At 37.2% G+C, this 72,089-nt stretch overlaps 5 protein-coding genes and 1 non-coding gene across 6 annotated transcripts; 2 read left to right on the plus strand and 4 right to left on the minus strand.

The window, feature by feature from the left end:
• Positions 1-24,093: 24,093 nt before the first annotated feature.
• On the minus strand, positions 24,094-24,723 carry LOC125834282 (uncharacterized). Its single transcript, XM_049513444.1, has one exon. The coding sequence runs from the start codon at positions 24,721-24,723 to the stop codon at positions 24,094-24,096; it is 630 nt and encodes a 209-aa protein (XP_049369401.1).
• Positions 24,724-24,855: 132 nt separating this feature from the next.
• Positions 24,856-25,926, minus strand: LOC125834283 (uncharacterized). The gene has a single exon (XM_049513445.1). The coding sequence runs from the start codon at positions 25,924-25,926 to the stop codon at positions 24,856-24,858; it is 1,071 nt and encodes a 356-aa protein (XP_049369402.1).
• Positions 25,927-42,792: 16,866 nt separating this feature from the next.
• LOC125834259 (eukaryotic translation initiation factor 5A-4) lies at positions 42,793-45,749 on the plus strand. The gene is made up of 5 exons (XM_049513426.1): positions 42,793-43,021; positions 44,360-44,482; positions 44,590-44,646; positions 44,726-44,800; positions 45,406-45,749. Exons 1-5 carry the CDS (start codon positions 42,899-42,901, stop codon positions 45,505-45,507), a joined length of 480 nt encoding a protein of 159 aa, XP_049369383.1. The 5' UTR covers positions 42,793-42,898; the 3' UTR covers positions 45,508-45,749.
• Positions 45,029-45,147, plus strand: LOC125834298 (small nucleolar RNA snoR100). Its single transcript, XR_007443345.1, has one exon. It is a non-coding gene; the product is annotated as a small nucleolar RNA snoR100 (small nucleolar RNA).
• Positions 45,750-66,300: 20,551 nt separating the features above from the next.
• On the minus strand, positions 66,301-68,082 carry LOC125834252 (uncharacterized). The gene has a single exon (XM_049513420.1). The coding sequence runs from the start codon at positions 67,748-67,750 to the stop codon at positions 66,659-66,661; it is 1,092 nt and encodes a 363-aa protein (XP_049369377.1). The 5' UTR covers positions 67,751-68,082; the 3' UTR covers positions 66,301-66,658.
• A 1,078-nt stretch (positions 68,083-69,160) lies between these two features.
• Positions 69,161-71,437, minus strand: LOC125834284 (protein FAR1-RELATED SEQUENCE 5-like). The gene is made up of 3 exons (XM_049513447.1): positions 71,397-71,437; positions 69,804-71,135; positions 69,161-69,548 (listed from the first exon to the last, which is right to left on the minus strand). The coding sequence occupies exons 1-3, from the start codon at positions 71,435-71,437 to the stop codon at positions 69,161-69,163; spliced, it is 1,761 nt and encodes a 586-aa protein (XP_049369404.1).
• Positions 71,438-72,089: the final 652 nt, after the last annotated feature.

Consider the following 72,089-nt stretch of genomic DNA (forward strand, 5'->3'; position numbering starts at 1 on the left):
GCCTTTACAGACTAGAGTTGCTGGGACATTCCCCCAGCTAACTCTAGCAAAATAGAAACTGAATAAAATACTAAAAATGAAACAATGTCTATTGTCCTCGAAGTATGAGGACTCACCACTGAAAATATTTTGAATGTGGATCGAGAATTGATCTAAGCGTGATTCGAATGTTGAGTACCTGAACCTACATCATGAAAGGATGTAGCGCAGAGTATGCATCAGTAATTGGACTATAGTGAGCATGCAGGATATAGATAATAGCTGAACAAAATATATAATTAGAACAAGGCATAACTGAGCAATAATGTGATTTGAATAGGATATAAATGTTGAAATATAACTTAAAAGCTAAGATGACAACAATGACCAAGTACTAATCATGAACATAACATATTGAGACTGAATACTGAAGTATAACCTGAAAACCTGATCAAATACATTAGAGTATGACTGTGGGAGCTACTATTAACCGACACAAAACCACGTGAGCTAAATGTGGAGTCCAATGTATACGCCCCATCGAGAGGACCCAATATACCTTGCTAGGGGTATAAAGGCATGACTGGCGTGATCATTAAATTTGATGCCCAACAGAGGGGACTTATACTTCGATGGGGGCACGTAGTTCTGGGACTATGAGGGTACGATGAACCCTAGTCCAACTCAGTGCTAAGTCTACTCCCACTGGATATGAATGTGACTGAAATGTAACTGAAACACTAAGTAGCTCAAAATACTAAGATGCTAACTAAGAATGCAACATTCATGTACTGACAAGGTGACATTCGAAATCAGGAGCATGATTATTTGTTTAACTGACCTAGCAAGTATAATTCATGAACTAAAAGAATTTATACAAATAGAGTTCTGAGTTTCATGAAAGGAACTACGCAAACTTTCCAAGAAACAAGCTAATTCAATTTAGGATACTACAACAGCTAAATCACAATAATTTTCTAAGGTTTTAGAAACCCTAGGTCTAAACAAAATATGGAGAACTAAGGAGCTGACTGAATTCTAGGGACCTAGTGGATGAAAGGAATCCACTAGTGAAATCCCACATACCTAGTGATGAAATTCATGGAGAAATCCTTTGATTTCGGGGTTGAAACTTAAAGAAAACCTTATGCTTGTTCTTGAGAGGCTGGTCGACTTTCCTGTTCTTTTTTGCTCTAATTTCGATAAATTTTGGTGAATAATGATTTGGGTAGGTTCTGACTAGAATATTAGGTTAAAACTAAGTAAAACGACGTAATTTAGGTGTAAAATGACGTAGTTTAAATGTTCAATGCATGAGAAAAAACATCAAAACGACCCTGACTTAAAAGCTGACGTGGCCCTCCCACGGCGCCACTAACGGATCGTCAAAGGAACCACGGCCCGTCAAGTGGGTCGTGGTTCTTGGCTAGTGTTTACTGGTCTCTAGTACTCCTAACTACGGTCCACTTCACGGACTGTGTGAAGGACCACGGGTCGTGAAGGCCACCGTGGTTCTTCACTTGGGTAGGGGGTCTGCTGGCTCTAGACGACGGACCCATCCACGGCCCGTCATCGAGACCACTACTCGTGGAGGGCTCCGTGGTTAGGATGCCTGAGCCCTGGTGGCTTCGCCTCGCATCCGCGAGCCTTCCCACGGCTCCTGTGGAATTCACGGCCCATGAAGGGCTCCGTGGTCCACAACTTCTGGGTGGGAGTGAACCACGATGAGGGTGATGGACCATGGCCCTAATCACGTCCCGTGAACCCCTCCGTGGTCACCTTTTTTGCTGAAAAGTCCAAGTTTGATTTCTGAGGTGATACACCCTTGAAGTCAATCATAAAAGCTCTCAACATATCTTCCAAAGTTTGGATAGTACTCTCCGCTTGACCATCATTTTGAGGATGAAAGGTTGTACTAAGCTTAACACGAGTACTAAGGCCATTTTGGAAAGATCTTCAGAATTGAGAAGTAAATTGGGTACCACGATCAGAGATAATGGATAGGGGAACTCTATGCAACCTAACCATCTTCCTTATATACAACTTAGCATAGTCCTCCCCCGAATATGAAACTTTGACGATAATGAAATGAGCGGACTTTGTCATATAATTCATAATAGCCCAAATTGAGTCGTGTTTTCACCGGGTGTGGGGTAAACCAACAATAAAATCCATATTCAAATCTTCTCACTTCCAAATAGGAATACTAATATCTTGGGAGAAACCTCTCAGCTCTTGATGTTCAACTTTCACTTGTTGACAATTAGGACACTTGGCGACAAATTCCCCAATATCTTTCTTCATTCCATTCCACCAATAGACCTCTCGCAAGTCATGGTACATCTTGGTGGCTCCCAGGTGAATGGAATATCGATAATTCTGGGTTTCTAATCAAATTTTCTCCCTCAAATCATCAACATTGGGAACGCATATACGACCTTGATATTGAAGCACACCATCTCTTGGAAGAAAGCCTCTACGAACTTTTTAAGCACTATTTCCTTCAAATCAGTCAAGATCAGGTCGAGACCTTGCTTGGTTTTCACATCCGACACAAAAGATGATTCTGAACCATTAAGAACCATGATACCACTATTAGTGGAATCAACCAACCAAACACCTAATCGGGATAATCCATGAACAACACGAACCAACTTCTTCTTAACAACCTCAACATGAGAAACACTACCCATTAATAATCAATCAAGGGCATCCTCTACCACATTCGCCTTATCAGGGTGATAGAGAACACTCATGTTGTAATCCTTTAGCAACTCTAGCCACCTACTTTGGCGAAGATTTAGATCATTTTTCTTCAACACATATTTCAAACTCTTATGATCTGTAACGACATTAACATGGACACCATATAAGTAATTCCTCCATATAATTAAGGCAAACACAACTGCCGCTAGTTCCAAATCATGGGTTGGATAGTTCTTTTCATGAATCTTAAGTTTCCTTGAAGCATAAGTGATAACTGATATACCGTGAGTTTATGGTATTTCTAATACATTCCACTTTCAAGTTGTGTGTGTCTAGGGCCTTTTTGTATTGGTTTTGATGTGTTTTTATCATATTTTGCAGGAAAGATGTTCAGGCGCGGAAGTAAAGAGACAGCTAAAAGAAATGCAGAAAAAGTGCATTCACGGAAGTGATCTACGGACCGTAGGTCCATTGACGGTCCGTAGGTGATGTTCGTAGATCAGCAAGCAAGGCATGAAAGGCAAATCAGGGAAATCTGACCAAGGGTGGAACCACGATGGCCATTGACGGTCCGTAGATTGATCTACGAACCGTATTATTGATCCGTAGATTTATACTGCGAGGGTTCCAGTACCTGATTTTTGAAGATTCTAAGTGTGGAGCCATGGTGGGGGATTGACGGACCGTAGATCGATATACGGTCCGTACTGCAGTTCCGTCATTTGCTTCAGAGAAGCTGATTGGTGGAAGCTGAAATATTTTCCAAGTCCTGGCTGACGGAAGGGACTCATAGACCGTAGATCCATTGACGTTATGTGAGTCAGTCTCGTGGAATGAAGATATGTGCTTGAACAAACTTTCCTTAATTTGTTTCCTTTTTAACTTAGGACTTGTTTTCTATAAATAGGGTATGTAAACCTCGTTTTAGGGATGTTAGACATTATTATTCTAGTTTTACTTTGTGACTGGGGAGATTAATTTGCAAACCTAGCAATTATTGATTTCCTAAGTTCGTTGTGAAGATTTTGGTTTTGCAATTCAAGTTGAATTTCTGGGTTTATTATTCTCCTTAAGTAAGTTCATGATTTCTTCGTCTAAAAATATGAATCGTGTTCTTGCTAATATGGGTAACTAAATCCACAACTAGGGTTGTGTAAACCATGAGCGATTAACAAAGTATAAATAGTAAATAAGCAATTCTTGACTAGTATTTTGCATGCATTGATAATTCTTTCGTTTAGAAGTCTTTTTAACAGTGGCCAATGTTAGAACTCGCCTTGTTACTACTTGCCGGACCAAGGAGGTAATTAACAAGAAAAGAATTATCAACATAGATTTAGTGTGATACTATCTAATAGTAAAGTGTCGATTGGTGCGAAGTAATAACTAAGACAAACATCGATTATGATGGCTAATATGAGGTATAGGTAAGGGTTAGTAAATTATACATACGTAGCCGGACCAAGGTGCGGGGTGAAATTCTCTAGATGTCGGACCAAGAATTTAGAGATACATAACTTACCACTTTGCATGTGATATACTAGGAAAGGATTGTCATTACTAGGATTACTGCGTTATGAGCTTCTGGGGAACACTTATACCCTAGTTAATTCTCTCATCTTGATAACAACAAAGAATGACTTTTGTGTATTGATCACTTATTGAATTTTTACAATTTGTTTCACAAATCCCCCCATTTAATTACTTGTTTCTAGAAGTAATTTGACTAATTGAATATAATTGTCGGTTAAAGTAAGGTCTAAACCATTTTACTCGTACGATCGAACCCAACCTACAAGTTGGTTTCTTTACTTGATAACGACCGCTTATGTTTCTTTAGGGAGGTGTAATTTGAGCGTATCAAATTTTGGCTCCACTGCCGGGGAATTTGGTTTTTAGATTTATTTTAACTACATTATTGAATGTAAGTCAAATATTTCCTAATTTTACTTTTGCTCTTTGTTTTTGACTCTCATGTTCTCACTCTAGTGTATGCCAAGTATACGGAGCCAGGGTGAACCACTTACTCCTTACGATCCAGAGTTGAACCGCACTTTGCGAAGAATGAAAAATCCAGGAGATAATCCGATCGGAGGAAATCTAGGTGATGCAATTGAGTTACAACAGCCGAGGGTAGTTGGTAGGGACAATCAGATTCCAGCTGACAATCAATTGGGAGATGCATTGATGGTGCAAGATCCACCAGGCCCACGACTACATGACAACTCTCGGGGCAACATCAATATAGCAGACTCAGATGGACCTATTGTCCTACCCCCTCTACCTCCAGGGCACACATTTGTGGTGACTAGTAGCTTGATGCAGATGCTTATATCAAGGGGCTTATTCTTAGGATTGTCATCGGAGGACCAACATGCTCACTTAGCCAAGCTAAGGGTGGTTTGCAAAAGTTGTGTAGGTAGACCAGACTTGGATTTGGATGTCATCGGATTACGAGTGTTCCCTTTATCACTGACAGGCGATGCTGCAGTATGGTTCACTAAGCTTCCTTATAACTCAATCCTTACATGGGACCAACTGACGGATGTGTTCCGAGCAAGGTACTATCCAGTGTCCAAGAAGCTAAATCACAAAGATAGGGTCAACAATTTTGTAGCATTACCTGGAGAGTCTGTGACTAGCTCTTGGGACAGATTCACTGCGTTCGTAAGAGGTGTCCCAAATCACCGTATTGATGATGAGTCGTTGAAGGAATATTTCTATCGAGGTCAGGATGACAACAATATTGCAGGAGGTTCGTATGGAGACTGCACATATGCACAGATTTCTAAAAAACTATAGAAGATCTCTCGCAACAATAAAGCATGGAGCACTAGGAGGTCAGATACTGGGAGAAACACATTTGCCATTCAGAATACAAACACCCAGTCTGCAGATGAGATTCGTGAGGAGATGTCTCAGATGAGGACCGAGTTGGGGTTGGTATTGAAGCGTGTGAGTGGAGGTGCAGAAAAGGTAAATGTTGTGAATTACTTGACTAGAATGCCACCACCAGATAAAGATTGTTACTATGAAGAGGATGTTTATGCGATGAATGATCAGACGGGGGGTTTCTAACCAAACGCCCAAGGATCCAACGCAGAAAATTGGCGCCAAGGTCAAGGAAACCAAGGTCGGAACTATGGATATTACAACCGAGAGAGTCAATATGTCTGGGATGGGAACTTCAATCGCGACAACAACTACAACAGGAACAACTATGGCAACAGAAACGAGCGGGTTGGACCTTATGTTCCTCCTCAAAATCAGGAATCTGGTACTAGGGAAGTTGGAGGCAATATGGCGCGTATTAAAGATATGATGCAAAAGATAATGAGAAGATTTGATGCAACTTATGAGAATGTGAAGGAGATGAGAAACGACTTGTCTGGTATTGGTCAAAAGGTTGATGCCCATGCAGTGTCAATAAAGCACCTAGAGCAGTAGATGACCCAGTTGTCTACTACAGTGAACCCATGTCAACCTGGTACTCTTCCAAGCAACACCATCCAGAATCCAAAGAATGACGGTCATTGTATGGCAGTTACTACTCGAGGGGGTAAGCAAACCATAGATCCATCTAGGTCGTCTGGGGTGGAAGTTGAGATTAGAAAAGAATATGATATGGTAGAGGTTAGAGAAGAGTCTGAGAACGCGACAGAGAAAGAAGTGGAGATATCTCAGAAAGTGGTCCCCATACCTAGACCTCCACCACCTTTTCCACAGAGGTTAGTGAAGAAGACTGAAGATGGTAAATATCGCAGATTTATTACTATGATGAAGCAACTTTCCATCAACGTTCCATTGATAGAAGCTTTGGAGCAAATGTCTGGGTATGCAAAGTTTATAAAAGATATAGTGACAAAGAAGAGGTCTGTAAGTTTTAAAGATGATGATAGATTGCAGCATTGTAGCGCTATTGCTACAAGGTCTCTTGTGCAAAAGAAGGAGGATCCTGGTGCCTTCACGATTTCATGTACTATCGGGCTGTTACACTTTGCTAAGGCATTGTATGACCTTGGTGCTAGCATCAACCTCATGCCATTGTCTATTTACAAGAAGTTGGGTCTAGGGGACCCAAATCCCACTACCATGCGGTTACTGATGGCTGATCGAACTGTGAAGAGGCTCATTGGTCTACTCCATGATGTGCTAGTGAATGTGGAGTCTTTCATTTTTTCGGCGGATTTTGTGATTCTTGACTGTGAGGTTGATTTTGAGGTTCCCATCATCCTTGGGAGACCATTCCTTGCCACAGGGCGTGCATTGGTTGATATGGAGAAGGGGCAGATGAAGTTCAGACTGAACAATGAAGAAGCATCTGTTAATATTTGTAGATCCATGAAGCAGAGTGGTGAGCTCCAAACAATATCTGCTATAACTTGCAGAGTTGAGAGTGGAACAGAAGTGAAAATTGAAGAGCGACTAGGTGTTGAGGCACTAGCAGCAGTTATGATGAACTTCGAGAGTGATGGTATTGAAGAGAACGATGAGTTGGTAAATGCACTAGATAGATGCGAATATCAGTCAAAACCAAAGAAGTATGAGCTAAACATGAAGAATCGAGAGTCCCCACCAGCAAGACCATCTATTGTGGAGGCATCGAAAGTGGAGCTTAAGGCTTTACCATCGCATTTGATATATGTATTTTTGGGTAGAGAAAATACTTTATCGGTCATCGTTGCGGCAGATTTAAATGCAAGACAAGTAGAGTGCTTAGTGACTGTGTTAAAGAGGTTCAAGCGAGCTATTAGATGGACTATTACGGATATTATTGGGATCCCTCTCGGTATTTGTTCTTATAAAATCCAACTCATGCCAGATCACAAGCCTAGTATCGAGCACTAAAGAAGACTAAACCCACTTATGCAAGAGGTAGTTAAAAAGGAGATCATCAAGTGGTTAGATGCCGGAGTTATTTATCCCATTGCAGATAGTAGTTAGGTGTGTCTTGTTCAATGTGTGCCCAAGAAAGGTGGGATCACTGTGGTTCCTAATGAAAGAAACAAGCTTGTTCCGATGCGGCCCGTGACTGGATGGAGAGTCTGCATGGACTATAGGAAGTTAAATGCTTGGACAGAAAATGATCATTTCCCCATGCCATTCATGGATCAGATGTTGGATAGACTTGCTGGTAAGGGTTGGTATTATTTTCTTGATGGTTATTCGGGCTACAATCAGATTTCTATAGCTCTAAAGGACCAAGGGAAGACCACCTTCACTTGCCCTTATGGAACTTTCGCCTTCAAAAGGATACCATTTGGTTTGTGTAATGCTTCGGTGACACTCCAGCGGTGTATGATGTCAATATTCTCTGATATGGTAGAGGACACTATTAAAGTGTTTATGGATGATTTCTCTGTGGTAGGTGACTCTTTTGACCGTTGTCTAGATCATTTTGGCCGAGGTGCTGAAAAGGTGTGAAGATTGCAATCTAGTGCTAAATTGGGAGAAGTGCCACTTTATGGTGACAGAAGGAATCGTGTTAGGCCATTGGAGTTCTGAGAAAGGAATCGAGGTTGATCGAGCAAAAGTTGAGGTAATAGAAAAGCTTCCACCACCTATCTCTGTAAAAGGTGTTAGAAGTTTTCTTGGGCATACAGGTTTCTATAGGAGGTTCATCAAGGACTTCTCTAAAATTGCACATCCTTTGTGCAAACTGCTCAAAAAGGAGTCTAAGTTTGATTTTGATGATGCTTGTCTGAGAGCATTTGGAGAGTTGAAGGAGAAGTTGATTACTGCACCTATCATTATCTCACCAGATTGGGGACAACCGTTTGAGGTAATGTGTGATGCAAGTGGAGTGGTGCTTGGTGTGGTATTAGGACAGAGGCGAGAGAAAATACTCCATCCTATTTATTATGCTAGCAAAGCTCTAAATGTGGCCCAGAAGAATTATACTGTGACTGAAACAAGAGCTTCTTGCGGTGGTTTTCGCATTCGAAAAATTTCGATCCTATTTGCTTGGTACTAAGGTCATAGTGCATACTGACCATTCTGCATTGAGGTATCTGATGGCGAAGAAGGATGCAAAATCGAGGTTGATTAGATGGGTATTGTTGCTACAAGAGTTTGATTTTGTGGTAAAAGATAGAAAGGGGACCGAAAACCAAGTTGCCGATCACTTGTCCAGATTAGAGGAAGAAACTATGCTAAAGCTTGGTGATGGGACTGAAATTAATGATACTTTTCCAAATGAGCAGGTTTTGGTTGCTTCTCATGATCTGATTCCTTGGTTTGCAGACTTTGCTAATTATTTGGCAAGCGATTTGGTACCTCCGGATTTGTCTTTTCACCAAAGGAAGAAGTTTATGCATGACGTGAAGAAATTCTTTTGTGATGAGCCTTACTTGTATCATAGTTGTACAGATGGGATTATTCGTCGTTGTGTGCCCGAGGTTGAGATGTTGAGTGTACTTGAAGCATGTCATTCGTCGCATGTGGGTGGGCATCATAGTGGTATTCGGACTGCACATAAGATTTTGCAGTGTGGGTACTACTGGCCTACCATCCACCAAGATGCTCATGATTTCGCAAATTCGTGTGATCGTTGCCAAAGAGAATGAGGGATTTCAATAAGGCAAGAGCTTCCTATGAATCCCATATTGGTAATAGAGTTGTTTGATGTATAGGGCATTGATTTTATGGGTCCATTTGTGAGTTCACATGGGATGAAATATATTCTTGTTGCGGTTGATTATGTATCAAAGTGGGTGGAAGCAGTTGCACTCCCCAACAATGAAGGTAAAAGTGTCACCGCATTTTTGAAAAAGAATATTTTCTCCAGATTTGGTACACCAAGGGCAATAATCAGTGATGGAGGTTCCCACTTTTGTAATAAATTGTTCAAGGCACTACTTGATAAATATGGTGTCCGCCACAATGTAGTCACTTCTTACCACCCGCGGACTAGTGGGCAAGTTGAAGTGTCCAACTTAAACAAATTTTGGCGAAGACTGTAAATGCTAACAGAACGGATTGGTCAAGGAAGCTTGATGATGCTCTATGGGCCTATCGCACTGCCTACAAAACTCTCATAGGTATGTCTCCTTACCAACTTGTGTAAGGGAAGTCTTGTCATTTACCTGTAGAGCTAGAGCATAAGGCAATGTGGGCGATGAAGAAACTAAATTTGGATTGGGACGCCGCATCCAATCAGAGAATGAATGACTTGAATATGCTTGATGAGTTTCGCCTAAAAGCTTATGAAAGTTCAGCCTTGTACAAAGAGAAGATAAAGTGGTACCATGATCAAAGAATTGAAAAGCGAGAATTTGTGGTTGGTGATCTTGTGCTTCTATTCAACTCTAGGTTGCGCTTGTTTCCAGGCAAACTCAAGTCCAAATGGACTGGGCCATTTTTGCTCACAAAAGTGCTCCCCCATGGAGCGGTTGAGCTTGAGAATAGCGAAGGAACAAGGTTCATCGTAAAAGGGCAAAGGATCAACATCTATCTGGGAAATGTTGAGAGTGTGCAAAAAGTGATTGAGGCCTACCATCTTGATAAAGTCTGAGTAATCAAGAGACCTGTGTCGTGCCGCGATGTTAAATCAAGTGTTGTTTGGGAGGCAACCCAAGATGTACAATCTAGCCAATGATAGGTTTTTGTTTCCATCTAGCAGTTCGGTGTTTTAGTTGATTCTCTGTATTAATTTAGATAGGTGTTTAAGTTTTAGTATTTTTAGTGTTGGCTAGAATTAGCATAGGGTCTGTGTCTAAAAAGAGTCCAGAAAATGTAAAAAGAATAACCTAATGGTTGCTACATGTGTAGGGACGAAATGAGAAATCTGCAGAAAAAGGTCTAATACAGAGGTCTACGGGACCCATTGACGGTCTGTGGTTCAATTCACAGACCATAAATGGTGTCCGTAGATCCTAGGTATGTTCTGAAATTTTTTCAAGTTAAAATGTCATGGACGGTACCAATCTACGGACCGTCAATGGACCCACGGACCGTAGACGGGGTCTCGTGGGTCCAAACTCTAAGGCTGCCTGACCTAACCCGGCCCCCCTATTTAAAAAACCCCCAATTTTAAATCATTCCACTTCCCTCCATTTAATCCCACAACCGTTTCATAACCTCCCTAACTCCTTCAATCACTCAATAATCACTCCATCACTCCCCAAATTTATCTTCCCTTCCTTTTTCTTCAAACCCCTAAATTCCCTTTCCTCTACAGAAATTCCCAAAAGGTTTGGTGTTCGGGTTAGTAACCAAGAGGTAATTCTTTGGTCTTGCAAAGCCTAGTGTTGTCACGCAATCACCCCACTCCTCGTTGCTTGTAAGGTAATAGACTTTCCCGTCACTTTGAATTTCGGTTCATAGATTGAATATAGAAAGTCGAGAGTCGGGTCTTGACCTTGGGTAATTGGTAGATGTAATTGCATGATAAAATTGGAAGTCACAATACACTTGGAACGATAGATAGTGATTGTGTTGCCTTATTGTATATGATTATAAGTCTAAATGTAAGTTTCGACTTAGGGTTCCAAAGTTTGTCTTAAATACTTGGTTATAATAATTAATCGGAATCCTGAGAATGACAAACTAGAATGATTCAATGTTGAAATACATAGTTAGACTAGGATATTGTTGAAAATAGTCTAAGATGTTAACTTGAAAATAAATAAAAAAACTGGCTGAAACCTGGCACAGTTCACATCCACGATACCCCGTCTACGGACCGTAGATCCATCTACGGACCGTGGACTAGATTCATGGTTGGATGCATCTGTAAATTTCACCAAGTGTGAAACCACGGATGTGGACTACGATCCGTAGATCCATCTACGAACCATTCTGCACATCCCTGGTTTCCATCTGTAACCAATAGTGCTGGTCCTCTGATCCACAGAAGGGTTCCACGGACCGTATATTAGTCTACGGACCGTAGGTCTCCTCCGTGGATGACCACTGTAGCCTCTGTCTGAAATTTTCATGGGACTTCGGCACTGTTCGTTGATAGATCTAAATTTTTTTTAGTGTGTTTATGGTTAGTTTAGGCACTAATATCGCTCCACAGGTACGATGGCACCCAAGAAGCTAGTCACCTACTCAAAACAGGGCAAGTCAAAATCTGTTGCCCCTAGCTTAAGGTTAATCGATGAGGACACAGACACGAAAAAGGATCCAGCATACGTTCCTCCCAACACAAGGACTTCTCCCACTACACCCTGAGCCACCAGAGGCACCCCCTAAAAGGTGGTTCCCGACGTAGTCACTGTCTCCCAGTCTGATGAGGAGCACACACTGATTGGGTCACCAACTGGGATTGTTTCCAGTGCAGCTGAGGGGTCCACGTCTGGTTCTGAGTCTGGCCAGGCTTTGGGCTCTGAGTCTAGCCATGCTTCAGGGTCCGAATCTGCCCATGCTACAGGTTCCAGTGCTAAATCAGCCACAGGGTTCGGTGAGAATGATCAAGTTGCCTCGTCTGATGAGGCCACTAGCTCGGAGTCCATACCTGCACCACGAAATGATGATCCTACTCCAGTAGTCGGCAAGCTAAATAGATGGTATGTAGAGGGCCAATGGCAAATTTATCGGGATGCCAAGATGATAAATGAGAAACAGAAGATGGCCCGACTTATTACAGAGGAGCACAGAGTCCTCACGGGGAGCTTGCATACCGTCCCGAACATCCACCAACTTTTTAACCTTCACAAGTGTGACTGGATGGCTCGAGACCCAGGGACATATAGCGAGGAGATTGTACGGGAATTCTACGCTTCTTATGCTGCCACCCTCCGTGGTTCAATTTCCAAGCGGTCAAAGCCCCTAGCCCAAGATCCTCTCACCTCCACTATGGTCTGAGGCTATCCGGTGGACATATCATCTGCCACCATCAGTTGATTTCTCTATGGCCCTACCACGGGTCACTCTTGGTCACTAAACACATCGGAGTTTGATTAAAGATGGGACATCGTGCGAAGTGGCACTTTCCAGAATAATGCTGAGCAGCGAGAGGCAGTTATACTATAGTTGGCTAAGTACATTGCTGCAGATGGCGAGCATGCGGAATAGGTCGCCACTCCACGTTTGGGTATCCGAAATGCCACATTAAATTTTGCGGCCAAGTTCTTCTGGCTATTGGTGCGTAACAGGGTGTCACCTACAAAAGCTGACAACCAACTCACATGGGATAGAGCGGTCATGGTTGCAGCATTGATAGCAAGAGTGGAGATTGACTTTGCCCGCATGTTGCTGGCAGAGATTCACGAGAGGGCATTCAAGACCTCCACTACTTACCCCTTTAAATGTTTGATCTTCCAATTATGCAGGGACTCTGGAGTGCCGATCTGGCATTGTGATAGGTTGATCCACCCTACAGGGACTTCGGATATAGGCCTCATTCGTGATGAAGCAAACATGGTGGCACCTCGCAGAGAGCCCTAGATTGAGGTACTTCCCTTAGGTGTTGATATTGCAAAACCGGTGGGGCAGGCACAGGGTGGTGACCCCAGTATACCAGATCACACCGATACTGTCCCGGCCTCCTCTTCTCAGGCAGCTAGTATGGCTTCTAGCTCATCCCGGTCCACATCACAGTTCGGGGCTTCTGGTGTCCCATTGGCTAGAGTATAGAAATTAGAGGCTCAGATGGCCACACTGCTGCATCACATCCAGCCTTGGATGCAAAAGTCGATAGCAGAGTCCGAGGCCAGAATCGAGCGAAGGATGGAGGGCATGATGGATCGGAAGGTCCAGGTCGTTAATAAGCGTCTTGATGCGTTTGAATTGAGAGTCCTTGAGCGACCAGCCCCGACCATAGATCTATCCTCTTTTCAGTCCGAGTTAGCCAGTCTCCGGGCCGACGTTTATGCCATTCTTGCTACCCCTACAGTTGAGCCTCAAGCTGCACCTACTGTGTTGGCTGATGACACGGTACTGGATGTTTTATTCAGTGGGACCACCGAGGAAGAGCCTGAGCCTACACATACTAAAGGTAAGAGGCACCATTCTAGTCGCACTGAGGAGGAAAATGCCAAAAAAAGACAGAGAAGGCAAGAGAAGGCGGCTAGGAAGGCTTCGATTTTAGATGAAGAGTTGCGCCAGTGGACGATGTGTGAGAGTGTTGCAGGGGCATTGAGCTCTGCCCCAGTTGTAGAGGTCCCGCCTGTTGTGAGCGACGTTGTGAGCACCACTGATGGTGCGGTGAGAGTGATAGAGAGCACTACTGAGGGTGACCCAACTATTATTCCAGCGGGCTCCGAGAAATCAGACCCACCCGTTTGTTGATGATTCACCGACGCTATGCGACACAGGTTTGCTTCACCCAATCCATTTTCTTTTACTGATTTTGTATGCATTGGGGACAATCGCATCTATTTTTGTTGAGGGGGGGGGGGGTAAATGAACTGGTAGTGATAGGGTGAAGTCTAAGTAACCCAACTCATAAATCCTCTCTTAGGGTTTTCTTGCCTGTGTTCTTTTTCCCCAAGAAACGGTTTACTTTCTGTTGAACCGGCATGTGTTAGGATCGTATGTGTAGAAGCATGAAAAAGAAAGAAGCATGATGGCTTGAAAAATGATACCCGTCAGATTTTGTAATGTGTGCTAGAGAGGCAACGATTAGTTGAATGTGTTGGCTCTGAGTATAACATGATAATGAATCAACTTGATGGCATGACTTAGGCTGAAACTTGAACTGGGTAATCTGATAATCTGATAATGAAACAATGTGCCAAGAGTGTGTGAGAATAGTTGAGTTTGGTCTTGATGGACCTTTGGTTTGGGTTCCAAGGCTTCCAAACTCACTTCGACCAACTTTGTGGCTTATGGCTAAAATAGAGTCTTGGTGTGGGACACACTTTTTATCAGACAACCTCCGATGGAAGTTTTGACATCTCCATTGAGTCTGAAATGTCAAATTTGATGGGATAACATAGTTTGTTTGTGTGCACAGGTTTCCGAACCAATCCCAAATATTCGATCAGAGTCCGTCGGGACTTAGCCAAATTTAATTGATGTCGTATGTTGAAGTACCCTCTTTAGAGGCCTTGGACCGCTTTAGCGACCAAGGGACCGCTTTAGCAAGGGGTCGCCCAACGTGGACTTGATCGCCTAAGTGACCACATGACCACTTTAGTAATGGCTGCTTAAGCGCTCACTTAGTTGTTTATTTGGTCATCGTTGGTGGTTATATCTAAGTGATCTTCCACTTTTTTCATAATAAGAACCATTGTTGTGCAATTGGTTTTGATCTAATTTCTTGAGTATCTTTTTGCATGGAGATGGAAACAGTGTTGGAGCGTTGGGAGGGTCGTTATTCGTGCTAGTAGAACAATAAGTTCCTTTCGATTTTCTCCTTTTTAACTCTTTAATGGTGATTCCCCGAATTTTGATGCATGAACTGTTTTGGGGTTTGTTTGAGTTTGGATTGTGATCATTTGCGGGGCATAAGTTTCTTGAGCTGGTTGGGTCCCATTGACGGAGTCAATTTTGAGATTTCTTACGTGGATCCTACAAAACTATTTTTGGCTCATTTTGGTTCTATTTTTTATTATCCCAGTTTTGGTGTCTAAATGTTTGTATTGACGTCGGAATCATCAATTTGATAGCGTGGCATCATGCAGAGGCGGCTTGAAAAGGGAAAGTGCTAGTTTAGAGGTTTGGATCACACATGATCGACTTCGAGAAAGGCTACGACTTACTATCCTTAGACCTTGTTTGTTGATTGTTCTAGCATGATAATTAGTCAAATGTGGGGTAGATTTCTAGCATGATTCTTTGTTATGTTCCCTATCGGGTAATTTTTGAAAATTCTTACGATTAATTGATGACTATAGTTCCCGTGAGTTGAAAGTAGGCTAATATGACCTTAGTATTATTATTGTGGAGTCTTTGCCTAGGTTTGGCTGGAATTGCTTTAGATATTGATTTGCGGGGCCTGTGGAACTTGTTTCGGGATTGGATTTGGGTTACATGTGATCCTTCGACTAGGTTATGACCTTTGGGTAGACCTATTAATATATATGATTGGTCGGTTGTGGTGAGTAAATACCTAAACTCATTTAGGATCCCATTTTCTTTTAGAAATATAGCTGACTCGAGGTGATATTATGGAAAAAGATAGCTAGTGTTGTAGTTATTTCGATGTAAATTTTCGGGATAGGCTAGGGTTCTGTACAACTGATCTGATTTAAGATTCTGGGAGCTACTAGGTATTTGTGTGGCCACTTCGATGTAAAATTTCAAGGTGAGACTGACCTTTCTGATATAAGATTTCGAGGAGTGTTGAGTTCTTATAAAGCCTTCCGACATAAGATTTCAGGAAGGACTAGCTATCGGAACGTAAGATAACAGGATATATTAGGTTATATCAAGGCTTTCTAGAGTATGATTTTGAAAAGGACTAGTCATTTTAATGTAAGATTTTGGAGTATGTTAGGTTTCGATGAGGCTTTCCGATGTAAGATTTTGGAAAAAAACTAGCTAGTCCGACGTAAGATTCTGAAAGACGCTAGGTTCCCCTGTAGTGTAGCGTTTGAGTGTATCCGTCAAACTTATGTAGGTTCGTTCGATTATTGTTTGTATGATTTTATCACCATTATGCGTTGTATGTGCCTCCTGGGCTTATGGGGGAGGGGGGGCAATTAGGTTTAGATAGCTTTATCGCTTCCACTATTTACTATAACAGCTTTACTTCAATGCATGTCTAGTTATGCCTTTAATTTTGACATGTTGCATTTTATCTTTATATTGCAATCGCAAGCTCGATTGGCCTATGATGCCTACTAAGCATCCGTTGTTTTGGTACTCATATTGCACACTATACATGTTTCCCTAATGCAAAGTCGAGCACTATTTGGCCATATATTTCTCGTGTTGTTGTAGCTGATATTTCGGAGATCAAGGGTGAGCTCATTGGTGTTCGTAGTTGACTCATCTCCTTCTGTACAGTTGTCGCGCCCTGTTTTTTGCAAAATGGGTTTTTGGTGCACGACCTAACAACTCTTTTGGGCTTTGGAAAAATGAAGAGTCGCCATCTAACGAATTAAGGCGTGTTAGGGCACCTATCTAACCTAGCTAAATCTAACTAAGGTCAACGAACCAGAGATCAAGGTAAGGGTTCAACTTACATTGAGAGGAAGGTGTTAGGCATCCCTCGAGGTCCACAAATGTGGGTCCCGATCGTATCTCATGCAATTTATGTAGGGGTTACAAGTAGCACTTAAGGTCACTTCATTTATTGGTTATTTAAACATGTTTGCTAAGTGATAACTAATATTAAACAATTAAGATCAATTTATTTATTTATTATTTAATTAAACATGCAAAACTAAGTCATGACGTAACATTAAATATATATATTAATTAAACATGAAACAATTTATAGAAGATAAGCGAGAAGATAGAACTTACACGATCAAATAAGATAATCAATTTTTATTTTTATTAAACTATCCCAAATAAATATAATTATTATAAATAGATAAAGGGATAAAAGGAAAAAGAGACTCTGAAAGACTTTGTGGATCAACACACGACTTTTCTTTATTTTTCGATAGGCTTCCGTATAGGGACAGACAAAACCAAGGTTTGTCATAAAGACCGAGTCGGTGTCTTCATCTCTGTAAGGCCTAAACTACCCCTACCCCATCACCGCATGCTTTTCATCTCTACAAGGTGCCTATTGTCCCCTCTTAAGATCCAAGAGGCATTGGACTGCTATTAAGGTGGATTTAGACAAAGATAAAATATATGATTCCTAATAGGCCCACCTAGACACCAAGTCAAACAATTTGGACGAACATTTAGCACATAGGGTCTCATATTGGCCTCTAGATTTTAATTAACATGCTAGCAAACACAGATAGAGTGAAAAGGTCGCATGCAAGGTGTGTGAACATATGAACAAATATTAACAATATAATTATTTAATTAAGCGGAGCAGAAAATTTTTACAAGTGCAGAAATATTAATAGGCTAATTTTAAAAGTGGCAGAAAAGTTATTGCGAATGCCGAAATTATTTTTTAGGGCAGTAATGAATTAGATTGCTATTAATTAACATGCTAAAATGAATCAGCTTAGTTTAGGCAGTAGTTGATTAATGCAAAAGTTGATAGTTCGAGCAGATTTATAATTAAGGCAGTATTTTATAGTAGCAGATTCATGCAAAAATAGTTGATTTTAAGTGGCAGAAAAATGCTTAAATGCAGAAAATAATTATCAGACAAATTTTAATTAAGGCGGCCAGCAAATTAAGACAGATTTTAGTTCTTCTAATGCTATTAACATGCAAAAAAATAAAATCACGAGCCTATAGACATGATATCTAAGTGATTAATATTAAATCAACTGATTACCATGCTGAAATTTATCTAGCCACCTAAAGTTAATTGAACTGGATTAGTAAACTAACCAGCTTAAGTTATTAAAACATGCTGAAATTCCTTAAAATATTTAATTACCATTGATGTTATTAGTTAGGTCCTATGAGCATGATTTATATGTAATTGAAAGGTCACACATATTGCATAATTTGGCATGTTAGAAAATATTTAACCATAAGCCTTAACACATGAGAATTCAGTTAACATACCAACATTAATATGCAACACATATAGACATGATTTGTTTTGTAGATAGCGTATTAGATTATTTATTAAAAGCCTATATGTTGATTTCTATACCCCAAAATATGCACTTAAATGAATTACCAAATTATTTATTACAGCCAGAACCAAATGAACTAACATGTTGACAGATTATTAGGGTAACATTTAAACATGGCTTCTAAGTTATTTCTAATATGAGACAGATCATTGAGCAAACATTCATTTATTTATTTTTATTTTTTTACCACTTTGCATATGTTTATAAGAGAGAAGTGATTTTACTGAACACGACACTAGATAACCATGTAAAAGTCAAACACTTTAGGTTATGAATATTATGCTAAAGGTGTTATAAAAAAAATAGATTTTATTTTAGTACATAATTAATGAACATTAAGAAACAGCGGCCAACATAGAATATGCTTTACAATTTGGACAACATTTAAGAGTAAATAAAATACATACTCGCAAGATCACTTTTTATTTTTATTTTATAATTAGACTTAGAATGAGGATTGAGCAAGTAACTAAATCACACTCTTATATGCATGTTTTCTATCAACAAGTAAAGTTTGGTGATAAACTAACAATTAGCACATAAATCCACACCCCTTAGACAGTTCCCCCAAGTTATTTTATATATTGAGTTAGAGTTTATACAAAAATATTACAAAATCAGATAAATTTCAAATAAAATAAAAGCTCCAATCTGATATCCCTTCTCATGGCAACTCTTCGACTCTCAAACTTAAATAACCTGCTACATAAAGGAGATAAAGCAGCACCAACATACAATACAACAAAATTAATTTAATGGGCAGAAGCTACGAATGCAGATTAATTCACACTCAAACAAATGATAAACTCTAAAAATAAATCATCACAAAAGAGGGGAAAGGAAATTGACCCAGGCTCTTCCATTATTATTTCAAACAACACGTAATACGAACAATGCAAATTTAAACTAGTGAACGGAACTAACCAGTTATGCAAAATTATTTATCAGCAATGACGACCCAAATTAATTCGATACTAGACCCGAACACAGCAAAATTGAGTAAGAATGCACTTAGAATATTCACCAAAATCTTAATTCTTTATGAATAGAGAGTAGTATTTTTAAAGTATTCAAGAGTAAGGCTTTTTTTTCCTCTGTAATAATGAGACTAAGGGCCCCTTTATATAGTAGCAAAAAAACACATAATACAAGGAAAGAAATAATTTAAAGAGTCAATTGAAAAAAAAAGTTTTCCTTAAACAAAGGGAGTATAAAATCAGACACACAATCCCTTTCTTTTTTCACTACAGAATAATATTCTTACCATAAATAACCCATAAAATCTGCATAACTTTCACTAAGGCAAGAAAGTCGATTAGCAAAATTCATTTTAGATTACATATTACAAACAGAAGTTAATATTTAAGGGAAAGGAATAACATACAGCTTAAATTAATATTCAATTTTCTCATATACTACACGATCTTAGCAAGTTAATTATTAAGAGAATAAGAATCAATAAGCAACAATTATGGAATTTCTTTGTATTTTTCCTTAATACAGAAAAGGTAAAGTCAGCAGAATATAACTACAATATAACATGATTCATATCAACTTAAAATATGGCAGATATGATCAATCAACCCAAAAGTGAATTAGCAAGGCAAAGTTTACCTTACCAAGAGCTACAAAACCTGTCCGGACCAATTAATCAAATACCATATCATTACAAAGGAATTATCATTTTAATGAGGGAGATAATTAAGGTCCAAAATTATAATTATTCTACCATTTTCAGCAATTCACGAATCCATTCAATGGACAGCCACAAGGTGATAACAATGAAAATACAAATTAACACATTAACTATCCATTTTAGTAGAGAACCAAAGTTATTACCATAGATACAATGGGCATCATAATCGGTTAAGGAATGGAATTTTATAAACAAACAATGATTTAGGAAACCCCAGTTAATACGAATCAGCAAGCATTAAGGAAGCTCAAATGCTTTGACATGATCTCAAAAGTAAAGCATGAACTTGGTAAACAAATCAGCCCACACATATACTAACAATTCAAAATCTAAAATGAAAAGGTGCAGTCATCTCATATTTTACAATTCTCATAGTGAAATGCTTAAAATTTGGTCTCAGAAGTAAAGGAATTTGTACCTGGGACGGATCTGTTAAGATCTGTCTTAAACAAAACCAAAATGTGCCAAAGTGGTTGCCGTTTTTGCCAGAGACGTGGATGACTAATGGCGTGGAGCAGCGATGGTTGTTGCTGGTGTCGCTTGAATGCTGTTGTCGCCGGCTGGAGCTGTTGTCTCACTGGACGCAGTTCGGCTCTCGCTGGCTGCTGGCGGTTATTGTCCTCGCCGGCTGGCTACTGGTTTTCCGTCGGTAGAGCCTGCAGGTGTTGTTGTTGCTGGTCCTCGCCGGAAAAAGGACAGAGAGGAGGCACCGAATTGGCCACCTGCAGCTGCTGGTTGGACAGCAGCCTTCGCTACTTGCTTTATTCGAAAAGGAGAGTGAGGAAGGGGAGGAAGAGAGGAAGAGGAGAAGGGAAAGAGAGGGTCTGCCTCCGATGGCTTTCGTCGGGACAACGATAAGGAGGAGGGAGGTGCGACGCTTAGAGAGAGTTGAGAGGAAGGGATGAATGAAACTTTTTTAGGGTTTCTTTTGGAGTTTTTAGTTTTAAAATAGGAAATAGGAGGATTTGCTCTCAACCGTAGGATTAGAATTAAATAAGCGGCTAGGATTTGATCTAGGATTTAATTTAAAGATGGACAAATGAGATTAAAAGATGAAATCTTAGAATCATATTGGATTGAGGATTTGGAATGGCTAAAATTGAAATAAAAATGGCTAGAAATGAAATGAAAGGGCTATAATTGAAATAAAATTGGAATTGAATAGACTAGAATTGGAATGAATTAGAATAAAATAGGCTACAAGTTAAATGATTTTGAGGAAATTTAAAGAAATACTATCCAATTAAAATACCATAAAATATTATAGTTAAAATTATGTAAATTTTCAGTACTTTTGAATTATTTTGAGTTTTACTAATAATTTAAAAATATTTTAATAGTATTTACAATAATTTTTATAAAGCATGCATACTAAAATTACAATTTTTAGACAAAATCGACTAAAATTTTAGAATTCAAAATATATTTTAAAATAAGTATTTAATTGAATAGCATCCCCAAAAATGGTTAAAGGTCGGTCAAAATTGGGAATGAAGGATGAATTGTCGGGCAACCAACGTTGACTTAGTAGCCGATTTTGTCCGACCGACAAAAGATGTCAGTGGGATCAATTAAAATGACATAGAGTTGAAAAAGAGTACGATCGAGACTTTGGTATTAAGCCGCCTACATATCTCTGGTTATACGAGAATCAGGTTGTGTGTAGTTCTAGACTCAGGAGCAGACGAAACTCCTAAGGATTGAAAGAGCGGAACGGTATTCAAAAGGGAACGATATCAGCTTGAATGGATAAGGCATGACAAAGAGATTTTCGGTTTAAGAGCGCAGGATCCGATGAAGATGAGGTAATATGAGTAGCCAAGGATTAAATGGAAAAAGGGTAATACGAGTAGCAAAGAATTTTGATCGAGTCTTTGTTGTGATAGATGTAAGCACGATAATTGTAGCCGAGAGAGAGAGATTGATCTCGCCTGCAAAATGTTAGTCTCTGCAAATCTGTAGCTTATAATATTATTAGAACAAATATATCAACAAACGATAAAGGTAAGCATGATGCAATTTCTCATATCGACAATGATGTTTGCCATAAGACTATGAAAATGATGTCTTAGGCTATGATGTCTAGGGCCATGATACGCAAAAATTAATCCTCGGGTCATGAAAATGTTGTCTGCGGGCCATGAAAAATGATGCCTTTAGACTATGACACCTTTGGATCATGATAAGCAAAAAGTAAATTCATAAGTCATGATATGATGTTTGTAGGCCATGAAAGATGTCTTTAGACCATGAGGCCTTCGGAACATAAGTAATGAGTAAAGAAAGTGTATCTGTAATTCGGGCATTTGTTGATACTTGTAGCTTGATTGGAGTTTATTCGGGCATATGCAATTCTCAAGCACAATGTAATCTCGGACACATGCAATTCGGGCACAATGCAACCTTCGGGTACAATGCAACCTTCGAACACAATGCAAATCGGGCACAATGCAATCTTCGGGCACATGTAATATCGGGCACAATGCATTCTCGGACACATGCAATGATATAATTCTCGGGCACATGCAATATCGGGCACAATGCAATTCTCAGGCACATGCAATAATGGGCACAATGCAATTCTCGGGCACATGCAATCTTCGGGCACATGCAATATCGGGCACAATGCAATCTTCGGGCACAATGTAATATTCGGGCACATGCAATATCGGGCAAAATGCAATCTTCGGGCTCATGCAATATCGGGCACAATGCAATCTTTGGGCTCATGAAATATCAGGCACAATGCGATTCTCGGGAACATGCAATATCGGGCACAATGCAATCTTCAGGCGCATGCAATATCGGGCACAATGCAATCTTCGGGCTCATGCAATATCGAGCACATGTAATTCTCGGGCTCAATGTCGTCTTTGAGCGCATGCAGTCATTGGGCATATGCAATGATGTAATTCTTGGGCACATGCAATATCGGGCACAATGCAATCTCGGGCTCAATGTCGTCTTCGGGCACATGCAGTCATCGGGCATAATGCAATCTCAGGCTCAATGCAATCTTCGGGCTCATGCAATATCGGACACAATGCAATCTTCGGGCACAAATGTAATCTCAAGTACAATGTAATCTCCGGGAATAATATAGTTTTCGGGCTCATGCGATAATTGTTTGAGGGCATAAACCTTTGCCTTTTAGAAGGATTGAGTGTCATTTGTTGACGAATTCAGAATATTGTAGCTTTGACCCTTCGTCCTATTGTAAGGAGTGGGTGCAGTTGAAAAGTTGATTTGTCGGGCTTGATATAGAGTAATTTGATCCTTTTGTTTGATTGGACGGGTAGCGTACCATTGATCGGCGATTGTCGGACTCAAAATAGCTTGGTCCTTTTATCTTGTCAGAAGGAAAGGGCGCCGTTTATTGGCGATTAGTCGAGCTTAATAGCGGTCAGACGATGTTGAAGCTGTCTTTTGTATCTGTACCTATTTTTTCTGTATTCAAAGAAAAATTGTGAGTTTAAAAATGGGGGCGGTTGATCTGCTCCGACCGGTGTGCTCCCTTTGGCTTGCCATCCAGACCTTTCTGGGCATTTGCTTTGAAGAAAAGTGTAAAATAGAAGGAGAGAGAGTTTTTTGAAAATGTTTTTGAAAATATTAGTTTGTAAAAAGTAATGTTGAATCTTTGACCATGGCATAGTTCGAGACTTTCCAACATCTAACTCAGTGACAAATCTGTTGTTCTGATCTTACTGAAGATTGTAGCTTGATTGTTGTGAATTTTTGAGATCCTCTCAAAAATTCTGCCCCAGTCTTGATTTGTGCAGAAAATGCTCATTTTAAGGAATTTTGAGACCCTCTCAAAAATTCTACCCAGTTAATGATTTGCGAGAAGAAATTTTTTTTGAAGGAATTTTTGAGTTCCTCTCAAAAATTTGTCCAGTACCAAGATTTTGTAAGAAGAATGCTCTTTGATGGAATTTTTGAGACCCTCTCAAAAATTCTACCCCAGTTACACAGTCAAAAGGGGAAAATGAAATTTTTATTATGACAAGACCGAACTCCATAGGAGCGCCTACGTATCCCATCTTAAACGGGAATCAGGTCTGACGTAGTTCCAAATTCAAAGAGCATAAAACGAACTTAGATGTAATATCTCTTCACAGTATTTGAATTGATAGGTTTGGGCCAAACTTCTCCATCCATTTCTGCAAGTATGAGGGCTCCGCCTGTCAATACCCGAGAGACTATGTATAGACCTTGCCAGTTTGGTGAGAATTTACCCTTTGCTTCATCTTGATTTAGGAAAATCCGTTTCAAAACCAGTTGCCCAGGTGAGAAGTGTATGGGTCTAACCTTTTTGTTGAAAGCTCTGGCCATTCTATTTTGATAGAGTTGACCATGACAAACGGCGTTAATCCTCCTCCCATCTATCAATGCAAGATTTTTCGCCCGAATTTGTATCCATTTAGCATCATCCAACTCCGCTTCCTGAATAACTCTTAGAGATGGTATCTCTACCTCAGCAGGTATCACAACTTCATTACCATATACCAGAAAATAATGTGTAGCCCCAGTAGAGGTTCTGATGGTGGTACGATATCCCAACAATGCAAAATGTAACTTTTCATGCCAATGTTTGTGATTATCGATCATCTTGCACAATATCCTTTTGATGTTCTTGTTTGCAGCCTCAACAGCTCCATTCATCTGAGGTCTATATGCTGTAGAATTTCGATGACTGATCTTGAACCTCTCACACAATGATCTCATCAAACCATTGTTTAGGTTGGTTTCGTTATCAGTGATAATTGACTCGGGAATCCCGAACCTACAGATAATATTATTTTTGACAAAGTCATCCACAACCTTTTTTGTCACTGATTTGTGAGAGGTGGCTTTGACTCATTTGGTGAAGTAGTCGATTTCAATCAGAATGAATCTATGTCTATTGGATGCTGCTGGCTCAATTGGACCAATGACATCCATGCCCCAAGCTGCAAAGGGCCAAGGTGAACTAGTAACATGGAGTTCGTTGGGAGGAACTCGGATCATATCTGCATGATTCTGAGATTGGTGACATTTTTTAACATAGCGTATACAGTCTGTCTCCATAGTTAGCCAGAAATATCCGGATCTCAGGATCTTCTTTGCCAATGTAAAATCGTTCATGTGAGGACCACATGTTCCTGCATGTATCTCTTCAATCAACCTGTTGGCTTCTCCAGCTTCGACGCACCATAGCAACCCCAAATCGGGAGTCCTCCTATAAAGGATTTCTCCACGTAGAAAGAATTGATTCGCTAACCTCCGAATCGTACGCTTTTGTAAACTTGTTGCATCCTTTGTATACTTACCGCTCTTCAAATATCCTCGAATGTCATTGTACCAAGGCTTTCCATCAAGCTCTTCCTCAATATCAAAACAGTATGATGGTTGCTCGTATATGTGGATGTAAATAGGATCAATGTAATTATGATCAGGATGTTGAATCATGGAAGACAAGGTGGCTAAGGCATCTGCCATTTCATTCTGGATCCTTGGCACATGTTTGAATTCTGCCTTGAGAAACCTTTTGCACAACCTATGCACGCACTCCAAGTATGGTAACAACTTTCGATTCTTGGTAGCCCATTCGCCTCGGACCTGATGGATCAATAGGTCTGAATCTCCTATTATTAACATTTCCTGGATATCCAAGTCGATAGCGCGTCGAAGCCCCAATATGCAAGCTTCATATTCAGCCATATTATTTGAGCAGAGGAACCTGAGTTTGGCTGATACCGGATAATGTTGCACAGTTGGTGAGATCACAACAGCTCTGATGCCGGATCCACTCAAGTTCTTAGCTCCATCAAAGAACATCCTCCAACCATCATATTCTTCAGCAATGTACTCCCCTACAAAAGCTACTTCTTTGTCTGGAAAGTAAGCCTTCAATGGTCTATAATCATCATCTACAAGGTTCTCCGCCATGTGATCTGCTAATGCCTGCGCCTTCACTGCCTTTTGTGTAACATACACTATGTCAAACTCGCTCAGTAATATATGTCATTTAGCCAGTTTACATGTAGGCACGGGCTTTTGAAAGATATACTTCAGAGGATCCATCCTTGAAATCAGATAAGTAGTGTACGATGAGAGGTAATGTTGCAGCTTTTGGGCGACCCAAGTTACAGCACAACAGGTACGCTCCAATAGAGAGTATCGAGCCTCATATGATGTAAACTTCATAATCATGTAATATATCGCCTGCTCCTTCTTTCCAGTCTCATCATGTTGCCCCAAAATGCAACTAAAAGCATTAACCAACACTGATATGTATAACAACAGTGGTCTACCAGATTTCGGTGGAACCAACACAGGTGGATTGGACAAGTAATCTTTGATTTTGTCAAACGTTTGTTGACATTCGTCTGTCTATTTCTCCGCAGCATCCTTCTTCAACAACTTGAAGATAGGCTCACAAATGACAGTAGACTGGGCTATGAAACAACTGATGTAATTTAGTCGACCTAGGAAACTCATTACCTCTTTCTTACTCTTCGACTGAGGTAGATCACGAATGACTTTGATTTTTGATGGATCCAGTTCTATACCCCGGCAGCTGACAATGAAACCCAAAAGTTTTCCAGCAGGAACCCCAAAGACACATTTTGCAGGATTCAACTTCAAGTTATACTTACGTAGCCTGGCAAAGAACTTTCGCAGATCATCTAGATGATTTGAACCCTTCTTCAATTTGATGATGACATCATCCACATAAACTTTAATTTCTTTGTGGATCATGTCGTGAAACAGGGTGGTCATTACCCTCATGTATGTAGCTCCAGCATTCTTTAACCCGAAAGGCATTACCTTGTAATTGTAAACACCCCACGGTGTGATGAATGCAGTCTTCTCAGCATCGTCCTTGTGCATCTCAATTTGATGATAGCCAGCAAAACAATCCACAAACGATTGTGTTTCATGCTTAGCACAGTTATCAATCAAGATGTGTATCAATCAGACTCTAACCTTTCCGTCTTTCTTCGGCACTGGAACAATATTTGCAAGCCAGGTTGGGTACTCCGTCACTTGAAGGATTCCAGCATCTAATTGCTTCGATATTTCTTCCTTGATTTTCAAACTCAACTTAGGCTTGTATTTTCTCAGCTTCTGCTTCATAGGAGGACATGCTGGATCAGTAGGGTATCGATGAGCTACGATTGAAGTGCTTAACCTTGTCATGTCTGCATAGGACCAGGCGAAGATATCCTTATTCTCCATAAGACACTTTGTATACTCTTTCTTGTCATCTTCTGTCATATGGATGCTTACTCGGATCTCTTGTACCACTTCTGAATTACCCAGATTTACCACCTCTGTTTCCACTAAATTTGGGTTGGGCTTTACCTCGAATTCCTTAACCTTTCTGATTAACTTTTCAAGGACCTCACTTTCTTCGACTTCCTCTAAGTCATTAATGTTAAGCTGTGCAATCTCATTATATGCCATAGTCTCAGATTCAACACTTTAATAACAGATTTTGCTGGAAGAAAGAATAACGCACAAATAAATATAAGATATTAAATAGATGGGAAAAGAACTTTATTGATTAAAACTCAAGAGTTTCATAAAACTAGCATTTGAAAACAATAACAGAGAACTGGAATTTAAAACTGTTTATTGAAAACTTTTTTTAAAAAAAATATTTGATAGATAACTTTTTCCAAAGCAACCCAGATGCCCGACGAGGTCTGGATGGAGTTGAGGTCCAAATGCTCATGTTGATCTTCGTTTCACTGTTTCCTCTAGGGTCCCCTTTCTCCTACTCGTTGATCACGACATTGCAAACTTTTCCTTCCTCCTTGGTCAGAGACAAACATTTCATGTCTTCTAGAAGCTCGTCCATGATGCCACCCATGAAACCTGCTGATCAGAATGATTGGTTCAACGGTGATATGGGTTTCTTCAGTGGATAGTAGTACCCATCTCTAGGTGGCTGCCAATCAAGCCACTCCTCAGTAGTATAATTGTATCCCAAGCCGAAAGTGGTTGAATGACAAATGAGTTTATAGGTTCAACTATTCCTTGTAGATTGGCTCCTAAACCTTTCCCGAGCTCAAAACCAAACCAGGCCATCATATCTATGATCTTCTGGCTGAACCAAGGTTGCTCTTCAATGTAGCCAACAAGCTCAACTGTATGGTACATCTCACCGTCTAGATGACCCCTTCCTTCTATCGCATATACAGGATGTCCCCTTTCCCATGGACTACAACCTCTTCATGATCCCATTCAAACTTTAAACATTGATGAAAAGTAAAGGGAACTGCTCCATCCATATGAATCCAAGAGCGACCCAGCAATAAGTTATATGAGGATGGAATGTCCAAGACCTGGAAAGCTATTGGGAAAGTAGCAGGAACAATGAGCATGTCCAAGGTTATTTCCCCAATAGTACCCCTCTGAGAGCCATCAAAAGCTCTCACATTCATTTTCCAGGTTTGAATATTTGCACTATCCACACCTAGCCTTGTCAACGTGCTCAGAGGGCAGATATTCAAACCAGAGCCTGAATCAACCAAGGCTTTGGTGATTATCTTGTCCTGATATTGAGCTGAAATGTACAAAGCCTTATTGTGGGTTGTTCCTTCAAGTGGCAACTCATCTTCGTGAAAAGATATTCGGTATGCCTCAAAAACCTGCCCGACCATTTGGGCTACCTCTCCATGAGTGATGCTAGATGGGACATAGGCTTCACCCAGGACCTTCAATAGAGCATTCCGATGAATTTCAGAAGATTGAAGCAATGACAAGATTGATATTTGGGATGGGGTTTTACTCAATTGATCAACAATAAAGTACTATTTAGCTTGTGCCTTCTTCCAGATACCATGATCTTCAAACTCTACAATTGGCGCCTTGGACTTGCTGGAGCTACTTTGAACCAAATTTTTGGAAGTGTAAATTCTTCCAGATCTAGTCACTCCTGCTGCAGTGTCTGCTTCTTCCACTTTCGTCTTTCCCTTTCCATAATCCCATGAGACAACATGGGTATCAAATTAGGGAGGAAGAGGAGCTCTGAGGACGCTGAATGGGGGCTTGGGCATGACAATCTCAACCTCAAACAGAGCACGCATTTGCACTACCATTGGAGTATGGGCGGTAACAGTCATTTATTCTTCTGGCTCAAGGACCCAGATGGATTTCTCCCAATCCGAGGTATCATCAACTTCTACCATGTTGACCTGATGGTTAAGCAGAGGGTTGTTTGCAATATTTGGTGTTGGATCCTTGAGCTGGATGGCCTTAGTATCAATCAGCATTTGAACCTTATATTTCAGGGCTCTGCAAACTTCGGTAGTGTGACCTTTCATCCCAGAATGGTAGGCACAAACCTTGTTAGGGTCATACCATTTTGTGCGGACATCCACCGGCAATGCAGGAACTGGGGTGACATAGCCAGCCTCTTTCAGTCTCTCATAAAGCTGGGCTATGGGCTCAACCAGAGGGGTATAGTTTTTTGCAGGTCTACTTTCATACTTTCATATGGAGGTCTGTTTCGGTAATTCAGTGTTTGAGTGGGTAGTGGAGTTTGGAAGTATTTTGGCTGGGAATTATAAATAGGATATGAAGCTTGCTGATATTGAGGAAGAGCATTTTGGTAATATACTGGCGTGGGATGAGGAGATATAGGTGGTGGAGCTGAAGGATATAGAGTTTGAGGATATAGAGATGGAGGTGGGGTTGTTGCTTGGTACTTATATGGGGTTCTGGTTCTCTGAGCCATCATGACCGAACCTGTTTTCTTCCAGTTTTCTACCATTCCACCAGATTGTAGAGCTTTGTTGGTGGCTTGTAAGGCCTCTAGGTTGATGATAGTCCCACTTTTTATGCCTTCTTCAATTCTTTCGCCTAACTTAATAATTTCAGCGAAACTCTTCTCAGCTACAAGTATCATCTTGTCATATTATTGTGGCTCTTGGGCACGGATGAAGTAGTCTTTCATCTGAGATTCTTCCATGGGAGGTCTAGCCCTGCCCGCCTCAGACCTCCATCTTATGGTGTAATTCCTGAATGATTCACTGGGTTTTTTCTTCATGTTTTGGATGTAGAACCAGTTAGGTGCATTTTCTATATTAAATCCAAACCTGTGCATGAAGTCGGTTGCCATGTCCACCCACTCAACCCATTTTCGAGGGTCTTGTTCAATATACCACGATAGAGCATCCCCAGTGAGACTCCTCATAAACAACTTCATGAGTATCTTCTCGTCTCTCCCCACCCCTACAAGCTTATCACAGTACATTTGCAGGTGGGCTTTGGGATCTCCAATGCCATTAAACATTTCAAACTTTGGAAGTTTGTATCCTTCAGGTAGTTCTACGTCGGGATGTATACACAAATCCTCGTAGTTCAGTCCTCCCAACCTCTTGCTTCATTCCACATGTTGCACCATGTTAGCCAAGTTATCTAATCTCTCGGTCAGGGTTTTTATCAGAATATCCTTTTGGGAGGACTCTGATTCATGGTAGTTATGAGTCACAGGAGCGGTTTCCACATATATGGGGTTGAGGTTGTTATTTCCAGGAGTATATGAAGGGTTCACATTTGGAATTGGTTCTGGAATGGTTGGCTTAGTTTGTTGGTGGTAGTGGTAAAATGGGATTTGGGTATTTTGGGCATGAAGTGGTGGGAAGATATTTGGATGAGTGGATTCAGGTCGGGATACATTTGTTGGAGGGTTGTTTGGCACGGTTGTTTGGTTAGAGTGAGGAGGATTGTCTATATTTTCGCCAAACTGGATTCCGAGAGAAATAGATAACTTGGCCAAATCGCGCATATGCGCCACTTCTTCCTCCAAATCTAAAATCTTGCACTCAAGTCTAAGGACGAGGTCACTTGGAAGTTGCCCTCCCTCAGAAGTTTCTACTCTTTCGTTGCTGTTGTTGTTGTCAACCATTTTACCCTTGTCTCTGTAGTCTATTCTTTGAGGAAGAGGAGAAGGGAGTCCTTTTTATCGTGTATGTGCCAGAATGAAGGACAGATCAACCTTAGGAATGGAATCAACAGAAAACAGTGTTAGGAGATTAGAGCAGATAATAATAATAGCACATTGTTTGAAATAAGCGTCTTAGATGCAAGGGACCTCGTTGAGCCAGAGATAGGCCTAAGACGACATATAAGTGATGCATAATGATTAACTCAAGTCTTATTTGCCAATTGGAGTTTAGAGTTAGAGAAATAAAAATGATCTTCATATATTGAATAATTTCAATTTATTACATCAGACTAAAGCAAAACTAGAAGTAAACTAAAGGGCTAGGGATAACATGGGGGAAATAAAAGTCCTAAAAAGAAACAGGGTCAATGTTGGTCTCCAATGTTAGGCACAATCTGCTACCTTATTTCTGGAGTGATCTCATAGTCGCGGTTGAGGAGGTTGCGAGCCCATCTGCTTTCTTTTTCATCACTAAAACCTGGAAGGCCTTTTGCATGCTATGCGTCCTCCAAAAGCCACACATAATACTCTGGTGTGCAGAAGGGTCTATGCTCTCAAACATCAATAGTTACTACTCTTTCTCACCTTCGCAGTATGGTGCCCACTTGTGGTATTTCTGGCCCAAAATCATACCCATAGTGGTCCATATGAGATCGCAGAGGTATCACTTGGATTTGTTCAAATTGTCAGAGGACTCATAGTGGTGCGTATGGTTGCACGCCATTTAAACCAATGAGCTCGATAAAGTAGAGCTCATTACCCCTTATAATGACACGACGAGGCTTCAACTAATAATACTTCCATTGAATTTTGGTGGTTGAACGGTCTCTCAAGTACATAAACCAGTCCTCCGTTCCTACAGGGGAAGAAAAATATTTCATCCTTGTGGGATGATTCATAATGTTAGTCCCCACACCCCCTCTCAAAATGTCTACCCAATCTTCCCTCTTGTAGAAATGCTCAACGGCCCATAGTTGCAATAGGAAGTTGCACCTCTCGAAATACCTTTTGTCTTTAGTACACCTAGTCAACGCCCTTCCCACCTCGAGCCATCATATGGACCACATAACTTAGGCTAGTGTGCATTTTCCCTCCTTCCTTAAGGAAAACTAATAAGCCTAACAGTGCAACAGCGAAAGCATTAAGACGGTATATTTCCCATTTCGCAGGAGAGTAAGCGAATTCTCTATGGAAGTTTTCATGGACTTCCTCGTCTCCAAAACGTGAGTATAGAAACTCTAAAGAAATCCATCCCTCTTTCAGACAAAGTAAACTCGGATTATGACGCATGCCCATTTGTTTCAAAAGGGACCTTGGTGTTGGCTTGTGTGGCACAATCATTTCACGTTCTTTGTAAGTCCACGATTTGTCTCAATATCCTTCCACCAAATCTTCAGGGTAGGATTCACTTTGACCACCATTTGTGTGTTGGGAAAATGAGGATAGGCCATGACTCTATAAACAAACAACAAACAAAATCTAAACTCCATGTTGGTAAAATTTGGCTTGATTTAATTATTATGACCACATTGACACATAATTATGCAATTTGTCTAAAGGGTGTTGGGGCCCTTTAGACGATAAGGTGACTACTAATAATTCGGATTGACACAAAGGGTCAAACCACCTAGGGCTTATTCTGCATACATGACCTAAGTAAACTTTCTAAGAGTTGGCTTGACACAGACTTGAAAGGGATTCTATGCGAGAAGGCTCGTGGTTTCCCGGTAGTAAAACTATTCGTTCCGTCCACGCATATGCCGACTCTCTATAATTGTGTGTTTGAAGAAAATTGGAGTAGTTGTGAGAGCTGCATAGGCACAACATCACGGTAACAAAATAAAAAATAAAAAAGGAAGAGGGTCCCAATTGGGGGAAGTATGAGCGGAATGTCAGTTATCAAAGCAGTAACATTTAGCACTTAGATAGAAACCAGTAACACATAAACAGTTTATGAAAACCGGCAAATAAGCAAGTAAATAAATACATGCATAAATAAAAGGAAATGAATAGACAAACATTGTGAATAATCAGGCAAATAAGGAAAATGGTTTGAGATTAAACATGAAAATACCCAAATAAGGGAAAAGGGTAAAAGGTGAAACATGGAAATAAACAATAAGGGAGAGGGAAAAGAGTGAAACATGGAAATAAACACATAAGGAAAAGGGAAAGGGGTGGAACATGGAAAATAAGAAAACAAATGATAACTAAACATGGTAATCAACTAAACAAGTAATGAAATAACCAGATAAAGTAAACCCCACATAAATCAAATGAAACACGAAATGGTTAGAACCTAATATCCCCCGCAGAGTCGTCATTCTGTCGCGCCCCATTTTTCGCAAAACGGGTTTCTGGTGCACGACCTAACAACTCTTTTGGGCTTTGAAAAAATGAAGAGTCGCCACCTAGCGAATTAAGGCGCATTAGGATACCTATCTAACCTAGCTAAATCTAATTAAGGTCAACGAATCAGAGATCAGGGTAAAGGTTCAAGTTACCTCGAAGGGAAGGTGCTAGGCATCCCTCGAGGTCCACAAATGTGGGTCCCGATCGTATCTCGTGCAATTTATGTAGGGGTTACAAGTAGCACTTAAGGTCACTTCATTTATTGGTTATTTAAACATGTTTGCTAAGTGATAACTAATATTAAACAATTAAGATCAATTTATTTATTTATTATTTAATTAAACATGCAAAACTAAGTGATGATGTAACATTAAATATATATATATTAAACATGAAACAATTTATAGAAGATAAGCGAGAAGACAGAACTTACACAATCAAATAAGATAATCAATTTTTATTTTTATTAAACTACCCCAAATAAATATAATTATTATAAACAGATAAAGGGATAAAAGGAAAAAGAGACTCTGAAGGACTTTGTGGATTAGCACTCGACTTTTCTTTATTTTTCGATAGGCTTCCGTGTAGGGACACACAAAACCAAGATTTGTCATTAAGACCGAGTAATTGTCATCATTTCTGTAGGGCCTAAACTACCCCTACCCCATCACCGCATGCATTTCGTCTCTATAAGGTGCCTATCGTCCCCGCTTAAGGTCCAAGAGGCATTGGACTTCTATTAGGGTGGATTTAGACAAAGGTAAAATATATGATTCCTAATAGGCCCACCTAGACACCAAGTCAAACAATTTGGACGAGCATTTAGCACATAGGGTCTCATATTGGCCTCTAGATTTTAATTAACATGCTAGCAAACACAGATAGAGTGAAAAGGTCGCATGCAAGGTGTGTGAACATATGAACAAATATTAACAATATAATTATTTAATTAAGGGGAGCAGAAAATTGTTACAAGTGCAGAAATATTAATAGACTGATTTTAAAAGTGGCAGAAAAGTTATTGCGAATGCCGAAGTATTTTTTAGGGCAGTAATGAATTAGATTGCTATTAATTAACATGCTAAAATGAATCAGCTTATTTTAGGCAGTAGTTGATTAATGCAAAAGTTGATAGTTCGAGCAGATTTATAATTAAGGCAGTATTTTATAGTAGCAGATTCATGCAAAAATAGTTGATTTTAAGTGGCAGAAAAATGCTTAAATGCAGAAAATAATTATCAGACAAAATTTAATTAGGGCGGCCATCAAATTAAGACAGATCTTAGTTCTTCTAATGCTATTAACATGCAAAAAAATAAAATCACGAGCCTATAGACATGATATCTAAGTAATTAACATTAAATTTATCTAACCACCTAAAGTTAATTGAACTGGATTAGTAAACTAACCAGCTTAAGTTATTAAAACATGCTGAAATTCCTTAAAATATTTAATTACCATTGATGTTATTAGTTAGGTCCTATGAGCATGATTTATATGTAATTGAAAGGTCACACATATTGCATAATTTGGCATGTTAGAAAATATTTAACCATAAGCCTTAACACATGAGAATTCAGTTAACATACCAACATTAATATGCAACACATATAGACATGATTTGTTTTGTAGATAGTGTATTAGATTATTTATTAAAAGCCTATATGCTGATTTCTATACCCCAAAATATGCCCTTAAATGAATTACCAAATTATTTATTAGAGCCTGAACCAAACGAACTAACATGTTGACAGATTATTAGGGTAACATTTAAACGTGGCTTCTAAGTTATTTATAATATGAGACAGATCATTGAGCAAACATTCATTTTTTTTTAATTTTTTTTTTACCACTTTTCATATGTTTATAAGAGAGAAGTGATTTTACTGAACACGACACTAGATAACCATGTAAAAGTCAAACACTTTAGGTTATGAATATTATGCTAAAGGTGTTATAAAAAAAATAGATTTTATTTTAGTACATAATTAATGAACATTAAGAAACAGCGGTCAACATAGAATATGCTTTACAATTTGGACAACATTTAAGAGTAAATAAAATACTGGCAAGATCACTTTTTATTTTTATTTTATAATTAGACTTAGAATGAGGATTGAGCAAGTAATTAAATCACACTCCTATATGCATGTTTTTTATCAACAAGTAAAGTTTGGCGATAAACTAACAATTAGCACATAAATCCCCTCCCCCTAGACAGTTCCCCCAAGTTATTTTATATATTGAGTTAGAGTTTATACAAAATTATTACAAAATCGGATAAATCTTAAATAAAATAAAAGCTCCAATCCGATATCCCTTCTCATGGCAACTCTTCGACTCTCAAACTTAAATAACCTGCTAAATAAAGGAGATAAAGCAGCACCAACATACAATACAACAAAATTTATTTAACGGACAAAAGCTACGAATACAGATTAATTCCCGCTCAAACAAATGATAAACTCAACAAAATAAATCATCACAAAAGAGGGGAAAAGAAACTGACCTAGGCTCTTCCTTTATTATTTCAAACAACACATAATACGAACAATGCAAATTTAAACTAGTGGACGGAACTAACCAGTTATGCAGAATTATTTATCAGCAATGACGACCCAAATTGATTCGATATTAGACCCGAACACAGCAAAATCGAGTAAGAACGCACTTAGAATATTCACCGAAATCTTAATTCTTTAAGAATAGAGAGTAGTATTTTTAAAGTATTCAAGAGTAAGGTTTTTTTTTCCTCTGTAATAATGAGACTAAGGGCCCCTTTATATAATAGCAAAAAAACACATAATACAAGGAAAGAAATAATTTAAAGAGTCAATTGGAAAAAAAGTTTTCCTTAAACAAAGGGAGTATAAAATCAAACACACAATCCCTTTCTTTTTTTTCACTACAGAATAATATTATTACCATAAATAACCCATAAAATTTGCCTAACTTTCACTAAGGCAAGAAAGTCGATTAGCAAAATTTATTTTAGATTACACATTACAAGCAGAAGTTAATATTTAAGGGAAAGGAATAACATACATCTTAAATTAATATTCAATATTCTCATACACTACACAATCTTACCAAGTTAATTATTAAGAGAATAAGAATCAATAAGCAACAATTATGGAATTTCTTTTTATTTTTCCTTAATACAGAAAAGGTAAAGTCAGCAGAATATAACTAAAATATAACATGATTCATATCAACTTAAAATATGGCAGATATGATCGATCAACCCAAAAGTGAATTAGTAAGGCAAAATTTACTTTACCAAGAGCCACAAAATCTGTCCAGACCAATTAATCAAATACCATATCATTACAAAGGAATTACCATTTAAGGAGGGAGATAATTAAGGTCCAAAATTATAATTATTCTACCATTTTCAGCAATTCACGAATCCATTCAATGGATAGCCACTAGGTGATAACAATGAAAATACAAATTAACACATTAACTATCCGTTTTAGCAGAGAACCAATATTACCATAGATACAATGGGCATCATAATCGGTTAAGGAATGGAGTTTTATAAACAAACAATGATTTAGGAAATCCCAGTTAATACAAATCAGCAAGCATTAAGGAAGTTCAAATGCTTTGACATGATCTCAAAAATAAAGCATGAACTTGGAGAACAAATCAGCCCACACATATACTAAGAATTCGAAATCTAAAACGAAAAGGTGCAGTCATCTCACATTTTACAATTTCATAGTGACATGCTTAAAATTTGGTCTCAAAAGTAAAGAAATTTGTACTTGGGACGGATTTGTTAAGATCTGTCTTAAACAAAACCAAAATGTGCCAAAGTTATTGTCGTTTTTGCCGGAGACGTGGGTGACTGGTGGCGTGGAGCAACGATGGTTGTTGCTGGTGTCGTTTGGTTGTTGTTGTCGCTGGTTGGAGCTGTTGTCTCGCTGGATGCAGTCTGACTCTCGCTGGCTGTTGGCGGTTATTGTCCTCGCCAGCTGGCTACTGGTTTTCCGCCAGTGGAGCCTGCTGCTGTTTGGAGCAGGTGTTGTTGTTGGTGGTGGTCCTCGCCGGAAAGAGGACAGGGAGGAGGCGCCGAATTGGCCGCCTACAACTGCTGGTTGGACAGCAGCCTTCGCTGCTCGCTTCATCCGAAAAGGAGAGTGAGGAAGGGAAGGAAGAGAGGAAGAGGAGAAGGGAGAGAGAGGGTCTGCCTCCAATGGCTTTCGCCGGGACAATGGCGAGGAGGAGGGAGGTGCGGCGCTTAGAGAGAGTTGAGAGTAAGGCTGGGCACTGGACCGGAATGGGACCACCGGACCGGAACGAATCGGTACCGGACCAGAACGGGACGGTTTGACCGGGTTGTTGACCGGTACCGGGATGAACCGGACCGGAACTACCGGGATGGAGGCTCAGTTCCGTCCCGTCCCACTATATACCGGGATGGAACCGGGACCGACCGGAATGGACCGGAACGGAACGAGATGGGATAAATGGGACGACACATATAGCTATTTCAAAAAATAATTATGTTTTTTGAGTTATTTTGAATTACGAAAATTCGAATGTTTTTTTTATTTTTCTAAGTTATATTAGTTTATAGTATTTAAGTTTTAAAATTTATAATAATTTTACTTAAGTTTATTTTAAAGATTTTTTTTTTAATTTTTACGTATATAAGTTTGTAAGTTAAGTTTAATAAAGTTTTTTTTTTTAGTTTTTGAGCTTATGTAGTTATGTTATAAGTTTTAAAGATTTGAATCTTTTGAAGTTTATAAGTTATTAAGTTATACTTATAACTTGTAAGTTAAATAACTTAAGTTTGTAATTTTAAAAAAATTAAATAAACAAAAAGAAATGCTAATAAAAGTAAATAATGACAAAAATATTATTTTTTATTTTAATTAAAAATGATTTACTGGGACCGGACCGGTACCAGACCGGACCGGAACGGAACCAGAATGAACCGGGATGAACCGGTACCGGTATACCGGTACCAAATCATGGTACCGTTCCGTTCCGTGTACCGATTCAATGTATCCCATCCCGTCCCGAATACTACCGGACCGGAACGGATCGGAATGGTACCGGAACGGACCGGAATGGTACCGGTACAACCCGTTCCGGTGCCCAGCCTTAGTTGAGAGGAAGAGGATGAATGAAACTTTTTTAGGGTTTCTTTTGGAGTCTTTAGTTTTAAAATAGGAAATAGGAGGATTCGATCTCAACCATAGGATTAGAATTAAATAAGCGGCTAGGATTTGATCTAGGATTTAATTTAAAGATGGACGGACGAGATTAAAAGATGAAATCTTAGAATCAGATTGGATTGAGGATTTGGAATGGCTAAAATTGAAATAAAAATAGCTAGAAATGAAATGAAAGGGCTATAGTTGAAATAAAATTGGAATTGAATAGGCTAGAATTGGAATGAATTAGAATAAAATAGGCTACAAGTTAAATGATTTTGAGGAAATTTAAAGAAATACTATCCAATTAAAATACCATAAAATATTATAGTTAAAATTACGTAAATTTTTAGAACATTTGAATTATTTTGAGTTTTACTAATAATTTTAAAATATTTTAATAGTATTTACAATAATTTTTATAAAGCATGCATACTAAAATTACAATTTTTAGACAAAATCGACTAAAATTTTAGAATTCAAAATATATTTTAAAATAAGTATTTAATTGAATAGCATCCCCAAAAATGGTAAAAGGTCGGTCAAAATTGGGTGTCAACAACAGTTTTGGCTAGTCTTTTGTATTTCGAGACAACTTGCATATTTGTTGTATATGTCTAATATGTACTATCCTTTTGTAGTAGCTTTGCGCTAGCAGCCACTTGATGTGTATATTCACCTCTATTTTCGTTGCTCTTATCTTAATTATGTATTATTATGCTTCCTACTATTTCTTTCGCTGTCCGTTATCGTTAGTCCCGGGCTAAGGATTGACATAGCAACTAATGAGATGTAGTAAGTATCATCATATCCGAGTTTTGGATCTTGATATATAGCAAATTGGTTAGATACCCAATGTGGTCTGAGAGACTTAGTTTGAAATGAGTATATGGATCTTGAGAATCCCCCATAAATTTTGTGATACTTACCACAAAGAAGTGTGTATGTAGTGGTGTATTTGGTCATTGCATTACATCCATCCTTATCTGATTTTATCAATGTGTCTTGAAATATTATTTGGATTATTGGAAAGAATCAAGCTTGTATCTACAAAGGGAAATTAGATCTATTTGATTATTTGATATTCGAGAATTATTTATTTAGCTATTGATTAGTAGTTGAAAGGTTGATTTATTTTATCGTTTATTGCTCATGTGTTAATTGTATAATTTTAATTGAGCTGATCACTAAAAAGTGTGGAGTTTAGTATCAGTCATCACTTCAATTTAGGAACAGTCAATAATACTGTTCAGTGCACCTATTTTCCATATATGTTTGGATTGACTTAAAAGTTGGTCAAACCTATTTTTAAGATAATTTTTTATTTCTGGAAGTGTTTGGTAAATATAAAAATAACTTAAAATAGGTTTAAAAAAATGACTTAAAATAAGTTAGAAAGCATTTGGCAAGGTTAAAAATAACTTAAAATAAGTTTAAAATGACTAAAAATAAGTTTAAAATCAATAATAAGTCTCCCTCTACTTTTTATTTTTTGACTTAAAAAGTCATTTAAATATAATTTTTTTATTTTTGACTTAAAAACTACTTTTTAAGCCAATCCAAACGGGCTCTATATTTCTTCATCATTCTTGTCCTGTCTTTTCTTTTTACAATTATGTTGTTTTAGACTTGTATTCATATTTTTCATTGTTCTTGTATTTATGATAATGAATTAAATTAATGTAATTTAATTTTTTATAATAGTAAAATTAATCCACAATACATTTATAAATATGTCAATCAAATTATTAGTTGTGAAATACTCTCTTTAGTTCAGTTTAAGTGAATTATTGGGTTTGTTTCATAATTTTAAATAAGTGACTTGTTCAAAGTTTAAGAGAATTGTTGAGGTTTTTTCTTCATAAATATTCTTTATTTAATCAGGTTCTTAATATTTTTCATGTTCTAAAAAATATAGTTTGAAATTAATAATCTTTAATTAATTTCGATTACTTATTTTTCTTAAAGAGTGATTAACTAAAGGGAATAGAAATAGCATGTCATAATGAAATGTTTACATTGTTCAGAGGTGACAGACAATTCATGTGTTGATTCTTGGAAATTGCAAATTGATTTTTCCCTTTTTTATAGTCTTTCTACTCTATGCCCTAAAAGATACTGCTTTAAATTGATAAATTAGTAGTTATTTAGTTTATTTATAGTGTTCATAATTACATATCTTGGTTGGGTTAGGTCTACTATACTTGCTTCGAGATCTAGTATAGTTACCTCTTGATACATTATGTCTAGGAAATACTTCTCGTCTCTTTCTTCTTTTGCTCGCTTCTCTCCCACTCTCATTTTTACAATGTATCTATATTTTATATGTTATATATCCATGTATATATTCGATATTAAATATGTACTAATATATTCAACATATCTAATGCATCCAATATCAAGAGTATCTAATATAAAAAATGCATTTATATATTTAGTATATCTACGCATAGTTACAGATTGGTTCTTACAGGGCATCGATGTATCCAATGTATTTGTGATGCATCTATGAATGCATCTAGCTAGTATTAATTATGTGATGTATTCAGTGTGTTTGTGCATAAATACATATCCAGAACAAATTAAAAGACATAATTATTTGAATACATGTACCTAGTGTAATTATGCCTTAACTACATACTTAAAAAAAATGAAAATAAAAATACGATAATCATCCAGATATATATATATATATATAATGTAATTATGTCTTAGCTACCTACTTAAAAAAGATAGACACAAAGATTTAATTATCCAAATACATATATTTATATATAAATACATAAATTTATTACTAATTTAGGTGAAATCATAATCTAACTATTAAAGACCTAATCCAGAGGTTACTACTGAATGTACTGAGGGAGAAAAACTTATAGTTATGATGTAAAGTAACTATTGTCTATTGAGATTAGGGGTGTACATGATCGGGTTAGTTTGAATTTTTCAAATATCAAATCAAAATCATTTGTGTCAGATTTTTAAATTTATAAACCAAGTCCAATTAATAAAACTCGAGTTTTTCAACCTTGAATTTTTTCAATTTTTTTGAATTTTTGAATTTTTTCGGATTTTTAAAGTAATTATTATCTATTGAGATAATATACCCAATTGAAAGCTAAAGGTGAGAAAAAAGGAGCAATAGAGTGAGAGCAGAAAAATGGGGAGAGATAATAAAGGGGGAAATGAGAAAGAGGGGAGAGATCAAGAGAAAGAAGGAGAAAGTGAAGTGGAGAGAGGGAGATAGAAAGGGATGATAATTATTTTAAAGTACTAGGAGATTTTCATAGACATGGCGGAGATATTTTTCTAATTAAGTAGTTTTTTCATATATTTTTCTAATTACGTGTTTTTTTGTGAGTTTTTGAATTTATCATTCATGTCGAATTTTGATACATGTATTTGGTGCGTTCAAATATATGTATCTGGAATTATAGAGTCAAAATTAAGTGTAATTTGTTTCAGATACAATGTATTCAAGTGGATTCACATGTATCTAAGATACACTGACTCTCTCGCTCGTCTCTATCCTATCTCGCCCGCCTCTCTCCCTAAGTATTTGCATTCAGAGTTTATTTGACAATAAAAATACATGTATCTAAGTGTATCTGACCTGAGATCTGATATGAAATTTTTAGTTAGTGAAACAATACATAATTATTTCAAATTATAAGAAGAATTAGTAAATATGATAGAAATGTTTATGTAATTAAGCAGTTTTTTTTTTCAAAAATAAATTGGAGTTGCAAAATAGTGCAATATTCCATTTGCTTCATATTATTTGACCTATATCGATTTAAGAAATATCTAATCAAAAATATAATTTACTTAATAAATCTTATTAATGATATTTTAAAATTCTAAATTTGAGTACTACTACTATGTATAGTTATTTAATATTAAAAAATAGAGAGAGAAAATATACTTCATTTGTTTCAATTTATGTGACACTTTTCATTTTTCGAGAGTCAAACAGTTTAAGTTTGATCGAAAATTTGCGCGTGAAATCTTCAACTTTTTTGAAATGAAATTTATATATTTGTAAACAATGTAAAAAGCACTATAAATCACAATAATTGATAATTCAAAATAATTTAAAGATATATGAAAAATTTACGTTCAAAGATAAATTTATTTGAATTTCAAAATCTGAAAAGTGTCACATAAATTGGAACGGAGGAAACAATTAATTATCTTAATTTCAGAAAATTGAAACGAAAGGAGTAAATTGCAAAAAGATTTGACAATTTTAATCTAACGGTGGAGAAGAAATCATTCAATCTATCAAAAAAACAAAACCCTAAAAATCTACTCAAAAATCCTATTAGGTTTTCTCCCACCATATAAATAGCCCCTCACGTGCTCTTCGCCTCCCTCGCCACCCATTCAACTCTCTGTATTTTTCTCCTTCTCCGTTCAATCGAATTTTTCAGCCATGTCTGACGAGGAGCATCAATTTGAGTCTAAGGCTGATGCCGGAGCATCAAAAACGTACCCTCAACAAGCTGGTACTATTCGTAAGAGCGGTTACATCGTCATCAAAGGCCGTCCATGCAAGGTTTCTCTTCTTAACTTTTTTACGTATATGTAATTTATTTGGTTATAGCTGATGTATAGGGCTGTTCATGTAGTTGATTAAGATGTGTGTGTTGGATTTGATTAGAGAAGGATTGCAGATGTATTTGCTAATTTTTTCAAAAAATTATTCTGTGTATGTATATTTGATTTATTTGGTAATAGTTGATGTGTAGGGTTTATTGAGATGTGTTTCGATGGGATTTAGAAGACTACTAGGTGTATTTGCTGTTGCAGTTGTAGATCTGATGCTCTGTGTTTTTTACTGTGTGTGTGTGTGTTTGATTAGGAAGCTATTTTTTTCGGTTGTTTAAGTAAGTTTGATAGTAGATGAAGCGATCACTAGAGCGAAGTAGTGTAATAGGCAGAAAGGACTATGTATAATCTGTTCGCTATTTAAGGCTCTTTGCTTATTTTGATTCACTAGTATCTTACTAGCTAGTGATAAAAAGAACAAGAACCTTGCTGTGAGTGGAATTATGGTATATTTTGTGCAATTATGGTAGAATTGTTTTTTATAGTAGATTTTGTCTAACTAAGAAATCGAGTAGCGTTGTGTTAACCAACCTCAACATTTAACTATAAGATTTGGGGTTAGAGTGTTACCACCAAGGGGACAAGGGTGGGAAAGGGCCACTTATGGTTTGGATGGTTGTTATCTATTTTATTGTTTTGTTAGTTTAATTACAATGTTTGTTTTGATTGTTGGTTAAGTTTTATTATATTGTATTGTTGAATCCTTCTTGTTGGTAATGACAATAAGTTCCATTACATGTAACAAACTAACAATTATATCTGTTTATTCTTTGAATTGTGAATTGTTAACCTGTGATATTATATAATGACATAACGTAATACAATTTATCTAAATGTTGTATTCATTAAAATAATATAGTATGATACAATACAACTTGATACATTATGTAACTACCATCCAAATAGAGTATTTTTTTCGTGGTCTTACCAAAGAGAAGTGAAACAAAAATAGATTTGATATTTCACCAAAGGTCCTTAGCTTCTGAAAACTCTTGTAAGTTTATTTTTCTGATGTTTGGTATGAATATTTCTAATGTTGAATTTATTTTTCCATAGATCTAGCTGTGGATTATATGTTGCATTTGGTTGAATTATGTAACTGTTAAATGGCCCTTATTGAAGTGTCATAGTTATGGATGTATATTTGGATAATGTGCATCAAGTAACTTAATGATTCTGCTTCAGGACATTGCATGGATGTATCTCCTTTTATTATGGTTCAAGTCATAATTGTATTAATTCTAGTGTAAGCACTAGCTCCAATTTTGATGCTTTCTTGTTACAGGTTGTGGAAGTCTCTACATCCAAAACTGGCAAGCATGGTCACGCCAAATGTCATTTCGTTGCTATTGATATCTTCACTGGAAAGAAGCTTGAGGATATTGTCCCCTCTTCACACAATTGTGATGTGTGTGCTTTCTGTTTCTTGTTTATGATCTTTTCCCCCTTTTCCCTTATATTCCTTTTGTCTGTATATTTGTGCTCATATTTGACAATTACGTGTTCAAATTGCAGGTGCCCCATGTTAATCGCACAGATTATCAGCTTATTGACATCTCTGAAGATGGATTTGTATGTGCCTTTATTCCCTTGTCCGTTCCTTTTTATATTTTTGATTGATGTGGTCTAATATTGCTGCACAATGTTACAGGTGAGTCTGCTCACTGACAATGGTAACACCAAGGATGACCTCAGGCTTCCTACTGATGATAGTCTGCTTTCACAGGTTAGTAATCTAATCCGAAGTTGTGTTTTTGGTTGCCCTGAAGGACGGGAAATTACAGTCACTTCCTCTTGTTGTATTTTGTTTTCTCCAGCCTTTTATTTTCTCTGAGTTATCTTCTTCTAGCACAAGCTTATTGCCTTTCCCATTGTAAAAATGGATTTGTTTGGAGTCGTGGTTGTGTAATAAACACAATCTGTGTACAATTAAGCCGATGCTCCGGACATTTAAAAATGAAGGCAGCATGGTTATGTGCACGGAGATTGAATCAGCAGAGTCGACATGTCTGCTCCCTCTGATACCCTTTTAAAGGGTTAATGATTTGGAGGCCTGGTTTTAGACTCACATCTTCTTTATGTACCAAAGTTGTATTTTGGGTCAAAGTATGCAGTCTTCTCAGTTGTATGTAGCCTCTAATTCTTTCACAAGCTTCTCGAATCCCTATGGTACAACCATAGTTACAAGGAAAAATCCTCATTGAATCTCTATTCTCAACTGGTGCTGATAGTGAAACATAATTTTTTCAGACCTTTGTTGGTCTTTTTTTTTGGTAAACTTCAGCGTACTTCTATGCAACTACTGATTATGCTTTAACTTGCTGAATTCAGATCAAGGATGGGTTTGCTGAGGGTAAAGACCTCGTTGTGTCTGTTATGTCAGCTATGGGTGAGGAACAGATTAATGCCCTGAAGGATATTGGCCCCAAGTAATCTCTTGATTGGATTGCTTGACGCCGAAGTTCTTTACTACCTTGAGTGAGATAGATATTATAGTTATGGAAAAACATTGTGGTCTTATGGAAAATTCTTCAGTATTTGCGGACCATTGTGAGTTAGATTTTTATTTTTGTTGTTTTAAATTGTGGTATTCATCTGAATTTTGTCCTACTAAAGTTTTTAAAATTTGGTGTGGGGAAATGCTTAACCTGCAGCTATATACCATCTTCTTCACCTATTTTGCTGCTCTTTTACATCTATTTTGTTATCAACACCAGCCGCTTTTGAGTTGCTAAATTGCGTTTGGGGTTTAGTTATGGAGTAATTTTTCATGTTTGGTTGGCTTAAATGTTTTGAAAAATATTTTAAAATGAACTTATTTTCCTCTGATTCAAGAAAAATGATTTATATACATAAAATAAGGAAATAAGAATTTCAAAAATTTCTTTAAACCTCACCACCCAAAAGAAATCCAGACCTGGAATTCGACTTTTGACTTTGATCCTGAGGCTGAATTTGACCTTCCACTCAAAACCACTTGTTTTCAAGAAAATATTTTCCAGAAAAACATGAAAATATATTTTCCATCATACAAAATACACCATACAAGTGTTTTTTTTATTTGAAAGCACTTATTTCTTTACATAATAAAAATCAATGGATAATATGAATATCCATATATTTCATTGGGTTTATTCATTTTATACATATATAAATTATGAATTGAGTCGATTATCTTATCCGTTTTCACTTGATTCATTTTTGATAAATTCAAGTCTTAACTACTTACATTTTCTAGAAGACTAGTTTATGAATAATTAAATGGGTAATGGTAGAAAGTAAACATTGATTTATGTTATTAAATATTTTTTGAAGGAGTATGTCATACCCCACCAATTCACATTTGATAGTGTCTTCCATCAATATTAATTATACATCCTATCAATACTTGATAGTGTCTTCCATCAATATTAATTATACATCCTATCAATATTAGTTCTATTCTTATTCTAATACACTATATTTATTACTATTTGTATTCTAATAGACCCTAATACAATAAACTAAACAGTCTATGAAAATAATACCAACATAACAAATCCTAACATAAATAATTCTAATATTACTAACACATCTTTTTCGATCCTTCATTTGTCTCAATTAATGCGACACTATTATTTTTATTCAATCTAAAACGAATGACACTTTTTTTTAAAATGTATAATGAACCCCATTTATTTGACAAAAAGTCCACATTAAAAGGTATACTCTTCTATTTTAAATTTATTTTGACGACAACTTTAAAACATTGCAAAATCTTCTCTCCATATCTAATCAAACTTACATCCCAGAATATTAAAGAATTATGGTGGAATGGACTAGGTTTCTACGTCTAAAATTTGACGTTTTAGGGTTAAGAGAAATGAGATTAGATCCTTCATTGTAAGTGAAGGACGGTGAGCCTTAACCAAATGAGCCACCCTCACATTTCTTGTGTTTCATTATTTATCGCTGTAGTGTACATTTTTCAAATCTTTAGAACTTAATATTAATTTCAATTTTATTGAGAAAATCAATTTTAAGTATTAAAAAAGATTTAAAATATCCTTAAACTACGTAAAAAAATTTGAATAAAAATGTGTTTGGTTAATAAGTGATCTACAAATGTCCATCCGTCAATAATTTGATAAAAAAATAATCCTATTTTTATTTAATGAGTGAAAAATACTTTTTTCCTCGAGATAAGTATATTATTTTTTTAAAAAATAATAGTTTCTAATAATAATTTTATTATTAGCAAACGTTTATGCTATTTCAATTCGAAAAAATTAAGTACTACATATATATTTTAGTTAGAATTTTTTTATCGTTATCGAAATGGAATCAATGATGGGGTTACTATAATCTTATATACATGTGATTAAGAAATAATATATATATATATATATATATATATATATCAATTAAGGGTGTTTTTTTATCAATTAAATAATAATATGGAAATTTTTAGACCAATTTATTCAAAACACAAACATCTTAGATCAAATTACTTGCTTAAACCTTTTTGTTCAATTTTACATAATTCAAGAATATTATTTTATCCCTTTCCATGATATTTTTAATACAACTTGTTATTTGTAATTAATTTAGAAATTTTTCATTAATTTCAATTTATCATCTCTCCATATGATTGTCATCCCACAATTATATAATGACCACTAAAAGTCGTATCCCACATTTTATAATGACCACTTTTCCTTTTTTCTTAAAAATAAAATAAAATTGAGGATTGGAGAAGAAGAAACGGGGAGAGGAGTACGACGAATGTTCAAATAATCAATCAACTGAGTTAAGATTTTCTCCGTATAATCACTAAAGTCGTAATGGGAGTGATATAAATAAAAAAAATCTTTAAAAAACGAAAAAAAATTACTTAACAAATAGTAGAAGACTTGCTTTCTTCTTTCTTGTATAGTAGTGAAAAAAAAACTACAATCGCCATAGCTATAAACACCAAGCTTTCTCTCTCTATTATCATTTCTACTTAGAGAGAGAAACCAAAAAACTTAAACAAGCAAAACAAGATGAATTACCGTAAAGAACAAGCAAGAAATATAATGATTTTTTTTTTCTTTATCGGTATGATTTAAGTGAAAAAATTCATAACAAGTAAAGATTAAAGTAATCAAAATCAATGTCTGAGAATGAAAGAATATATAGAAATATACTAGAAAAGATCGTGAGAAATTTTCTAGATTTTGTATTTCTTCAACCTGTCATTACAAAGCTACTGTACAAGCAAATATATTCAAACTTCCTAGAGATTGAATGGTAATAAAATCAACTAAGTACCTGCCTAGTACATACAACTGTATAGCATAAAATAGGACATGTACTATTTCTAGAGTACTGTACTCTAAAATATCTGTACATGTATATGTATTTACAAGGAAATTGATCTACTAGAACTGGACCTCTATTGTTTCTGTTGTTGAAGCCCATAATGAATAAATCAATCCAATAATATAGTTAGGCTTATGTTCTGATCCAAAGGCAAATCAACAACCTGCTTCTTCACTCAACTTCTTCTTAGCTTCTCTCTTTGTTGAGCAAATTAAGTCATCGGAAACATCCCCTCTCAAGTAGGAGACCGGAGATCGGACTCCTAACTTGCCAATAAAGTGCCGATGGAGTGGTCCAGCCAAAGCTTTGGTGAATAAGTCTGCAATTTGAGAAGAAGAAGGAACGAAAGACAGAGAAATTAACCCATCAAGAAGTTTTTCACGGACGAAATGACAATCAAGTTCGATATGTTTTGTTCCTTCGTGAAAGACAGGGTTTCGTGCAATATGAATTGCTGCTTGATTGTCACAATGAAGGTTTATAGGAAGAGAAGGAGATAAAGAGAGATCAGAAAGGAGACGAACCACCCAAGAAATTTCTGCAACTAGCCTGCGCATAGAACGATATTCGGCTTCCGCCGAGGATAAGGAAACCACCATCTGTTTTTTAAATTTCCAAGAGATTGGTGAGCCTCCGAGGCTAAGATAAAACCCACTTACAGATCGGCGGGAATCAGCACACGCAACCCAATCCGCATCACAAAAGGCAAGAATTTGAAAAGAAGGAGATGAATTGATAAAAAGGCCTAAACTTGGATCTTTTCTGAGGTATTGCAAAGTGTGATAAGCTGCCTGTAAATGCCCTGTACAAGGGGTTTGCATAAATTGGCTCAAGGTTTGAACAGTATATGACAAATCTGGTCGTGTGTGGGTGAGAAAGTTCAGTTGTCCCAACAAACGCCGATAAAAGGTTGGATCTTGAAGAACAGTTCCAGAATCAGAGCTCAATTTTACTGTTGGATCTAAGGGTGTGGTAGCAGGACGAGATCCAATGTCTGGGTATTCTGATAAGAGGTCAAGAGTGAACTTCCGTTGTGTTATGATGAGTCCATCTGATTCAGGTATTATTTCCATCCCCAAGAAATAATTTGCTAAGCCCAAATCTTTGATCTTAAATTCTTTATCCAGAAACATTTTCAAGTCACGAATTTCCTCTGTATTGTTTCTTGTCAACAAAATATCATCGACATATACAACAATTATGGTTATCAATGTCCCTGAAGATTTTGTAAATAAGGAGTAATCATTCATGGAATGGACATATCCCCTGGTACCAAGAGCTGCAGATAATCGTGAATACCATTGTCGAGAAGCTTGTTTTAATCCGTAAAGAGACTTACGAAGTCTACATACATGATATGAAGATGGAGGATCAACCCCCGGAGGGAACTTCATGTACACTTCCTCGTCCAAGTCCCCATGGAGAAAAGCGTTATTTACATCCATCTGATACAAAAGCCAGCCCTTCTTTACTGCAATACTCAAAATACAACGTATGGCTGTCATCTTAATCACAGGTGAATAAGTTTCTGTATAGTCAATACCCTCTGTTTGAATATCCCCCCTTACTACCAAACGTGCCTTTAATCTTTCCAAAGAGCCATCAGATTTCAGTTTGACTTTGTATACCCATTTGCAGGGTAAAGCCTTCTTTCCGGGAGGAAGGGAAACTACTTCCCAGGTGGAGTTAGATTCAAGGGCTTCAAGTTCTTGCTGCATAGCTAATGTCCAACCTGGATGGATAGCTGCTTGTTGGTAAGAAGAAGGTTCTTTGATTTGTGAAATAGAGTAAAAATGTGATGATTAGAACCATTGAGTACAGAATAAGCAGAAGAATATATAGGAACCACAGGTGGATTAGGGGAGATAACTGTGGAAACACTGTTGCATATATAATCTGAGAGATAGTGAGGCTTAACCGTTGTTCTGGTAGATCTGCATTGGTCTTATGTTGTTGGTAACACATCCCTGTTATGAGAAATAGAATTAGTAGGAGAATCAACAGACAAGTCTCTTTGTTCTATCGTGTTACCTGAGGTAGGATTGACAAAATCATCCTGATGGATAGAAAGAGGTGAGAAAACATCAGGATGAGAGCTAGTATTTGTGGACTCAGTAAATATGGAAGGAAATGGTATATCACTAGAGGGAAATGAAGAAGAAGGAAACAATTTTGTCATAGGTTTTGGGTGGGCAAAAGGAAAGATCATTTCATGAAATTTGACATGTCTAGTAACAAATAGCTGATTGGTTTGAAGGTTTAACACCTTGTATCCCTTCTTCCCAAAAGGATAACCAAGAAAAACACCAACAACTGCCCTAGGTGCAAGCTTGTCTCTATTGGCAGACAATGTGGAGGCAAAACAAAGACATCCAAAAGGTTTAAGGTTAGAGTAATTTGGTGTTTTTCCTAAAAGAATTTCATGCGGTGTTTTGTATTTTAGAACCTTGGAAGGAAACAAATTGATCAAATGAGTGGCAGTAAGCAAACTTTCCCCCCAATATTTAGTAGGGAGATGCGACTGAAAAAGAAGAGCCCTACAAACTTCAAGCAAATGTTGTGTTTCCTCTCAACTACCCCATTTTGTTGCGGGGTAGCAACACAACTTGTCTAGTGAATGATCCCTTGAGATTTGAAAAAATCTGTAGCTACATTCCCAGAACCTAATTCATAAGCATTGTCGGATCTAATAATCTTTACTTTTCTAGAAAATTGTCATTTTATGTAAGCTAAAAAGGATTTAAGAAGAGGAAAAGCATTGGATTTGGTAGATAAAAGATAGGTCCAAGTAGCTCTTGAAAAATCATCCACAATGGTCAAAAAATATCTTTCTCCTTTGTGAGTAGGAGTTTTGTATGGTCCCCAAGTATCAATATGTAAAAGTTCAAAACAATGTTTAGAGGAAATAAAACTTTTTGGGAAAGGAAGCTTAGATTGTCTTGCCATAGGGCAAACATCACAAGGAAACCGATGTTTCTCATGTGAAACAAGGATCCCTGCAATATTCTTCATCACATTATAAGGCATGTGCCCTAATATGAGATGCCATAATTTAATAGATTCAAGATTTTCAGAAACATAATTCTTTCCATTCATATGATCAAAAGTAGACAGAGGAGGAGTCAAAACAGGCTCAGGTACAACACATAAAGACTAAAACTTAGGGACTACATTCTCAGACTTGAGACTACATTTAAGAGAAAACTTCGAAGGCTGAATGTTAGAAAACTTGATGGAATTGTTGGCAATGGATGTGTTATCCTTCAGCATGTATAAACCAGCAACACAATCACCAAACTTCTGATTAATCCTCACTGTAGAAAGGTCCTGTAAGAAGCAACCATTTTTAGTAAAGAGAACTCCAACATCTTTTTGCTCACAGAATTGAGTAACAGATAAAAGATTATGCTTAAAAGAAGGGACATATAGAACATTTTCTAACTTTACTTGAGAAGACAAATTAACACTACCCAAGAAATAAACCTTGACCCTATATGCATTTGGAAGCCTAACAGAGATAGGTTTAGATAATTGTTTTATATCATTCAAAAGTGACTTGTCATAAGTCATATGTTGTGATGCCCCTGTATCTATGATCCATTGATTTTCAGGAAAAGTGGTGTAACAACTAGAGAAAAGATGCAATGCTATAGCAATACCAGCCATATTTGCATTCACATCTGCATAAGAACCTGAATGGTTGGAACCTTCTGCATGAACTGATTGAAACATATGAATCAGATTTTCACATTGCTATTTTGAGAAGCCTTGAGAGTTAACAAAGGTGGACATAGTGTTTCTTGAAACTGATGGTATATGATAAGGTGCTTCATTTGCTTCCACTGCATTTGCTTTTGCATTGCTGAAATTTTTCTTTCCCTTTGTGAACTTGAAATCTTGTGGATACCCAATCAGCCTATAACAATTACCTCTCACATGATTAGTCCTTTTACAGTAGGTGCAATATAAATTGTTCCTCCCACTCGTCATTTCAGAGTTTCCCCTTTGAGCAATGTTGTCTCTTACTTCTCCCATTTTCGTAGGTCCTTGATTGTGCACAACAGGGTTGTATCTGGTTGAGGAACTAGATCCAGGTGTAGTGAACTTGTTAGCGGAAAAAAAACAAACAGAATCGATTGATACATGTTTACCTGATTGCACCTCCCTCTGTGATTCATCATGCAGGATTATGGAATATGCTTGGTTGGTAGAAGGTAATGGCTTCATCATCAGAATGTGGCTCCTAACTGCGCAGTAAACTTCATTGAGCCCCATCAAAAATTGGATCAGCTTCATGTCTTCATTCATTTTTTGATTATGGGTCTTTGCTCCACACTTGCACTCACAAGAGCATGTCATAAAAGTATTCAACACCTTCAACTGATCCCAGATTCTTTTAAGTTTAGTATAGTATGTTGCAACATCATTGCTTATTTGACTAATATTGTTCAACTCTCTTTGCAGCTGAAAAAGTTTGGAACCATCAGGCTGTCCATATCTCTCCTCTAGCTCAGACCACAAATCCACAGCAGTCTGAGAGTATATGACACTCTCTGAAATGTCCTTGCTTAGAGAGTTGAGTAGCCAAGCAATCACCATGTCATTACACCTCTTCCATTGTCCGAATAGAGGTGAGCTTTCACTAGGAATCTCAACTTTTCCATTTATGAAATCAAGTTTGTTCTTAGCTGAAAGAGAAATCAAAACTCCCTTTTTCCAGTTCCCATTACTAGATCCATCAAAAGTCACATTAATGAGGTTCATTCCAGGTGAATCTGAAGATGAGAGATAATAGGGATGGGTCAAGTCTACTACCTCGCTGGTAGTTCTGGATTCAGAAGCAGAGAGAGTTGACGGAGGATCTACTCCCATATCTGAATCTAAAGAAGAAGAAGAATTTCCAGAGGAGATCAAATGGAAAGGTAGAAGATGAATCCTTCTAGTATTGCTCTGATACCATGAAAGAATATATAGAAATATACTAGAAAAGATCGTGAGAAATTTTCTAGATTTTGTATTTCTTCAACCTGTCATTACAAAGCTACTGTGCAAGCAAATATATTCAAACTTCCTAGAGATTGAATGGTAATAAAATCAACTAAGTACCTGCCTAGTACATACAACTGTATAGCATAAAATAGGACATGTACTATTTCTAGAGTACTGTACTCTAAAATATCTGTACATGTATATGTATTTACAAGGAAATTGATCTACTAGAACTGGACCTCTATTGTTTCTATTGTTAAAGCCCATAATGAATAAATTAATCCAATAATATAGTTGGGCTTATGTTCTGATCCAAAGGCAAATCAACAGCCTGCTTCTTCACTCAACTTCTTCTTAGCTTCTTTCTTTGTTGAGCAAATTAAGTCACCGGAAACAGAGAACGAAGCATCATCATCACCATCATCAGTATCGTCGTCAAAAGCTCCTATTCTGCCCACTATTCAGTCATCCTGATATTCACCCATTCCGGATGTCATCATCAGGAGCTGAAGAAGTTAGGTACATAACAGGACAATCAAAATCTAGCATGACTCTTTAGTAGGTCTGCACTAGTGATGGAGATGAGGCATCTGGTGAGGAAGATAATGATCAGACACCTAAAAGGATAGTGCAAAGGTCAATGAAGTGGAGTAGCATTTTTGGTGCCGACCATGATGATAGATTCAGTAGACTAATGACACCATCTTCAACCTGGCCTATTCCATTGGATGGAAAGAGGAGGCTATAAATATTCACTTGAAAAAAGAACAAACCAATCTCTCCACTTAATGCAGATCATCTGATGATCATTTCTTCATTTCTGCTAACCAGATGTTTGTGTTGTATGTCCCAGGATATTTTTTTTAAGTTGTCTTCCCTTTATGAACAAAACCATTGCAACTTACCAAATGATATAAGTAGAGGGACCCTAGAAATATATCAGCTTCTGAATTAAACTGATAAGTTAGTATCTTATTTTTCTATTTTTAGTTAGGAATTATATCTATAAATGCAAGTCTCTGGATTATTAATAAAATAATTCCCTTTGATAATATTGCAATATTTTTTCTCTCAAAATCTTTCTCTGTTATTTTCTTAATTTCTTTATTAAATAAAACCAACAATTGGTATCTAGAGCCTTCTTCTTGAGGGACTTGTGAGTAGAAAAATGGATTTCGAAAATAGTTTTTCATGGATGGCTCCTCCTATTTTTGATGGTGAGAATTATCAACTATGGGCTGTGAGAATGGAAACTTACTTGGAGTCTCTTGATCTTTGGGAAGCCGTGGAAGAGGATTATGAAATTAATCCGTTGCCAAATAATCCCACCGTGGCCAGATCAAGAGTCATAAGGAAAAGAAAACCATTAAGTCGAAGGCAAAAATAACTTTGTTTGCTGCTGTTTCGACAACTGTTTTCACGAAAATCATGACTCTCACATCACCAAAAGATATTTGAAATTATTTGAAGAAAGAATATGCTGGAGATGAAAGAATACGAGGAATGAAGGTATTAAATTTAATGAGGGAATTCGAATTGCAGAGAATGAAAGAGTCAGAAACAGTTAAGGAATATTCTGACAGATTGCTTGGTATTGTCAACAAGGTAAGATTACTAGACACTGAATTTAAAGATATAAGAATTGTTGAAAAAGTTCTTGTTACAGTACCCGAAAGATATGAAACATGTATTGTTAAATTCTTTGCAGGCTCAGGAACAAAGGAGGCTTATGAGGCAAGATGACATGGTTGAAGGAGCATTAGTAGCCAGCCACAAAACTCAAAGCAAGGGTAAATTTTTTAAAAATTACCACCTTGTCAACACTGTGGAAAAAATGGACATCCTCCATATAAATGTTGGAAAAGACCAGATGCACAGTGCAAGAACTGCAAACAACTTGATCATGACGTTGTGATTTGCAAAAGCAAATTTCAAAAAGATGAAACAATTGCCCAAGTCACTACTGAAGAAGAAGAAGAAGAACACTTATTTGTGGCAACTTGTTTTTCAACCAAAAAATCTAATTTTTGGATGATTGATAGTGGTTGTACAAACCACATGACATATGAAAGAAATCTTTTTAAAGAGTTCATTCCTATGGAAAATAAGAAAGTCAAAATTGGGAATGGTGATTGTATTCCTACAAAAGGAAAAGGGTCTGTTTCAATTAAAATAAATTCAGGTACAAAAATAATTTCAGATGTTCTTATGTGCCTGATATTGATAAAAGTTTATTTAGTGTTGGTCAATTAATAGAAAAAGGATTTAAATTATTATTTGAAGACAAATATTGTCGAATCTTTGATTCTACTAAGCAAGAGATTTTACAAGTTGAAATGAGAGGTAAGAACTTCTCAGTTAATCCAACAGAAGATGCACACAAGCCTTGCAAGACAAAGGATGAATTAGCAGATTTGTTCACAAGGTCAATTTCAGATGAGACTACAATTCCTGATCCAACAAGGAGTGTTGAAAATATGTCTCAGGATGTTGCAGAAATAAAACGAATTTCAACTTATATCAGAGCAGGGAAATGCTAGTTTCAACAACTCTCGTTCGTTACAATTCTTCTTAGCTGCTTGGCCTGTAGTAGGTATCTGGTTTACCGCTTTAGGTATCAGCACCTTTCTTATCACTTTTTCGACTAGCTATAAACTTCAACCCCCTTTCTCTTACTTAGATGGAGAAATAAGTTAGGATTGGGGAATTGCTGCAATTCTTCCTGGCAGTTAGCTATTTTTAGGGTTTTAAAATTATGTTACTAGAGTCCTATTTGACTTATATTTAGGAGTTAGTTCTTTTTATTTGTTATTTGAATTAAACTGATAAGTTAGTATCTTATTTTTCTATTTTTAGTTAGGAATTATATCTATAAATGCAAGTCTCTGGATTATTAATAAAATAATTCCCTTTGATAATACTGCAGTATTTTTTTCTCTCAAAGTCTTTCTATGTTATTTTCTTAATTAAAAAAAGGGAAAAAGGATGGATTTACCCCCGAACTTTGATAAATGGTGCATCTGTCCCCTCCGTTATACTTTGCGTTCACATAAGCCCCTGCCGTCCAATTATAGGTACACACATGCCCCTCTCACTAGCCGCCCCCTCATTTTTTACACGTGTCTTAAATCTAATCAACTACCCGTTTGACCTTTCTTTTTAACCCATAAACCAACTACCCACCCCATAAACCCAATACCCACCCAATTTCCTCTAAGATATATCCTAATTAAAAGACCTAGAATATGATGTTGAAATTGTTGGTGGTGGTGCTGATGATGCCGGTGTTTCAACAAACACCTCATCATCCTCCTTCAGCGACTCATACCTATACCCATAATCATACCCATATTTCTCAGCGGCTTGTAGCTCAACCCTAGCTGCCTCCTCCGAAGCCAAAACCAACAACCTCTTGATCTCCTCCCTCCTCGCCACCGAATGCCTCCATTTTCGTCTAACCACAAAACCTAACACTGGTCCAAAAACCGCCACGAACGCCGCCACCACCAAGCTCGAGAGAAACCCTAGATCCCCTCCCACGAGCATTTACACAAACCCATAAACAACAACAAATCACATCCAAACCCTAATCCTTCCAAATTCATAGAGCTCTATACCACCCCTCCAACGATCACGATGTTGAAAATTCTCCACCACACAAAGATCAAAACTTTGCATGCACACAAAATTCAATCAACCAAAATTGTGGAGAAATCGAGAGAGGAAAGTGCAATAAAGTCACTGGAAGAGAGAAGATTCTGACCCAAATAGAATTTTTTTCTCCTAAAATGAGAATTTAGGGGATTTTTTTTAAAGTTTGAAGTTTAGGGGAAAATTGAAAAAGGAAACTCAATAATAGGATATATCTTAGAGGAAATTGGGTGGGTATTGGGTTTATGGGGCGGGTAGTTGGTTTATGGGTTAAAAAGAAAGGTCAAACGGGTAGTTGATTAGATTTAAGACATGTGTAAAAACTGAGGGGGCCGTTAGTGAGAGGAGCATGTGTGTACCTATAATTGGACGGCAGAGGCTTATGTGGACGCAAAGTATAACGGAGGGCATAGATGTACCATTTATTAAAGTTCAGGGGTAAATCCGTCCTTTTTCCCTTAAAAAAAACCAACACACTGGATTGAGTAGTGCATAAACTATCACATGCAATAGAGATATGCAAAGGAATCATCAAAACTATCATACAATTGGAATACTGCAAATGAATCATCAAAATGACATGCCTAGCTATGACTTTTGATACTAGCAAACAAAAGTAAGCCCAGAATACAACATTTGACTGAATGATGCAATATTTTCCATAAAAATTCTGGAGATGGCTCCAACTGTAATGCAAATACAGCACAAATAGGTACTGCATTTACGTTAAATTAATTGTTAGGGACTAAGGAACTGTTATCTAGATTGAACACTTCATAATAGACAATTCATCTGCTTTACACCAAAATAATTCAAATAAAACCACTATAGATGCAAATCCTAAAGGCAGATAATACTTTAGTGATACTGGAACTGTTCATTTGCAGCCAAAACACCAGCAATTGTATATAAATTATCCTTCACAAAAGTGTGCCCTTCTTTAACACTCCAAATCCCCAAAAGACCATGGTAAATAAGTTTTCCACTAGGAGAAGACTTCTCTCTAGACTACAACAACAATAACAACAAACCCAGTGAAATCCCACAAAGTGGAGTCTGGGGAGGGTAGAGTATACACATGCCTACTTCTCCGAGATAGAGAGTCTGTTTCTGAACGATCCTCAGCTCAAGCAAATCAAAACAGTCTGATGTGATTGTATACTTATCTCCAGACTCCAAGTATGAAAAAGGGATTGTATGATAGCAGTCCGGTGAAAGGTGATTCACAGCTTTATATAGAAAGGAACTATAATTGATGTCTGATGTGAACCTGGGGAATAAACATTAAACCATCTACATGATTGTATAAGATATCAGCACTCAAATCTACCAAGAAATAATGATTCATTAAAAAGCTTTTACATTAGCTAGGGACGTCAGCTTCCGAATGAGATTTCAATCGGAAAGCCCTAGTAAAAGCTGATATGATAAATGAAGATCATTAGCAAATGAAGATGACCAAGCTATCAGAAAACTGAATCTATAAGCATACAAAGCGGGAAAACAAAAATTCCGGATGTCACCATTAGGAGCTGAAGAAGCTAGGTACTTCGCAGTACAATCAACATCTAGCATGACTCTTCAGAAGGAAACCCCATTGTCAAGGTCTGCACTAGTGAGGACATGAGGCATCTGGTAAGATAATGATCAGACACCTAAAAGGATTGTGCAAAGGTCAATTAAGTGGAGTAGCCATTTTGGTGATGACCATGATGAATGATGATAGAATCAGTAGACTAATGATACCATCTTCAACCTGGCCTATTCCATTAGGCATTGGGAGAGAGGAGGCTGTAAATATTCACTTGGAAAAAGAACATACCATTCTCTCCACTTAATGCAGCATTTGATGGTCATTTAGTCATTTCTGCTTACCAAATGTTTGTGGTAAGTGTCCCAGAATAGTCTTGCAGTTGTCTTCCCTTCATGAACAAAACCATTGCAACTTACCAAATGACAAAAGTAGAGGGACCCCAGAGATATATCAACTTCTGATAATGCAGTATATCATCTTCTTTTAGCTCCCTCATTCGAGTTTCTCAATAAACTGATCCAGAAAACACACAGAAAAACAAATATGCTAAGGGATTCTGTTCAACACTGAATTGAGTAGTGCATAAACTATCACATGCAATAGGGATATGCAAAGGAATCATCAAAACTTTCATATACAATTGGATACGGCAAATGAATCTAGCTATGGCTTTTACACTAGCAAATAAAAGTAGCCCCAGAACACAGCATTTGACTGAATGATGCAATATATTCAATAAAAGTTCTTGAGATGGCTCAAACAGTAACGTAAATACAACACAAATATGTACAGCATTTACATAAAACTAATTATTTGCGACTGAGGTGCTGTTATATAGATTGAAGTTTGAGCACTTCATAATAGACAATTCATCTGCTTTACACCAAATTAATTCAAATAAAACCACTATAGATGCAGATACTAAGCTAGCGTTTGATCATAGATTTTCAAATATTCTTGGCAAATATTATTTGGGTGAAATTTCACCATGTGTTTGGCCATAGTATTTGGGAAACATATTTCACTTTTTTAGAAAAATATGATTTATACCCATAAGTTTTAAAAAACTATCAAACTAACCATAAGTTTGTATTACAAGTCAATTGGATCTTCGTTGCAACAAAGAACAAGTAGTGTCCATGACACTGGAGCAATGTGGTAGTTTGGAGTGAGTGCAACAAGCATCATTCCATACATTGTGAAGTAGACAAAACAAATGACTTTGTTACCCTGAGCCGATTGTTCATCATTTTTATCAACAACCATATCATCACTTTCATATACTGAAAGTTTCATCACTACTTTGGTGTTCACGTAAAAAATTATGTAATACAACGCAAACAACTACTTTTTTTTTTTTTATGACAAGGGAAACCCGCAGCTGTAACCCTTTGGGTGGGCACAGGGTAAAACCCCCGCTCTTATGCAATAGCTCGCAAATCACATAGGAGAGGTAACCCACACTAGGCAACCTGGTGCGACGAGCTCGACCCAGAAGGCAAACCCCTTGCTTTCGCTGGCAAGGGGTTTCAAACTTGAGACTTCCGACATGGAAGTCCCAAGCCCAAACCACTAGGCCACCCCGAAGGATAACGCAAACAACTACTATAGAGGGTGTTTTTCTAAAAGATAAAAGTTTGGTGTAAAATTTCAATTTTTAAAAGATCCCATATAATGAGATTTGACCCAAATACTAGAAAAAACTAGTATTTGGGAATTTGGGATATTTGCCAAAAATATTTGCCAAATAATTACAAATTCTATGGACAAACACTATTTGCCAATTTTTTCCCCAAATATTATTTGAGAAATCTATGGCCAAACGGGTCCTAAAGGCAGATAACGCTTTTGTGATACTGCAACTGTTCATTTACACCCAAGCACCAACAATTGTATATACATCATCCTTCACAAAGTGTGTTCTTTACCACTCCAAATCCCCAAAAGACCATGGTAAATAAGTCTTCCACTAGGAGAAGACTTGTCTCCAGACTACAACAGCAACAAAACCCAATGAAATCCCACAATGGGTCTGGGAAGGGTAGAGTGTAAGCAGACGCCTTACCACTACCTCTCTGAGGTAGAGAGGTTGTTTCGAAAGACCCTGGGTCAAGCAAATCAAAGCAGTCTGATGTGATTGTATACTTATCTCCAGACTCCAAGTATAAAAAAAGGATTGTATGATAGCAGTCTGGTGAATGGTGATTGACAACTTTATATAGAAAGGAACTATAATTGGATGTCTGATGTGATCATGTGAACCTGGAGAATAAGCATTATACCATCTACATGATTGTAAAATATTATCAGCACTCAAATCTACCAAGAAATAATGATTCATTAAAAAGCTTTTACTTTAGCTATGGACTTTAGCTTCTGAATAAGAGATGACAATGGGATAACCCTAGTAATTCAAGCTGACATGATAAAATGAAGATTATTAGCAAATGAAGAAGACCAAGCTATCAGAACACTGAGTCTATAACAATACAAAGCAGGAACACCAAACATTTTGAAGGTACCTTCAAATTCTGAACATTCCAAGCCAGGGGAAGAATTTGTGATTGCACGGAACAGATTCCCCACTTAACAATGAGAGTATTCAACTTTACACTGCGCCACATATTCAAACTACACTAAATGATAGTATTCAACTTCTCCGTCATACATTTGCAACTTCTGCCTGAAAGGAAGTGCCAACATCTTATAACTAAGTTTTGCCTGACCTTAGCAGGTTTTACAAAACAAATGCAGAGACCATTGCATCACCTGTCAGAGAAATTATAAGGATCATGTTTAGAAGTTTCTGGAAATTCATGTTGGTAGATTTGGATATAACCAGTGTTGCTATCGATTGATAATGCAGCATTCGTGCATCTTCGACACTGAAAGTAGCTGACGCCTGATGGATCAATTGGTAATACAGAGGAATGCTGAGCTCTTCTTTCACTCCCTGGCTAATTTGTCATTACTCAAATAACACCTTGCCAGTTCTCAAGTTATAAGACTTCCTCGTCAATCAGTACCAATTTTCCATTGATTTCCTAATGGCACACTCGCTCTTGTGTCTAAAGACAAAAGGTGATCATTTTTTTGCAAGTAAAACAAAAGGTAACGACACAGAGGAAAAGATACATGAAAACATTTTCACGAGATTGATACCTAGTATATATCCAAGAATCTCCTTAGCCCAGTTTCTAGTTTCCAAGAGAAAATCTGTGAGTTCCTCTTTCTCCATCTCCAATGCAAACTTCTCATAATTTAGTGAGAGAACCTGTTTCTTGTGGAAAACCACAACTGAAGTCCCCCCACCCCCACTCACACACGCAGAGACAGAGCGAGAATAATAGAGAAAAGAGCAGAAAGTGGCACTATTTTTCAAGAAATACTCCCTCCGTCCATATTTCCTTTTTTTTTTTTTTGATGAAGTAAATGTTCCATTGAAGGCATCAAGAAGATGCAAATTAGTTACAAAAGTAGAAGCAAAAACAGTTGGTCTGCTGGCTCAAGTACAATTATGCTAAAACTAAGGAGCCAACAAAATTTGAAAAACTATCCAGGGAATCTACATAGGACAAATTAACCCAACTGTACAGACACATAAGGCATTCCGCTTTGAGAGAATGTAAAGGAGTTGATAGACCTTCAAAACATCTTCTGTTCCTTTCCCTCCAAATACTCCAAAAAATTGCTGCAGGTATCATCTTCCAAGTCTGTTTGATGGTGCTGCCAACTTTCCAGCAACACCAACTCTCATAAGCTTCTTTGATACTATGTGGCATGACCCAACTGAGTCCAAAATGAGAGTAAAACATGTTCCACAATTTTGCTGTAACAGTACAATGCAGAAAAAGGTGCCTATTGCTCTCTGCTGCTTTCTGACATAAGTAGCATCCATTCACAATGATGCGTTTCCTTTTATAGAGGTTGTCTTGAGTTAGGCATGCTTCATATAGTGCAGTCCAGCAAAAACAGACGATCTTGGGCGGTAGCTTGATTTTCCAAATTAATTTCCATGGCCAGTGGTCAGTGACTGCATTAAATGCTCTTAACTGCTTGTAGGCTGCACTCACTGTGTAATTCCCGTCTCCTGTAGTACCCCATTTGAACTGATCTGTTGCCTGAGTGTTGAGAGAGAAACTCTGTAGAGTCTGTAGTAGTTTGATCAGGTCATTAAACTCCCAATCCTGCATATTCCTTCTAAACATAATGCTCCAGGTTGTTCCATCTCTATTTTGAGAAATTGTTGAGTCTGGATCCCTGGCTAAGTTGAAAAGACTTGGATAATCATCCATCAGAACTGTGTTGCGAAGCCATTTGTCTTTCCAAAATCTGATATGAAGTCCATTCCCCACTGTGAAGTGCTTATGCTGAGAAAATTTCTCCCATAGCTTGCATATGTGTTTCCAGACTCCGACTCCATAAGGTGCTCTTGAAAGACTGGTGCACCAATGACTCTGTATCCCATGCTTTGCACTGACCACATCCTTCCATAAAACATGTTCCTCCTGTGTGTATCTCCATAACCATTTCATAAGTAGACACTTATTATGCAGCGCCAAATCCTTGATCCCTAACCCCCCCTATAGTTTAGGAAGAAGGACTTTTGGCCATTCCACCAGATGATACTTGTGCTTCTCACTATTCCCTTCCCATAGAAAATCTCTCATGATCTTGTCAAGTTGTTCCAACACTTTGCCAGGAATAGGAAAAAGTTGCATATAGTATGTGGGAATACTATCAAGTACACTGTTGATCAGTGTAAGTCTGCCCTCTGTCGATAGGTACTGCATCTTCCAGGAGGCAAGTTTTTTCTCAAACTTCTCAATAACTCGTCCCCATATAGCTGTTGACTTATACTTTGCACCCAATGGCAACCCCAAATAGGTTGCCGGGAATTCACCCACACTACATCCCAAGATACCTGCTAATTCCTCCAAGTTTAGCACCCCATTAACAGGATAGATCACACTTTTTAGCATATTGATGTGCAAACCTGAGAGGGCTTCAAAAATCAAAAGGGTTAGATTCAAATAAAGAACTTGACTCCTGTTTGCCTCACAAAATATCAGAGTGTCATCTGCATAAAGCAGATGAGAGATGTTTGAAGTGATCATGCTCCCCACATCAAAACCATTCAGCCATTGCAATTGCTTGGCTTTATCTAACATTCTGCTTAAACCCTCCATTGCAAGTATGAAGAGAAAAGGAGAAAGTGGATCTCCCTGCCTCAAACCTCTTTGTGGGGAGAAAAACCCAACTGGACTTCTGTTGATGAGAATTGAGTATTTTACTGTAGAAATGTTGAAATTGATCCAATTGATCCATCTTTCACCGAACCCCATTTGCCTAAGGATGGAAAGAAGATATGACCAATTCAACTGATCAAAGGCCTTCTCTATATCCAACTTGCATAAGATGCCCGCCCCTCCGTTTTTTATTTTCCAATCAAGAACCTCATTTGCAATCAGTGAGGCATCAGTGATTTGCCTATCTTTAAGAAAATCATTCTGGTGTTTAGAGACTACCTTTCCCATAACTGTCTTTAACCTTTCTGCCAGGACTTTAGCTATGATCTTGTAGACACTCCCAATTAAACTAATTGGCCTATAATCTTTGAGTTCTATTGCTCCTTTTTTCTTGGGAATGAGAGCTATGAAGGAGGCGTTGCATGATCTAACCATCCAGCAATGTTGATGGTAATGGTTCATAGCTGCCAGTATGTCAACTTTGATGAAGTCCCATGATTTCTGATAAAATGCCATTGTGTACCCATCTGGCCCTGGTGCCTTGTCGGGAGCGCAAGACTGAATAACTGCCAATACTTCCTCTTCTTGAAAAGTTGCTTCCAGATTAAACTTTTCCTCAACTGAGATGGATGGAATGGCTTCAAAGTTGGCTGAAGGCCTCCACTGTTCAGGTTCAGTGTACAAACTTTCGTAAAAATCAACAGTTTCTTGCTTTATCCTATGCTTATCTTCAATGATCTCAGTTCCCACTTTGAGTTTGTCTATGCAATTGCCCCTTCTATGAGAATTTGCAATTTTTTGGAAGAACTTTGTGTTCTTGTCTCCCTCTTTGAGCCATAAGCATCTGGATTTCTGTCTCCATAAGATTTCCTCAGCTTTAACTAGTTATTGAAGCTCAATTCTCAGGTTCATCATCTGAATAAGTTCTGGAACTGTTAATTGTCTACTCTCAGGTGCTTGCTCAAAAGCTGCCAGCTCATCTAGAGCTCTGGTTTTCCTGGTCTCTACCTTGCCAAATTCTTCTCTGTTCCAGTTTGTTATATCCCTCTTCAACCTTTTCAATTTCTGAAGTAGTACAAAGTCCGCCCTGCCCACTATATTGTAGCTCTGCCACCAATATTCTAGCTTCTCTAGAAACCCTTCTAATTGAAGCCACATGTTTTCAAACTTGAAGTATGAAGGGCTAACATCCCAGTCTCCGCATTCAAGTAGAATAGGCTTGTGATCAGAGATTACTTTTGGGAGAGCTGATTGTTTTACATCCTTGAATGAGTCACTCCACTCGGTGGAGATGAGAAATCTATCAATTCTAGATGCTTGCACAAAATTATCACCCCTAGACCATGTAAATTGAGCCCCTTGTAATGGCAAATCAATCAGGTTAAGGTCCTGAATGGTGTCTGAGAAGGATCTCATGGCACTAGTCCTTCTCAAGCAATTTAATTTCTCGCTTTCAAATCTGCACACATTGAAATCACCCCCTAATACCCAATGTCCATCCCATAACCCCCGAACTCCAGCAATTTCGTGCCACATCTCTTCCCTTTCCGGATTTGTGTGAGGTCCATAGATACCTGTAAAACACCATCTGAACTCCTCTTGAATGCTCTCTAGCATACAAGATATGGAATAAGAGCCTTGGAGAGTGTCTGTTTTGACCCACTGCCTCTCGTCCCAAATTATTATTATTCCACCCCTAGTACCACTTGCTTCTAAAGTTGCCCAGTCAGCCCACCTATTACCCCATATTTGTTGTATCCATGTAGTAGACCAATTCTCTACTTTTGTTTCTTGCAAACACAAAACATCGACTTTCCATTTTTGAATGAGAGATTTGATGGTGCTCCTCTTGCTACTCTCATTTACCCCCCTTACGTTCCAGCTTAGGATTTTTAGTTTCATCCAGAACCGGAGTTGTATTGCCTACCCCCAGTTCCATTGTTCTGTTGCCCCTTTTTGTCATAATTGATCCCTATTTAGTTGTCCATTTTGACAAATCAAGAAAGGACAACAAATTTTTTCCTATTATACCCTTATTTACACTTCTTGAAAATTGTAAAAGTGTATGTTGTTTCCCTCCAATTTATTTCACTTGAATTCAAATAAGTGGTTGTAATTTTGAAGTGAAAAGTTGTCACAAGGGTAAAATTGTAACTTCACTGTGCTAATCATTGTTGCCTTAATCTGTGTGTCATTTCTAAAGTGGACAACTAAAAAGGGACGGAGGGAATAGTTCTTAAGAGACATTTTCTAAACAAGAAGAATATTTATGAAAGCTATTCCAAAATAAAAACCATCAATTATGGAGCTCTATGAAGAAGGTCTCACAACATTCCTATTGGCTAGAAAACCACACTCTATTTATGACAGTTGTTTTAAGCTCAAAATCTAGCCAATTAACCACCAATAGCCGTATCAATTTTCATTGACTGCATAACATGCAAACGGAGACAGATAAGAGACCATGAAAGAAAACTCAAAGATATATTTATAAATTGTGAATGACAAAAAGTACATTGTTTAAATTTTTAAAATCTCAAGCTGAGGTTTTCAACAGCTTATTACTGTGCAAGAATCCTAAATTACCATCTTTCAAATGATTTTCTTCTGGTAATATGATATGTTGGCAGACAACAGATCTGCAAAGAAGCTATTTATGATGAAGTGGTCAACTAGGCTAAACCACATAACTTATCCGCCTTCAGCATCTGATAACTTTCTCAAGGATCCAACTCATTCTTTTTCTTCCCAAGAGATGCATAAATTGAATCCTTGTCAAAACAACTTCCAGTAGCTTCAAGAGCCTTAAATTCGAATTTCAAACATGTGATTGGACTTCTGCAAATGCTGAAGAAATAGTCAAGGCTTCTAGCACAGGTTGAGTTTCTTCACTTGAGGTTTCCATTCTATACGATTTACAACTGAAGTAGAAAACAGTACTCATCATGGAGTCAATAAGTATCACAAATGAGTACAATATTACCAAAAGGGGCCCTTCCCATAATCTTGAAGATCCATCTCCATAGCTTATTGTCTTCACTCTATGCTCAAACAAACCCTGCACAATTGCCATCCCAATAGTTGATCCAAGAAATATGAGAAGTCCAACTTGTGTCTGCCCCTTGATGAGTGAACTGGACATAAGCAATGCTTGTGGTCCGGAGTCATCCTCTAAAACAGATATCACAATCGCAATGTTGCATATAATAATAGCATTTGCTAAAATTATAGAGAAAATCATCCCTACTACCATTGCGGGATACAAAATCAAATCGGGAGGGAACCCCATGATCGAGAAAACACTGCTCACAGAAACAAGAAGTACAATAAACAATGTGAGGCATCCAGCAATCACCACACACACCCACAGGTAAGTCACAACAACCCGCTTCCAAATCTTGGTCATAATCACATAAAACTTTTGCGAATCAAACTTTTTCCTCGAGTAAGTGCAATCAACTGAATAAACTATCGCAGCTTTTGACAACAACGATAAAGTTACATACAGAGGGAAGCACATTACAGCTGAAATCACCACTTCAGAGAATTTATGACAAGACTGCTTGATAAAAGGCTTAAGTGGAAGCCCACTTGTTTTGGCTACAAGCAATAACCTCATGCTCAGTCTCGTAACAAACGGCTGATAGACCAATACATTAGATAAAACAACAGCAGACACAGGGCAAATTAGCAATGCAGCAATTGTCATGAAACCTATAGAATTATAGCGCAGAATTCTCACAGTTTCCCTCAAAATCTCTAGAGCATTTAAAGTAAGAAACTGGTGATCCGTATGTGAAACCAAATCAATCGATTCCAATTCAAAGTTTTGATGATTTGGGTCATCTTTTTTCCCTTCACCTGATGTAACTGAGTTCACTCTAGGACTCAGCCCACTGGAAATTTCCATCTTTAACCAATTTACCAACCGCAATTGTTCTTTACAAAAACAAAATTCTTGAGAACCAAAAGATACAAAAACACAAAATTACATGTCCCTTTAATCAACAGTATAATAAAAGGGAAGAAAAGATACTTATCACCAAAATCGGATCTACCCCTTTTGATCAGGTTTATTGAAATTCACTGTTTTTCAGCTCGAACCATGTATATACAATGTATAATAAGTCGCACCCTCGGCCTACTAACATTAAAATCTTGGATCTGTCTCTACGTATTAGCTCCAAAAAAATGGTATCCAGATCTGTATAACAAGATTGAATTGGAATTTTTTTACAGTGAAACTTGAATGAAAGCTTTGTAAACCAAAAGGGTATATGCGAAACTCCAGACCCAGAAAGAAAAATCGCTGAAACTGTATATAAGGAAGTGATCTGGATCAAACGAATGAGCAGAAGAAGAGGGTCATGAACTGCATATACGATGAAGAAAAAGGGAAAGAGTGAAATGGAAGGAGAAGAAAGGAGGATGAAAGATCAGGTGATTTGGGGAATGAAGAAAGGTATCATAATGAAAGAAGAAGAAGAAGAAGAAGATTGGGAAGTGAGAGTGGAAGCGCCAAGTGCAAAACAGGGGGGTATGATTATATTTTGATTAGAAGATCTTAGAAATTTTTTATTATGTACCAGGCACAAGTATGAGGTGGCGGACAATACTTGTATGAGCCTCTACTTATATTGTGCCAAGTGGAAAGTTGGGTCCCATTTTAGAAAATGGCCTAATTTCTTTTTCTCTGTCTTTCTTTTCAACTATTTTTTCTCTTTCTTACTTTTTTTACTTCTTTTCGTTTGGTTTTTCTTTTCCAATCATTGTTCCAAATTTTCTACTTCCATACTTTAATAATTTTCATCAGTAGATAGTTTGATTTAATTGATATTTGAATCGAATATATAAGTTGTTGGAAGAGGATCTTTTTACATGTCATTTCTAATGTCAAAATATCAAAAATCACTTGCTAGTTGTTACACACATATTTACTACTAAATTACAGATATAGTTTTCAAAAATAAAATCTATTGTGCTTAGGTGTTCTATTGAATTTTCTTTTCACTGGTATCAACATTTTCTTGTGGATTGTTTGGATCTTGACTTTGAATGCAAACACCATGTAACTGCATGTGTAAATTTGATAGAAAAGAATTAAAATTAATAGATCAACTACTTTTTAAAAAAAAGGGATCAAAATTAGTAGATGAATCAAGTAACAAAATAGTGATAGAAAATGTTTAATTTGATGAAAAAAGTATCACAAGAAAACTTAGTACCGTGAATTCTTGTGGTATTGAAGTTCACTGTGAGGCAAAAGTCCCTGGCATGGTGTTCAAAGACTGGTACTCATGTGGATATTCTGTTCTGTTTTTCAATGTTCTCTGTGATGTTTTTTTTCCCTCTGCTCATTTTTTGACTTCATTCTTCCATATCCATTTCCTTTGTCTTTTTTCTTAATTGGATCCAAAATTTGATCCTTACACCCTGAAACAGAATCATTAAAGGAGTTGAATTTGCTCCTATTCTTCTCATGATTTTGAACATACAATTCACTTTGATGTTTAATAATTTCGACCTTTGTCAGATACAAATATTTTCTGGCAATTTCCTCGGAGTCCACATCATTTGCTGCTAAAGTCATAACAGTAAACGACACTTTCATCAATCCATTTAAGCGAATTGTCATGGACGACTTCAACGTCTTTTTTTTTTCTGTGTACTCCTCAAATCCACACTTATGCTTGGCATTTTTAGTCCATCTTTTCAAAATGTATTTCTCAGGAATACAAGAAAAATTTAAATCAAAGAATAAAACTCTTAGTGCATGACAACATAATCAACCCATGGTTTCAAACATTTGGCGGGTACAAGAGATAGAATTATCAAGAGAATTAAACTGGACAATTTCAGTTTGATTATTCTCACCCTTTAAAATTGTATATTTAGTACAAGTCCCAACAGTTTCCACATGGATCACTTTTTTGGTCGTCCCTTGCAAAAATTCATATTGAAACCTTGTAAAAATTCTTCTTGAGTACACACTACCAGCATGCTTTAAGATCCCACAGTCTTCTATGAAAAGTTTTAGCTTTCCTTGACATTTGTAATCTTCAGTTGCTTCGGTGTCACACATTTCAGTTGTCTGTTGCTCATAATGCTTTACAAATTCAGTTATACTTATTGTCTTGCATGCCATTTCTGTGAAGACCCTATTTGTGCTTTCACTTCTTTGAGTTGATTTAATGTCCGCAGAGAAAATGGAACGACTAAATGCAGGGCACCATTTCTTTCTTAAATCATATAGCTTTTGAAGCCAAGAATTAACTGCACAATTCCAATCACATATCATATTTTGCCATATCACCTCAAATTCTGATTCTGACTTGCATCTCCATAAGAGAGTATCAAAATAGTTTCGAAATCCGTGTTTCCAATAGAGTTGAGGTATATTCTTTTGAGCATTTCTATCAATATGCCATTCACACAATCGATGATAGCTGTTGGGAAAAACTTGTCTAATGACAGCCGCCATGGCATGAGCTTGATCTGTAAAAATTGTTTTTGGTGCTTTTCCTCCCATTCCCTTCAAAAATGTTTGAAACAACCAAACAAAAGAGTCTGTTGTTTCATTACACAAGAAGGCACATCCAAAAAAAACATTTTTCCAATGATTATTAACACCAACAAATTGAGCACAAATCATGTTATATCTTTTTGTGCGGTATGTAATGTCAAAAATCATTACATCTCCAAAGCACTCATAGTGCAATCTGGATATACTATCTCTCCAAAAGAAGTTGCATAATCTACCATCTTCATCAACTTGAAAAGAATAAAAGAAGTTTGAGTCCTCTGAATGCAAATGCCTAAAATGATTTATCAAAGTTTGAGCATCCCCACTATTTATCATGTTTCTCTTATGTGCTTGTACAAAGTTATGTGCATCTTGCTCAATAAATCCTGCATTTTCAATCCCACCTGCTTCATTTTGAAGGTATCGAACCGCCTTTTTTGTGCGAATTCCAGCATCAATCATAGTACCAAGAATATTTTTAGTAGAACTTGTGAGCTTTCGATCAAACTGTATGAAATGCCTTAAATTGCCTTCAATCATGGGATGACTGTGCTCATCACTAAATTCACAGACTTCCCATATGCCATTTGAAATTTTGAACTTTATACGAGCCAAACAACCACATCTATATTCTAATCTTTGTCGCTTCCTTTCTTGAAAAGGAGAAAGTTTATCAGATTGTCCTTGACAAGAACAAAAAAATAAGCACCTTGTCATTTCGTTATTTCTGTTGTGAGTGTTTGGACCTTTTCGAATTCCAAAACCTTTTGCCATAGCATATGAATTATATGCATTGTATGATTCCTCTTCTGAGACAAATTTCATACCAATCTCAAAGATAAAATTTTTGTTGATGTTATAAACATTATGAGTTATTGTGGAATATTCTTGATCATTTACGTTGTGAGCTACAATAACAGTTTTTAGATGATAAGTATCAAAATACGAGGAATAAATAAAACATAAGCTAATCTTATTTAATTAGGAATTTCTATTAGAATTAAGAAAATTTCACAGAAGTAAGATATTACCTTCTTGGTCGGTAGTTCCTTTATCAACATCTACATTCTCCATCCTTGATTTGAAACACATATAATTTGTACAAAAAATTATAGCATTAGAAAATATTAAAGATATCTTAGTATAGACGAATTGACACGTTTTCCTTTTGTAATATTATAAATATTATGATATAATTTGAATTATGTACTGAACTATCACTAATTTTGTTAGGATTTTGAATGAAAGTATTATCAATTTTTTTTTTGTTGATTTTATTTTTATTCTCTAACAAATAATATTTCTATGTTTACAGAATTTTTCAACAAATCATGACCTGGAAAAAGTGCTATGCATAGATGGGCACAATTTGAATGTCTCTATAAAGATAAAATATTTATGTTGATGATGTATATGTATCAAAACAAGATTCACTGATAAGTAACTTTTCTTTTTCCTTTTTCTTATACCTTGAAAAAATTGGCAAGACAAGTAATTGCACAAATCCGAATAACAAAAATAAGAAAGAGCACTGAAAAAATTGATATATTAATCACATTTAGACTATAGAGTGTGTTGTTATAAAAGAAAAGGAAAACAAAAAAGATGATAGATTCATTACATGTAGAATGGAGAGTTTCTGGTATAGAATTAATATTTTTTTTTGAGAAAGAAAGTGATTAGTTATATTGTATCTTTTGTTTGGTGAGATGTGATCAAAATACCT

The sequence above is a fragment of the Solanum verrucosum genome, unplaced genomic scaffold (genome assembly GCF_900185275.1).
Source record: "Solanum verrucosum unplaced genomic scaffold, falcon-dt-bn FXZP01000026.1, whole genome shotgun sequence".
In the NCBI taxonomy this organism is placed as follows: domain Eukaryota; kingdom Viridiplantae; phylum Streptophyta; class Magnoliopsida; order Solanales; family Solanaceae; genus Solanum; species Solanum verrucosum.

Bases quoted from the DNA above. Each gene is read 5' to 3' on its own strand.
- LOC125834282 (XM_049513444.1), bottom strand. From the start codon at position 24,723: ATGAGATCATTGTGTGAGAGGTTCAAGATCAGTCATCGAAATTCTACA.
- LOC125834283 (XM_049513445.1), bottom strand. From the start codon at position 25,926: ATGGCGGAGAACCTTGTAGATGATGATTATAGACCATTGAAGGCTTAC.
- LOC125834259 (XM_049513426.1), top strand. From the start codon at position 42,899: ATGTCTGACGAGGAGCATCAATTTGAGTCTAAGGCTGATGCCGGAGCA. The intron at 43,022-44,359 runs GTTTCTCTTCTT...TTCTTGTTACAG, and splicing joins TCAAAGGCCGTCCATGCAAG to GTTGTGGAAGTCTCTACATC. The intron at 44,483-44,589 runs GTGTGTGCTTTC...TTCAAATTGCAG, and splicing joins CCTCTTCACACAATTGTGAT to GTGCCCCATGTTAATCGCAC.
- LOC125834252 (XM_049513420.1), bottom strand. From the start codon at position 67,750: ATGGAAATTTCCAGTGGGCTGAGTCCTAGAGTGAACTCAGTTACATCA.
- LOC125834284 (XM_049513447.1), bottom strand. From the start codon at position 71,437: ATGGAGAATGTAGATGTTGATAAAGGAACTACCGACCAAGA. The intron at 71,136-71,396 runs AGGTAATATCTT...TTCATATGCTAT, and splicing joins AAAGGAACTACCGACCAAGA to GGCAAAAGGTTTTGGAATTC. The intron at 69,549-69,803 runs GTTTCAATATGA...CATTTTGAAAAG, and splicing joins TCAAGAAGAATTTTTACAAG to ATGGACTAAAAATGCCAAGC.